The sequence below is a fragment of the Ascaphus truei genome, unplaced genomic scaffold (assembly GCF_040206685.1).
Source record: "Ascaphus truei isolate aAscTru1 unplaced genomic scaffold, aAscTru1.hap1 HAP1_SCAFFOLD_163, whole genome shotgun sequence".
NCBI lineage: Eukaryota > Metazoa > Chordata > Amphibia > Anura > Ascaphidae > Ascaphus > Ascaphus truei.
The window spans coordinates 676,646-748,734 of NW_027454521.1; the positions used below are offsets into that span (position 1 = coordinate 676,646).

Genomic DNA, 72,089 nt, shown 5'->3' on the forward strand with positions numbered 1-72,089 from the left:
TTCCATTTTCCTCTTCCTTTCCTCTCTCCCTTGAAAACTTTCTGCACCTGAGACAGTGGGAGGGAGGGAGATAGAGCATGAAACAGCACCCCAAATCCTGTCCCATTACAAGCAGCACAGGCTTCTGTCCCTCTACTCCTCTGCCTCCAGTCATTTGCATGGGAGGGAGGAGCTGCTTGCTCTCTCTCTCCCTCTTTCTCCCTCTCTCTCCTCTACCTCTCTCCCTCCCTCTCTCTTTTAGAAGCTTTACACCTGCCATCCTGCCTACAGTATGTGATGATATCACAATGTCTCTCTTACATCACAGACAGGCTGACATCATCACACAGGCTGGCGGCCAGCAAGAGACAGAAATGCAGATAGAGACACACTGACAAATACATACACTGTAGGCACAGGCACCATGCGGCTTCTGCACCATAAAAGTTCATTTGAATCAAAAATAATGTCATCTTTTAAGTGAGGCGCTATTGAAATCTTGGGGGTCTAAGTGTCAAGACAATCTTGACATAAAACGGAGGCATCATTTTCAATCATTCAATAATGATGTGGTTTTGGATGACAGTATTCTATGAGATATCATGGGAAAATAATAGGAGACATAATGGAAATACAGTATCGTCCAATTTGTGACCATAATGGGAATATACATAGCGCTTCCTTCACAGGAAATAATACATGTGACATAACGGGAATGTAGTAAGTATGTGGGTTTGGCTGGGATTATCCTACATCCTGCAGGGATATAATAACTGGGAAAACGCTATATTTGATACCGCCACGTTGTGGGATGAGCGAGTAAACATTGCATGTCATTTCCCAGAATCCCTTGCTGCAGTGGGAGCACTGTATGCTACTGTACTGTAGGTGATAATGGTTGAAATATATATATATATATATATATATATATATATATATATAGATATATATCTATATATATATATATATATATATATATATATATATATATACATACACATCAACCAGTACAATAATTTAAAAGGGGGGAATTAAAATGGTTGAAGTGGATAATGACAAGTATATACCGATCCAAAAAAACAACTCCTGAGCATGTATGTACTGCTTACATGGATGTACTATTAGCATGTACAGTGTTGTTTGTTACTGCAGTTACCAATTTATTTCCATTTTAAATATTTAATTTCTCTGAAATGGTGCAAGCAAATTGTATGAAAAGTTGCAAACGAATACATGAATGTTTTGTATCCAGAGTCAGGGGGATGAGATGAGATGGGGTCATGTTCATACAGTATTTGAACTGTACATTACTAAAAGAAGGCTTTTTTTCTATGCAGATACAGTATAGTGTTTCAAACACATGCTATACACACGTACACACACATACACATACACACACACACACACACACACACACGAGGTAATGTAAAGATGTGGGTGAACAGAGCGAAAAAGATTGTACTAGAAACGCTTATTAACATCAAAGGAATGGGCCTAAAGCAAAAGTTTGAACAGCAGCAGCAGCTGCAGTACCCCTGATATCTATGGATGGGACAGATACCCCCTGCAGACGCACGCACGCACGCACGCACACACACACACACAGGGAGGGGTCTGTAGTGTGACAGAGCACACCAGCTTCACCACCAGGCACTCCTTCTTGAATTAAAATAAAACTATCTCCTTACCTCTTTCTGGATGCCCCCTCTTTACCAACAAGAGGGACAGGACCAGCTCTCCTCAGCTTCCATTTTCCTCTTCCTTTCCTCTCTCCCTTGAAAACTTTCTGCACCTGAGACAGTGGGAGGGAGGGAGATAGAGCATGAAACAGCACCCCAAATCCTGTCCCATTACAAGCAGCACAGGCTTCTGTCCCTCTACTCCTCTGCCTCCAGTCATTTGCATGGGAGGGAGGAGCTGCTTGCTCTCTCTCTCCCTCTTTCTCCCTCTCTCTCCTCTACCTCTCTCCCTCCCTCTCTCTTTTAGAAGCTTTACACCTGCCATCCTGCCTACAGTATGTGATGATATCACAATGTCTCTCTTACATCACAGACAGGCTGACATCATCACACAGGCTGGCGGCCAGCAAGAGACAGAAATGCAGATAGAGACACACTGACAAATACATACACTGTAGGCACAGGCACCATGCGGCTTCTGCACCATAAAAGTTCATTTGAATCAAAAATAATGTCATCTTTTAAGTGAGGCGCTATTGAAATCTTGGGGGTCTAAGTGTCAAGACAATCTTGACATAAAACGGAGGCATCATTTTCAATCATTCAATAATGATGTGGTTTTGGATGACAGTATTCTATGAGATATCATGGGAAAATAATAGGAGACATAATGGAAATACAGTATCGTCCAATTTGTGACCATAATGGGAATATACATAGCGCTTCCTTCACAGGAAATAATACATGTGACATAACGGGAATGTAGTAAGTATGTGGGTTTGGCTGGGATTATCCTACATCCTGCAGGGATATAATAACTGGGAAAACGCTATATTTGATACCGCCACGTTGTGGGATGAGCGAGTAAACATTGCATGTCATTTCCCAGAATCCCTTGCTGCAGTGGGAGCACTGTATGCTACTGTACTGTAGGTGATAATGGTTGAAATATATATATATATATATATATATATAGATATATAGATATATATCTATATATATATATATATATATATATATATATATACATACACATCAACCAGTACAATAATTTAAAAGGGGGGAATTAAAATGGTTGAAGTGGATAATGACAAGTATATACCGATCCAAAAAAACAACTCCTGAGCATGTATGTACTGCTTACATGGATGTACTATTAGCATGTACAGTGTTGTTTGTTACTGCAGTTACCAATTTATTTCCATTTTAAATATTTAATTTCTCTGAAATGGTGCAAGCAAATTGTATGAAAAGTTGCAAACGAATACATGAATGTTTTGTATCCAGAGTCAGGGGGATGAGATGAGATGGGGTCATGTTCATACAGTATTTGAACTGTACATTACTAAAAGAAGGCTTTTTTTCTATGCAGATACAGTATAGTGTTTCAAACACATGCTATACACACGTACACACACATACACATACACACACACACACACACACACACACACACAAGGTAATGTAAAGATGTGGGTGAACAGAGCGAAAAAGATTGTACTAGAAACGCTTATTAACATCAAAGGAATGGGCCTAAAGCAAAAGTTTGAACAGCAGCAGCAGCAGCTGCAGTACCCCTGATATCTATGGATGGGACAGATACCCCCTGCAGACGCACGCACGCACACACACACACACAGGGAGGGGTCTGTAGTGTGACAGAGCACACCAGCTTCGCCACCAGGCACTCCTTCTTGAATTAAAATAAAACTATCTCCTTACCTCTTTCTGGATGCCCCCTCTTTACCAACAAGAGGGACAGGACCAGCTCTCCTCAGCTTCCATTTTCCTCTTCCTTTCCTCTCTCCCTTGAAAACTTTCTGCACCTGAGACAGTGGGAGGGAGGGAGATAGAGCATGAAACAGCACCCCAAATCCTGTCCCATTACAAGCAGCACAGGCTTCTGTCCCTCTACTCCTCTGCCTCCAGTCATTTGCATGGGAGGGAGGAGCTGCTTGCTCTCTCTCTCCCTCTTTCTCCCTCTCTCTCCTCTACCTCTCTCCCTCCCTCTCTCTTTTAGAAGCTTTACACCTGCCATCCTGCCTACAGTATGTGATGATATCACAATGTCTCTCTTACATCACAGACAGGCTGACATCATCACACAGGCTGGCGGCCAGCAAGAGACAGAAATGCAGATAGAGACACACTGACAAATACATACACTGTAGGCACAGGCACCATGCGGCTTCTGCACCATAAAAGTTCATTTGAATCAAAAATAATGTCATCTTTTAAGTGAGGCGCTATTGAAATCTTGGGGGTCTAAGTGTCAAGACAATCTTGACATAAAACGGAGGCATCATTTTCAATCATTCAATAATGATGTGGTTTTGGATGACAGTATTCTATGAGATATCATGGGAAAATAATAGGAGACATAATGGAAATACAGTATCGTCCAATTTGTGACCATAATGGGAATATACATAGCGCTTCCTTCACAGGAAATAATACATGTGACATAACGGGAATGTAGTAAGTATGTGGGTTTGGCTGGGATTATCCTACATCCTGCAGGGATACAGTATAATAACTGGGAAAACGCTATATTTGATACCGCCACGTTGTGGGATGAGCGAGTAAACATTGCATGTCATTTCCCAGAATCCCTTGCTGCAGTGGGAGCACTGTATGCTACTGTACTGTAGGTGATAATGGTTGAAATATATATATATATATATATATATATATAGATTCAGAGGCAGTCACGTGGCGACAGCCTCTGAAAAATCAAATTTGACCAGCACCAAATTTCGCGCCGCCACGTCGCATTGCGCTTACTATAAGCGCACACAATGGCGGCAATACATGTTTTGCCGCAACGTCGCCGGCATTATAAGCGCAGCCTAAGGCTGCGTTTATAGTACTGGCGACTGCGATTTTGCGCAGTGCCTTAGCAAGTACATGCAGTCCATCGCGGGTGCCCATAATGGGGTCGACGCGATCGCTGGAAGACTTCTTCGGCCCAAAAAAACCTTGCGCACCCCTGCTTTACGGTAATGTCATGATTTGCGTGGTGGGAAATTTAAGTGGTGGTCTTGCAGCCTCCATACTATTTAAGAGAGTGGGGAGCACTATACTTGCTCACTGCACCTGACATAGGGAATCATTCTCTGAACTGTTGTGATCTTTCTGCAAATAAATGCATGCCTTTTTTTTTTCCCAACGTAAAATAGTGCGCGCGACAAAGTAACGGAGTGATGTCGCCGTCGCAAAAACTGGAAGCCGGCAAATTTTGATTTTTCAAGGGCTGTTGCGTCACGTGACGGCCCTTGAACAAATCAAATTGCCGGAATCCCGCAACGCTGCTGCCCGGCGAAACATAACTTCCGCCGGTGGCGACGTCACACGTCGAGTCGCGGTCGACGGCATTATAGGCACGGCCTTAGATATTGTGGAGAAGGCTCGGTTCAGTGTCCAACTTATTCCAGACTGACTTTCATCAGACTATATTGAAGTCTATGAAACCCCTCATGCTAAAAATCAGTGACGAACTCAGAATCAGTGATATGGAGAAAATCAATGGGCATTGACATGTCTGATATAGTTATCAGCATCGGCAGCCCTCACTTTGTTGTCAGCCCGAAATCTGTCCTCATGAAGCTGCTTCCCTGCGTTCCGCTTCAGTTGAAGGCTATGTCCTATTAGATCTTACGATCAAGGAGCATTATGATGTTAAGAGTTAAGAGTTAAGGAGCATTATGATTGGTAACAAACTATGGACAGTGGTGGTAGTGCATTTGATAAAAGCTGTGGTTTGGTGCTTGGTTGCTGAAGAATAGAATTTCTTTTAAAGCATTTAGAACTGTGAAGTGGCTAAACAGGATTTGAAGCAGTACAAGCTCCTTGTAACTGTGGGATAGTCACTTTGTCTGCTTTGTCCTTAAGCTCCAAGGCCCTAATGTAACATGCTGTGGAGCCGCTTCTTTGTGCAAGAAACTATTTTAGTCCCTATTGTTTAAATGGAGCTGCTCTCTTCCCCAGTGCAGGAAAGTAGTTTCACAGCATATTGTATAGTGGTGCAATAATTAAACGGTGAGCTTTAGGCCCGCGCTTATAGTGCCGGTGGTGGCGACGCGACGTCGCCCGAAAACATGCATTGTCGCCGTCGCGTGCGCTTATAGTAAGCGTGACGGGGCGACGCGATTTTTTGCAGCCGGAAGATTTGATTTTTCAGGGGCTGTCGCCTCGTGTGACAGCTCCTGAACCAATCAGTGGCCTGGTCGCCCGCGCCGCTGCCGCAAAGCGAAATACAACTTTCGCTAGCGGCGACGGGTGACGTCACGTGTCGCCGTCGCGGTCACTATACGCGCGGCCTTACACAGGCAGGGGACTAGTGCCTGGAAGCTGTATATAGAGTGCTATATAAATGAATACTGTAGTGCATTATCATACCATTACAGTTAGTCCCCGCTCTTCAACGTTTCACTATACAACGAATGGCATATCCAGGGGTGAGCAAACTTTTTATGCCGAGCCCCCCTTTTCATCCATGACCTTTCTCGGGGCCCCCCTGCCTGATGTAATAAAAATCGTATGGAAAAAAAAACCCTTTATTAAACGGTATACAATGTAAATACAAATATGTCTAAATACTTATATATTTCAACAGCTCACGCTTGCAAAATTAGGCTGCGTCCATGTTGCCGCTGAGAGCGGTGACATCTCAAAGCATGAGTCACATAATTTTGCAAGCACGAGTGGGGGGGGGGGAGTGGATCAGGGCTATTTTTGTGTGTAGCTGTGTGTGTGTGGCTGTGTGCATTGACTGCTGCTGAGCGTGCTACAAAGACAATTTTGTTTGTCTCCCCAAGCGCCAAGCTTGGGAGAGCGTACGTGCACAAAGGCAATCCTTTAGGGTGGGCATTCATCCACTTCTTTGCTACCTCCCTTTCCTCTCTCCATTTTTTTCCCTTCCCTCCCTTTTTTCCTTCTCCCATTTGCCTTTTTATTCTCCCTGCTCTTTAGCTTGCTTTCCCCAGTGTCATCCACACTCCTACCTACAGTATTATGTATTATTTATTTATTTCCGTTTTCAATGTTGTGTTATTTTTAATTATTTCTGTATATTCATAGTATGATTGATAGTGGCAGCCTACCCTTTCACTTGCAGAGGAAGTTGCAGAGGATCGCAGCGAAACAGTTTGCCAGCGGAGAGCAGGAACCCAGCGCTATTGCAGGGCAGACACCGGAAGGAGGGGCGTTTGACATCACAGCGCTGGGGCGTGCTCCTCCCTGTACCTCCGAAGCCCTCGCGCATGCGCACACACAATCACGTGGCCGCCACCGGCACTATCCTGTTCGCCCGCGCACATCTTCGGCTGCCCGTCCGTGCACATCTTCTTGGCCCTTCCATGCACAGCATCTGCCGGCCCACGCACACCAGGTTTCGCTGCACGCGCCCCCATAGATAATCTTGCGCCCCCCCCCCCCCGTTTACGCACTGCTGCATTCAATCACAACACAGACACAGCACACATGATCACAACACACACAGAACACATACTCATATCACAACCTACACAACACACACAGACACAACACACAGACACAACACACACACTCAATCACGTAGCAAGCGTGCCCTCTATAGAACAGCCCTTGCAACGGTTTCACTATCCAACGCTACTTCCAGAACGGATTCCATTGGATAACCGAGGACAGCCTGTAATTATACACAGTACTATGCTGTTAAATTATTCCCCTTTCCCTGGCTGGAGATGAGATCAGCTCCAATCTAATGTGACTACAATCTTGTCCAGTACTCAAAAGCACCTTCACAGCATATTGAATTGGGAAGGTTTGTAGAATACAATCAGATCTTCTTGATGAAAATGAAAAGGCCACTTTCGGTCCAGAACACCTACATGTCACTCATGTTCTGTCCTTGGAGACTGATATCCGTGTTTCCTTCAACATGATTTCTGCTTTAATAACAGAAAGAGTAACATTGTTAAAAGAACGCACAGAACACGCGCACCTCAGCGCACAGAACACGCGCACCTCAGCGCACAGAACACGCGCACCTCAGCGCACAGAACACGCGCACCTCAGCGCACAGAACACGCGCACCTCAGCTAGGGAGACTGCTGCCCCAGCCCCCTCCGTGCTGCATTACTGTGACTAGGGCTGGCGTGCTGGCTATCAGTGACGTCACTACGCCTGCCCTCACCACCAGGCGCTGGTTTGGTGGCATAGAACGGGGCGTCTGCAGCGGCGGCGGCGGCATCATCATGCAGGGCGCAAGGGCAGGAAGGAGCGGGCAGGCTGCTGATCCGCGGCCGTGCAACGAGGTAACCACGGGCAGAGCCGGCGGGGCACTGAGCAGGGTTACCCCACGCGCTGCCAGGGTGGCAAGCAACACACGGGCAGAGAATTGGGTAAAGAGCGCCTTGTGCATGAAGAGCCGTGCTCAGAAGTCCGTGAGTAGGGTGAAAGAGCCCGGACTCTGGGCCGGGTAGGCAGTAATATGCAAAGGGGAAGAGTGTCTGCTTCCTGGAGTGACAGCTCTCTGCAGGGCCCCGTGGTTGGATTACCCACTGGCCCTATCTCACCAGCCTTACACATCCGTTCATACAATTCATCTCTCATTCCCAGCATAGGACACTGCAGGTTTATGTGGTCACATCTGGGATGGGGCAGGAGTGCATCGCCATGTTAGCAATGGTTTGGCTAAATGTTACTGCATGTGTACTGCATGTGTACTGTCCAAGTATTATTTTTTTTATCATAGGAATTCAGATTTTACTGCTTTTACACCTAGTTGTTTTTTTTGTTAATAATAAAACGCGTTACACGATTGTTGTGTCCAGCAGTTCTGATTAAAGCATTTACTGTAGTAAAAGAAAAACACTGCACAGAACAGCAAAGCGTTAATATTAAGCTATTATTGGCTTTCTTGTTTTTTGTTTTACACAATTGCATCCACATTTTAATGTATTGAAAGTATGCAGAAAAATTCATTAAAACATTTTTTTTTACATAGTGAAACCATGCAACACTGCATGTGTAATTTTTGTAACTATGCCCAAGACATACAGTACTTGAAAAGGAGAGGTAACTCAATGTATTACTTCCTGGTAAAACATTTTTATAAATAACTCATTTAACCCCTAACCTGCTTGCAGAAACACTGAAGTTTATTGCTGGCCCTGTGACTGAAGGAATCCGAGTACTTTGACAGCAAAGCTTTGATTTGCTATTGAGGGTGATGTTTAACCCTTTGAAGAAAAAAAATGTTCCCAGCACTCATAAATGATGAGTAAGTGTCAAATGGATATGCCAAAAAAAACTTTACCCATATTACAAAATCATAACAAAAAACACGAATGAATGAACAGTTTAGACACTGTATGTATATATACATGCAAGAACACACGGATAGAGAGAGAACAGAGCACAGTGTGTGAACACAAGTCCAAAACACCGTGCGCAAAAGGGAAATACTACACACAAGAACAGATGACCAAAGGGGGGGGGGGGAAATGAGAAGGAAAAGAACACAATGAAAATCTGTTACCACCGAAAGGTCTGTGGTACTTCCCTTAAGACCCTTAGGCCTTGCCCCCGCTGCCTACTACAGCGTCCGCTGTGGCGGACGCTGCGCGCACGAGAGCCCTCCCCGCAATGGCGCCGGGCCCGCTGCGAGCGGGGGCCGCAGCGCTCGAGCGAGAGCTACTCCTGCTCTCAATAGAATTGAGAGCAGGACCTAGCGTCGAGCGATACGGCACGCCCCCCGGCGGTTCAGCCAATGAGGGCGAACCTGCCGGGTGACGTCATGGCCACGCCCCCGTCACTCCTCCGCCACGCCCCCCCGGTCTCTTACTGCAGCTCCCTGCAGACCAGGTAATCGGCTGCACGCGCCGCCAATCTCGCGGGCGCGCGTTGCAGCTGAGTTACAGGGGCCGTAGCCTTAGGCTGCGTACATTGTGCGGAGACGACGTGAGTGACGTCGCTTGCGCCGAAAACAAACACTAGGGCGCCATTATAAGTGTGTATAGTGTGAGCGCGTGCACAAGAGCGACCGGCGCTTCGCGCGACAACCTTTATTGAATTTGCTGTGCGATGCTGGTTCTCGTGAGCAGTTCGCCCAATGAGTGTGAACCAGCTCTGTGACATCACAGCCACGCCTCCCTGTCGCTTCTGCCTGCAGGACAGAACAGGCGAGCGTGACGTTGCACACGCATTCACTATGGACGAGTCCTTAGTTAGGTCCTCCCTTGTTGGCAAAGAAAAGATGTAAAATGTGTACTGTAGTCCCAATGATGGGAAAGCAGTTGCACAATGGCTGGCCTATGTAATAGCCCAAGAAACAGGTATGTCCTCTAGCAGTGATAAACAAAACAAGAAAAGCTTCCCTGTTGAATGCACTCGTACAGTGAGTGCGTTCAACAGGGAAACTTTTCTTGTTCTGTTTATCATTATTATATTGTTCCTATTGCACCTCCAGTGTTAACATATCAATCAATATATTAAGGCTGCGCTTATAGTGCCCGCGGCGGTGACGCGACGTCGATCCGAAACAAATACATTGACGACCTCGCAAGTGCTTATAGTAAGCGCAACGGAGCGACATTGCAACCAAACATTTTGTCGCCGGGTCTATTTGATTTTTTAGAGACAGTCGCCACATGTGACTGTCTCTAAACCAATCAGGGACGTCGCTTCAAATCAAATTATAACTTTCGCTGGTGACGTCTTCTGCCGTCGTCGCCAGCACTATAAGCGCGGCCTTATACTGTAAGTACCAGGTCGCACTATATTCGGGCAAATATGGTACTTAGGCTGATGCGGGAGTATCATCCCTTCCCCCTTTCCCACAGAGCTCCGAAACTTGTGCAAAAAAAAAAAAAGCTAAGTACAAGCAAAAGTTCAAAACGCTGGAAAGCTCCAAGTATAAGCGTCCTCAATACTAAATATTCCCCAGCAGGGCTAATGGTATGTGATGCAGGAACCAAAGAACCGTATAGCTGCAAATTCAGATTTCCTCCCTCCCCCCTTTTTTGGTCATCTGTTCTTTTGTGTAGTATTTCCCTTGTGTGCACTGTACTTTGTTTTGGAATCATTTGTGTTCATATTTTGTTCACACACTACTCGGTTTGATCTGTGTGTGTGTGTGTGTGTGTGTGTGTGTGTGTGTGTGTGTGTGTGTGTGTGTGTGTGTATATATATACACACACACACACACTACATTGTTCATTCATTAGTGTTTTTTGTTATGATTTTGTAATTAAGTAAAGTTTTTTTGGCATATCCATTTGACACTCATCATTTACCTTTCAGTGCTGGGAACTTGAGTGTGTTTTCGTGTGGATATTTTCAAGGGTTTTAGGGTCCCTCGCATGTTCCACTTGTACCACCATTGCGCTTTTGCATAGATGTGTTTATTTTTAGAGTGCTGCCTATACTCTATACTTTAATGTTTAACCCTTTGGTTGCGATCTTTCAGTGACCACGGGAATAGAGGAAATATGGTAGGGCACTCGACCTGCATTGCGACCTTTTTAAGTGCTAGATAAGACCAGGAGGGCTTTAGCGTTTTCCAGGTAAATCCAAGCGTAGAGTATGTTACAGCAAAAAGAAAAAAAGTGAGAAGCGCAGTCAAAATTGGGTAGTGGTAAAACTAGACACTTTTATTAAAAATCCTGTCCCAGGGATCACCCTCTAGGACAACAAAAACATGATGATCAATATATAGACAATAAAGTTTAAAAACTGTGCAGATGAAGCTGTTGTGCAATTGCACTCAATGGGTCTCCAAGGGGTTAAAAACGGGAGAATCCCGGTGTACAGTCAGAGTCCTGTAAACTGTGCGCTGCCCGGGCAGATTATGATATAGAGGGGTACCCCAGGGTTGAAGCAATGCTCGATATGCTCACCCTTTAATCGCTGCTGGTCCGTGGGGGTCCGATGACTTTCTTCAATCTCGAAATTTGCTCCAGTACACGCTGCACAGATGCACGTTGACACACGATACCACGCAGCCCTCCGGGTGTCCGGGTCTGATGTCACTTCCGGCCGTGACGCACAGACCCTTCCCGGTAGTCTCTGGACTGCGTCCGTCAGCTCTCCTCCTGGTGGTTGCCGATGAAAGGCAAACAAACTTGAAACAGGTGCTACTGGCTGGAGCCCACTGTATGATGTTGCTTGCTCCACTGCACTGAATGAGAGCAAAAACCCTATGCTCCTCCTCCTACGCGTTTCACCATGAAGATGGCTTCGTCAATTTGGGGCCCCTTATTTGCCTGACAATGTCTTGGTTAAATCTCATCTGGAATTCTAAGGACATCTTTTTATTTATAGATTATGTATGCCATGATCTTATTGCTTTTTCCAGTTGTTTCTTTGCCATTAATACTGCGTCATTGCTCTGGAACACATTGCTTCACGAGAGGCCCACGCCAAGTATAGGGCGTAGGATAACCCTCTATTATATGCTGGAACATTACTGCTGTAGTGTTGGTAATGAGCTTCCCATATGATTTGGGTTTTATTGTAGAACAGTTGCCTTTAATCTAACCCAAGCAGACAAGATTTTAGGAACCATTAATGAAGCATTGGGCAATAATGCAGTTACTTTTGGACATTTAAAGTAACCCGTATCAGTTGGCATTATTTTAATGATTTTTTTTTTTATTATCGAAACTGAAACTCAGAGGAAGGCCAGCGCTAAAACGAGGCACGGGCCGTGGCACCCAAATATTGAGGGGGAGTGAAACGCAATCGCCAGGAGCAGTAGTGGTAATGTCACAACCTTTTGAAGTGGGTGATCACCGTTAAAAACCCAGTGTCTGCTGCCTACGTCCTGGGTAAAGTCACTTTACGTCCCCTTGTGCCTCAACTACCGTTATTATAATGTTACATTATAATGTTAATAGTGCAGGGATTTATGCCTGAAAACAATCCAAGCACAGGAATGCATAAGCAACAATATTATATTATCATATCACAATGTCCCTATATTATTACCTCAACTTCAAAAAGAGTTTCCCGTGGTTTTAAGCTTAAAGCTACAGCGCCAGTGAGCGTGCGCGAGCAACGGAGTGCCTGGTGGCGCTCGTGGCCTTCAGCCGAGCAATCTGAGGCGGCGGGGGCGCAGCCATGATCTCATGTGTCTGCTTCGCCCTCATTGGCTGAACCGCCACCGTGACGTGGCCATCGCTCGGCCGCACCATAAGTCAAATTTCTTGACTTCTCAAAATGTAGTCGCCACTCGCGCTTGATCATATGCGCGCATGCACTGACTGGGGCCGGCCCCATAGAGCCGTATTTTGTACGTGCTAGCAGTGGGGACGAGGCCTTATGCCTTGTCCATGAGGACGGAGCGCCATGGCGCTCGCTTGCAGCACGGGCGATTCCTGGCCTGCAGTGTAGCGCGATGGGCGGCTTGCTCGGGGTGTGCCCGTGATGTCACGTGCGCAGTTCGCTCTCATTGGCTGAACCAAGCACGTGACCGGCCCATCGCGCAACAGACAATTTTTGTCTCTGCATGAATCGCGCCTACAGACGCGCGAGCGCGCACACAGAGTATGGACACTCCAATGGATTTACATTGATCAACATGGAGAGGCCTAAGGCTGCGCTTATAGTGCTGGCGACGTCGCGGCAAAACAAATATATTGCCGCCATCGTGTGCGCTTATAGTAAGCGCGACGGATTGGTCGCGATCGCTGGAAGTCATCTCTATTTGCTTTTCCAGCGACCGTCACCTGACAGTCGGATCGCCGGCACTATAAACGTAGCCTAAGGCTTGCTACCGCCGGGTCACTTATGACTTTTAATATGTCTCACTATCGCTTTAGTGGGTCGGTGTGTGTGTTGCACACTTTTTTGATTTGCGTTTAGGTGTGTATTGTGTGTTGATCTTAATGTCGATCCGTTAATACAGTACAGCAGTGTTTTCTTTATAAAGCTTTCTATGGTTGCCTGCATTTCCCCCTTGGTTTGGACTCCAGGGCCCTGACACAGCGCTTTGTATATTGCATACTTTGGTTAGTCACAAAAACCTGGTCTCTCTGGTGTCCCTAAGGGTAGACGTGAGAAAGTATGGCTTCGACGTTATTAGAGATGGACGAGCGTGTTCAGTCTGCAAATTCTCACGCACATTACTATTTCTTTGCAAATCCGTGGAGGTTTGTGCAAAGAGTTTGTTATAAAAAGTTTGTGCAAAAACATGCAGTTTCACCTTGCGCCACTAGAGTTCGCACCGACAAACTTCATAAATTTCGCTGAGACTCGTTATCACTAGAGTCCCAAGTGCTATACAGGCATACCCCGCTTTAAGTACACTCACTTTAAGTACACTCGCGAGTAAGTACATATCGCCCAATAGGCAAACGGCAGCTCACGCATGCGCCTGTCAGCACGTCCTGAACAGCAATACCGGCTCCCTACCTGTACCGAAGCTGTGCGCAAGCGGGGAGACTATAGAGCCTGTTACAAATGCGTTATTTACATCAGTTATGCACGTATATGATGATTACAGTACAGTACATGCATCAATAAGTGGGGAAAAGGTAGTGCTTCACTTTAAGTACATTTTCGCTTTACATACATGCTCCGGTCCCATTGCGTACGTTAATGCGGGGTATGCCTGTATATACCTCCCAAAACACACCATTTTATACAACGTGGAGAGAGACGTGCACCTAATGGAACACCCCTGAGATTCCTGGGAAACATGCTATTTTATTTATGCAATATATATATATATATTATATATATTATGTCTTTAACAAAACTACAAAAGTTACAAACGTGACAACCGGTCATGTTTTACTCCCCACAAAAAGCGAAATGCTGACCCTGAGACCATTTTGGTGGACACTCATGAATGTGATTGCATTGTGCAGTAGTTTAAGTGGGGCAACGTAAAGTCATCAATGCACTCACAAGATGCCAGTATCAGCGGGTTCATCAGAAAAGTGGGTAGTTCTCCTCGAAGGCATTGCAGCTGTATATACTGGATGCTTCTAGTAGTGGTCTGACTGCAGAGTGTGCTGGAAATGTCACCCGAGCCTATTCCCACACTCCTTTCCGGTATCTTCACTGCCGCGCGTGTCCGGAGCCGGTTCATACTGTTTTTTAGTGAAGTGCAGAGACAACCTTGTGTAATATTTTGGTTCAGTGATTCATAAACCGCCCCATTATAAGGAGAGAACTCACCAGTGTAACATCATTTAAAGCTTGAATAAAACAGTGTTATCAGGGTAATTGTGCTCAAAACCAAATATAAGTGCAATTCTTAAATAAGAAAGTGCTTAGTGAATTATTCAATACTGTATAACAATATAAAATATAAACTGAAAATTCTGTGATGAAAGACCAGAAAGCGACAATTTTCACTTTTTGATTATTTAAAGCTTACCTGAAACCCAGCAAGAATACCTAAGATTATAGGAACTACTGCCAGGTTTACATAAAATGGCTATTATTTGTAGGGTTTTTTTTTGTGTGTGTCAAAACAAGCACACAAAAAAACAACAAATATCTCAGGAATTAAATGGTCCATTGAAGGTTGGAGGACCATGGATCAGCTCAAGGGGAACCCAATTCCAAGTAAGTTATAAACCAAATAAGAACCAAAAATGTATAGCATCGTGAGCTGCTGATTTTTAACCTGTCTTGAGTATCAAACAGTAATGTTGAAATTAAGTTCCAGCACTAGTCTTCCATCCTATTATGCTTGGTTCTGGTTAAACATCAGGTAACCGACCTCCTAGATAGTTAGTGAACGTATTGGCTTGTTTGTTGCCCCTTCTTCTGTACTACAACAATGACATTAGTGAGACATTTTAAGAAGTTAAAGCCCTACCCTGAGTGCCTTTGTCGGTGAATTCGGAAGACTTGATTTTTCGTGTTTAATTTTACCCTACCCAGGTCTTCGCTGACCTGTCCTCCGGGAAATTGCCTCTGGACCCAAGCGGCGTTTTGAACAGTGAACTGGACAGAAATGAGAAGGTCTTCCAAGCTAAAATGACAATGATTTTAATGAAGGTAGGAGCCATATCGCTCTACCATGAATATATGGATTGATGTTTCTTACATGATATTTTCATTTAACCGTTTAAAGCCTATGCCTGTGCTATATATTATTTATGATGTGATCTGCATCAGGGGGGTTCGCAGACATTTCTCAGGTCTGTCAGAGGAATGGAGTACATGGGTTTGAAAGCCTGTACAAGAGTAGAGAGAACACACCTGGTACACCTGTGCATGTGTTTTCACAGGCTACTTTAAGTTGGTATTCCATATAAAGTGACAATCTCCTGTGCCCGCCATAAAAATAAATGTTTATTTCATTTCTAAATTCTGTAAGGGCATTCTGGATAAATGATTTTTATTTTTCTTCCCCTCCGAGGGAAATAAAAATGGTTGCTGCCACCCACAAACATTTTAAAGCAGCTATTTGCATGGGGATGTCTTAACAGTGCAATAATAAACCGGTGAAAACTGTGTAAACCAGTTTTTTGGAAAAAAATTAAATAGAACAAGAAAAATCTGCACAATACAATCTAACTGTTTTGGGTTCTGATTTTTATTTTTTTTATATATTTATATATTATTTTGGTGGGGGATGCTGCTTCAACCCTAATTTTAGTGGAGCACCTGAAAAAGCAGATTGTGTGCTGCAGTACAACCAGCAGTGAATGTTATATCTGTATCCAACACACACCACCACGACATTCCATATCAGATAAGTGTGAGGTGTAGCTGAATAATGTGAAGGTATTTGTTGTTATGGTTCTGTCTGCTACAAAGTAAATAGTAACTGCTGCAACGCCTTTTCATGTCTGTTTTTTTTTTTTTACATAGTACGACAAGCCTTTTGAAGATGATCTACTAATAGATATTGCAAGTTTAACTTATGATACCCCAAATGGTAAGGAAGTATTTGCAACCGATAAAAGTCCATGGGAAATCTCATGTGAGTGGGTAAATTGTTCTTTTAATCGGTTAATTGTTGGAGCCAAGAAATGTAGTCTGGTCCAATAGCACGGACATGTAAAGTGTTTATATTTCCAAATGAACATGAAAACTACTTACTACTTTAAAAAAACAAACCCCAGGAAATGTCAAGTGACCTGTTAATACTGTGTATGATTGTATGCATAATAATTGTACGGTTTCATTTTCTGGCTTGTTATATCTTGTAACATTATTTTAATGCGTGTCTCACATTCAAATGAATGTTGCAAGTGTTAAAGATCCCATCGGGACCAGAGATTGATCTATTTAATTAAACACTTGGAACATTCATTTGCGAGTGGCGTTTGTTGGAGATTCTGCAGTACCAAGGCAATTACACCAGTGCTGCTGTTTTGGTGTCCCGATTACACTGTAGTAGCCAAGCGTGTCAGCTTTTTTTTATGGTGGCACTCCTCTCTATAATTGCAATATGGCATCGCTGAAATTGGAGAAAGGTGGGAATAGATCTAACTGCTTCATATTTTTTTACATTAACCATCATGTCAAAGAATGAATTGCTTACAGGCATACCCCAGTTTAAGGACACTCACTTTAAGTACACTCGCGAGTAAGGACATATTTACAATAGCACCATACCTCTGTGTCCATACGCTTGCTTCGCGAGTGCGGACACTTATTCTGCCCTACAGACCGCCGTAGTAGCGATGCGCTGATTCCCCTCGCCCAATAGGCAAACGGCAGCTCGCGCATGCGCCTGTCTGCACGTCCTGAACAGCAATACCGGCTCCCTACCTGTACCGAAGCATCGATAAGTGGGGGGAAAAGGTAGTGCTTCACTTTAAGTACATTTTCGCTTAACATACATGCTTTGGTCCCATTGTGTACGTTAATGCCTGTATATATATCTAAAAAATTTTTTAGACATGTGTCCAGTGTTGCAAAGATCAATGGCTTCGTTTTGGACAGAACATGTAATTAATTTCCGGTTGCACGTGATTTGATCATCATTTCTTTGTAGCTATTAGTAAGTGTAGGAAGATGTTTGTGTCATCCCTACCAATGATATCAAAATGAACGTCTTCGGCCAGTTCATATTGGGACCTCCTTTCATTAATTGAAAGTTGAACACGATCCACTTCTCTCTCCTCAAGTCTGCAATACTTTCCATCTTTATTCAGCCATCCACTTATCTCTCCGTTATGCTCCTTGAGTGGTTCATTTAACACTCCTACCTATCTCAGTAGATGTCTTCTCAGATGTTTTGGCTCTTTTAACCTACTTCTGCCCACTGGTTCAGAGCAAGTCTCTGTAGCTGCCAGCATTTCTCTCCTCTCGGGCTACAGCCTAATTCTGACCTGATATTGATACCAACAGCTGCTACTGCAAGCATTCCCTGGTTGGATATCCAGACTACAGCAATATTTGTGCTACCATTGTAGTTCACCTAGCACTGTGATGACACTTTTTAACCCATTAAATATGACAAGAAAAAGCAAACCTATAACGTCTAGCAATCCAATAAATTATTATCTCAACGGATGACTCCCCTTCTCTGCTTTATTTAATGTGTTCATTTTTACTCAATCTTTTCTTTCTTTTTTTTTTTTTTTAAATCTAGGACCCAAAATATGGAATGGCTGCTATAAAAATATTAAAAAGAAACCGAAATATAAAAATCGTTCAAAGAAAAAGGTATTTATCAACTTTGTAGTCTTATTTTGCTTAAGATAGATAGAAAAGACAAGCCCAAACCCTCATAAAGCATTACTAAACAAATATTTTAGTGGGTAAAAGGTACTGAATACACATATGGTACAGTGGAAAAATAAAAACAATTGGGTATAATAACCATCAGGAGTCGTCGGAATACCAGACCCTCATAGGCACACCGAAGTGACAGGGACCCCACAAGGAAGCCCAGCCAGCCTATTGGTAACAATGCAGGTAGGTGTATTCACACAATCACTGCAGCATTGGAAATACCCGTTCCGATAGGGAAAGCACCCTCTCCCGGTCCAAAGCATACACTCCATCACTGCAACTAAAATTTTCTTAAGACACGCTTGCGGAAGCCCCTTCTAAAGCCGCTCTCATTGCGGCTGCAGGGGCTCGCTGCCGAGCAGCAGCGCGCTTCAGCGCCTAAGCACTGACCATGCCCGAGGCCTAAGGCGTCCACACCCCACGCTCCACTCAGATGAGCAGGTTAAGCTGGAATCATAAGCAAAGAAAAGAAAGAAAGCTCCCTAATAGCCGCACAAGAGAACACCTATACCTATGTTAAAAATTACTATTTATTAATAAATGATTAAAATATATTTATTGCAGCAAAAAGCTAACGTGAACCAAAGTGATTAAAATAAATTAAAAAACGGAGCAGGTAACTGTATGCCTAATTCAAACTAACAGTGTATGCTAGGAATAACTATTTTAGAATGTCCCACTGCTATATAATTATACTAACAGTGGTAGTTATACCAATACAGTTCTATATAGTTTGAGGACTACACCTAAATGGAGAGTATAGCTTAATGTAGTGTGTGTGCTCAGAATAATATATTTGTTGAGCCAGCTAATGCTAGTATACGGATATATACACACACATATGTACCAGACCAACGGGTTCAAAGGTAAATGAACCTAGAGGTCTGTTATGTTTAGCAGAACAGCTATTTCAAGATCACAAAGTATGTGTCTTGTACTCAGAACCATGACAAATAGGAAAGTAGTCAGAGTGTTGTGCTTCCTTTAGAAGGCTCCGAAACACTCTAACTGAGAGAAGGCAACAGTCCTCTCCGATATAGCCAGCGCACTAGGTGGTGACGCTTAGCCTGCCCAACATATGTTTCACCGTTGTGGCTTCATCGGGGGCTGGAATCACCTCCTTTCAGGGAGCAGCTGCGACACAGACACTCAAGGGTGACGTCACCGCTCAGGAGTGGTACAGAGATCAAATGATTACCGGTAGCATGTGTCACGGGAGACCAGGACTAACACGCATGGTACATCATTGGTGGTTTCTTCTCGCTCTTCCTCATCTGGATTATGCCCCGTGTTTTCCATGCTCCCATAACATTTCATGCATAAATCCTCAACTCCCTTTTAGATAAGTGCAAAGTCTTTTATGGAGATAATGTGTAATCCTTTCCCCTCCAACAGGACATACATGTACAGGTAAGGGAGGAGCTAGGTGTCCCTCTATAAAAGAGCTCTGTCCACCAAAGCTTGGGATTTCTTCCATTATGAGTTAATGTTCCTTTTTAGTAAATGCTGCAGCAATTACAAATTGAAGACTAACCCGGTTAGGGATTGACTAAAAAGAAAAATGAAACGGGAGCAATGAATTGCTGTGACAAGGACTGCCGTACCCTCCTGAGGGACTTACACATGCATACTCTCATATGCATACGTTGAAATGTGTCCATATATATATAACCAGTGTTCGACAAACCTATACATTTGCTCGCCCCGGGCGAGTGGATTTAACCCCCGGGCGAGTAAATATTGGCCCAAGCAGCACACGTTTAGTACTAGGTGGCGAGTAGATTTTTTTGTGTGGCGAGTAGATTTTTTGGTGATTTGTCAACCACTGTATATAACCATACACAAACAACTTTAATCACAAGCGTTTCCTGATATTAAGTATTCATATATAGCATATCACGCACAGTGAAAGCCCAAATAAATACTTATTCTAGTAGTACATTTATTATTATTATTATTATACCTATGTGGTCACACTTTTTTTTTTTACACTGCTTTACAAAGCAGATCTAGAATTTCCAACAACATGCATTGAAGTTGTGGTTCGGTCTTGGGTTTCTTTTGTCCCCCCTAGATTGGAAGCAGGAGCTGTACCGCGTTATTTTCAGCTTTGGGAATCATCTCTTGCAGATATACTTGCCTCTGACCCCCAGTGGTGGATTTTCCATTAGGCCTGTGCCTAGGCCGGCATATTTCTTTACACCCCCTCCCCCCACAATATAAAGAGGCCCCTCTCTCTTCCCCACTGGTTGCTGCAGGAGAGAATAGGGCCTCTAAAGTTCTTACCTTCTGCGTCATGCCGCGCTTCTTCTGCAGAGTCAAATGACGCAGCGACGTCCGGTACCATGGCAACGTGCTGCCGTGTCACATCGCGGTACCATGACAACATGACGTCACGTTACCATCGTAACGCGAAGCCATGGGACGTTGTAGCTTCATTTGATGCTGCAGAAGGAGGGGCGCGGCACCAGGTAAGTGACTATGGCCGGCAGTTTTTGTAAATCCACTACTGGTGACCCTCGGTACCATCCCCTGCTGGGGTAACAAAATTGCATCCTTTTGGCCCACGTGCCATGGGAGGTTTTAGATCCAGTAAGTACCAACAGCAACTACAGAAGTTAGTATCTTGGGAAGCATGGGGTCCGCAGAACCAAAACGAATGCGGTTCAGCTTCATACCGATTTACAATATGTGACCTTAGTATGGAATGCTCCTTTCAGAATTAAATATCTTAACAAATGTATAGATCCTTTTTATCTTAAGTTTGATATTTACATTATATGCATGCGTTGTCTGGTTTTCAAAACGTAAACATTTTCATTGACCAAGGAGGCGCGAGCTTCCCCCCCCCCCTCTCATAAAAACCCTCTACATAAAGACATACAAATAACAAGAGGACACATATATGGAGGTAAAAGGCCGCGGCTTATTTATTAACACAAATGGGGATAGCGTACCACCTGTCCGCGCCAGAATGCTCAGGGCTGGGCAACGCAAAGGGGGCACCCGGAAGTACGTCCCGGTGACCTGCCCAATTGCTTCAAACCCCCCGATAACCAGCCCCGAGCCACTTCTGGGGAACAAGCACCTACCCCCCCCCCCCAACTGCCGCCGCGACAAAGCAATTGGTCCACTGACCCCTCCATCGTTATCTTTTCTTCCTTGTCTCGAATATATACTCTTATTTATCTGCAAAATAAAGAAATGTTAACACCCCCCCCCCAACTGCCGCCACCAACGGGCCTGTTTAACCCCCTTAAATCAGACCCGTACCGCCATACCCCTTATGACCTCTTCCAAACCTTCCTGTAAATCATTATTAAACATATCCACACCCACATCCGACAACTGTACCCCATCTTCCCTAAACCATCCACTCAATTAAAAACTAAACTGCGGGTGACGAATGACCCCACCCCCACATTGAACCAAGAAATTCCCCACCTTCCTGTTTAACCTCTTCCTCATCTTGTTAACTCTCCCCGGGATACGCGCACCTTTCCAAACCAACCTGCATATTATCTTATTATCTCGGACCAAAATAATTGCACCTTTGGCCAAAACGCTAACATGCGCGCCAAATCTTGCTTAATCTGCTGGAATAAATCAATCGACCGCAATTTTGCCACATCATTACCCCCAACATGAATAATGATGATGTCCGGTGCCCTCCTACCCCTGGCCCTAGAAATTAGCAGCGGAAAAAGACGTCCCCACCGCATCCCTCTCATCCCCCACCACGTTACCTCTACCTGCTCCATACTCAAACCTAAATTCTTTCCATACGGGCGCGAATTCACCCTCTTCCCCGCCCAGTGTACCATTGAATCTCCCACGATCCAAATTACCACGAAATCTGAGGAGGCAAAAACATGGTGGGAAAAAAGAAAAACAACAGCAGAGTGATTACTCTATCGCAACATTCTCCCCTACCAAATCCGGCCTGATGTATGTCCGGTAACTGTCTGACTTCCAGCGCCCAATCCTCCGTATCTTTGCTACCGCGAGCCCAACGCGTGCTGCTTCCGTCGCTGCCCCAATGCGAAAAGAATGCGTTCCATACTGCCCCCTTCTAACCCTTGCTGCTTGAGACACATCCGAAAGACCCGCAAATATTGAAACCTTGACAATGCCCCCCCGTTCATGTGCACTAACAGTGGACCCCCTTGTTCTGGCCTAATGGCCAAATAATCTTCCAAAGCTTTTACTGGGCACACCACACTTCCAGGCAAACCCTTCAACAAGATCCACGCTCCCTTTCCTTTCGGATCCGTTTTAGACCTCCGTACCAGCAACCTCACCAAACCTTCTCCTAAACTTACGTCAGCCCGCTGCAAGCCAACCCCTCCTTTCTTGGATACACAAACCAATTCACCTGCTCACAGAGCTGCAAAAAATGCTATGATGAATGTGACCTTAAAAAGTACTGCCTCAAAACTGGAAGAGCATACCACGTCTGTGACCCACAACAAACCTTCCAAAATTACCGACGTCACTGGTCTTCTGCCATCCCTGCTAGTTATCCCTTTAACCATGCCTGCTAGCACCTTCCTTACCACAAAACACATCAACCCTACCATTCAGCCTAAGGAAGAACGATATACCCGCCATCTTTCTCCCTATGGATCCACCAGCTAAACACTTGTCCCTCAAACTCATCATGTGACCCAGCAAAATGTCTACCTCCGAGATCTTTCCTCCCGCCAACCTTTCCGCCTCCCGAAATTCTCGCCAAGCAGCCACCTAAGCACCCCACGTACCCGGGGCGAGTGAAGCCTTGATTATATCAATCACACCTCCGTTACCAGATCCCACAAGACTGCTGGGCACCGTTCGCCCTGGGTCTCCGCCCCCGGTGCCAACCTCCGAAACAGCTCCATCTGCAAACGTGATAATGCATCAGCAATGTTGTTCTCCACCCCAGGAACATGCCTAGCCTTGAAACCTATATTAAGCTGTAAACACCGTAACACAAAATGCCTCAACAGAACCAACACTGGTGGGGACCGTGAACCAAAATTATTCACAGCCTCCACCACACCCAAGTTGTTGGACCAAAACGTCACCTCCCTGTTAGCAAACTTGTCCCCCCAAAGATGTACAGCCACTAGTAAAGGGAAAAGTTCAAAAAATGTCAGATTCCTGATAAGCTGAGTCCCTCGCCAATCCTCTGGCCATTCCTCCGCACACCAAGCTCCATTAAAATATACACCAAACCCTACTGACCCAGCCGCATCCGTAAATAGCTGCAGCTCATCGTTCCGCGCTGGACGCCCCCTCCACAACGTCCTTCCGTTGTAACTCTGTAAGAATTCTTGCCACACCACCAAATCCTTCCGAATATCTGTTGTGACCCGAATGAAGTGGTTGGGACACCTTACCCCCGCTGTAGCTGCTGACAAGCGCCTGGAAAACACCCTTCCCACAGGCATAATGCGAGCTGCAAGCACCAAATGGCCCATCAAAACCGGAAACTGTCTTAATGAGGCCTTCCTAAGAAGCATGAAATCCTTTATCATACTCTCCAAAACAACTAACTTCTCAGGAGGTAACCTATATTCCCTGTTCACTGAATCAATTACTATGCCCAGAAAACTGAGAGTGGTCGTGGGTGCACTGTTTTTTCATTCGCCAAAGGAACCCCAAATTCGCGCGCCATGGCTGAAAATGAAAAAGCCACCTTGCGCACAAATCAGACCCCTGCGGACCAACGAAAAGGAAATCATCCAAATAATGTATGATCCCTGCTGCCTGCACCCTATTGCGGATCACCCACTCCAAAAATGTGCTGAATGTTTCAAAATAAAAACAAGACAATGCACAACCCATAGGTAAACAAAGGTCAACAAAATAAAGCCCTTCCAACATACAGCCCGATAAATGAAAACCATCTGGATGTACCGGCAAGAGTCTGAAAGCTGACTTAACGTCAGCCTTCGCCATCAATGCCCCCTGCCCCATCCTTCCCACCAAAGCCGCCGCTTGATCAAAAGTGGCGTAGCTTACTGAGCATAAGTCCCTATCTATCCCGTCATTAACTGACGACCCTTTCGGGTAAGACAGATGTTGAATTAACCTGAAAGCCCCCGCCTCCTTTTTTGGAACCACTCCCAACAGTGACACCCTAAGATTTTTCAGTGGCGGGGAAAGGAAAGGGCCCGCCATTCTGCCCAACTCAATCTCTTTATCAATTTTTTCTTTTGCCACATCCCCATTCAACCTGACCAACTTCAAATTCCTCTCGCCCCCCGATCCCTCCTGATACTTAAAGGGGATCCTGAATCCTTCCTTAAACCCCTCTCGTAATAAGCTAGCTGCCCGTCTATTGGGGTATTTTTCCAAAATGTGCTGAATGTTTCAAAATAAAAACAAGACAATGCACAACCCATAGGTAAACAAAGGTCAACAAAATAACGCCCTTCCAACATACAGCCCGATAAATGAAAACCATCTGGATGTACCGGCAAGAGTCTGAAAGCTGACTTAACGTCAGCCTTCGCCATCAATGCCCCCTGCCCCATCCTTCCCACCAAAGCCGCCGCTTGATCAAAAGTGGCGTAGCTTACGGAGCATAAGTCCCTATCTATCCCGTCATTAACTGACGACCCTTTCGGGTAAGACAGATGTTGAATTAACCTGAAAGCCCCCGCCTCCTTTTTCGGAACCACTCCCAACAGCGACACCCTAAGATTTTTCAGGGGCGGGGAAAGGAAAGGGCCCGCCATTCTGCCCAACTCAATCTCTTTATCAATTTTTTCTTTTGCCACATCCCCATTCAACCTGACCGACTTCAAATTCCTCTCGCCCCCTGATCCCTCCTGATACTCAAAGGGGATCCTGAATCCTTCCTTAAACCCCTCTCGTAATAAGCTAGCTGCCCGTCTATTGGGGTATTTTTCCAGCCAAGGCGCCATTGCCTCTGCTGAAACTGGCGTTCCCGCCTTCCTGAACAGCCTGCTGTCCTGCTCCCTTGAAACCCTTACTATCTTTCTTAAAGCACTTTGATTTGGGATGCTGACCCCCGCACCCAGCGCAAGTATGTTGGAATCTACATACAATTCTCAAAATTGCATCTTGACTCGTTGTAACGCCAATATACCCCCGACTGCTTCCCACCTGCACGCCCTCTCCCTGATGTGCGCACCTGAAAATGCTCCCGCCAGACCCCTTTGAGGCTATTTGACCCACGAAAGGACGACCCCCCGTGTTTCTGAAACGCTTTTCTAATCGTATCCTGATACTTAAAAAGCGCCGAGCATAAATGCGGATCCTTTTCCCCCGCAACGCCCGCCAAAATCCCAAATGCCTGCGACCAATTACTGAACTTGCGAGGAAAAAGACGCTTTTCCACATCCTCCTTTTTAGCCTCCCCCTTTTTTTTTCCGGATTTAGCTACCGCTTCATTGTAACCCGGAAGCAATGACAAAATCTCAACGTAATCACCCGCCCAAATCTTTTCCTTTACTTCCTTTGACAAATGCACGCCTAAGGAACGTGATATGGTCGTACATGAGTCCCCATAGGCCGCATCCGGCAGCCTTTTTGAACCTGCCAATGGCCTTCCGAGCCCTGTCCCCTGCCCAGCACCTGAATTCACCACCGGATGCTCACCTAACAAACTAACAACTGTCGTTAAATCAGCTCCTTGTCCCGCCACCTGCACCGGCAATGCTGTGGCCGATGCCAACGCATCTTGAATAACTTTCGGCACTGTGCTAAGGGTACAACCTGCTGTACTCTCCCCACCCAAAGACACCTGAGCCAACTCTCCACCCACTGTTCCACGGTTGCTCCCCCCATCAAGCACTGAATCTGACCCCCCCTGCCGCTCACTTGACTTGCATGCCTCCACTGCTTGCTTAGTGGATAATAACGTTGTCATCGGCAATAAAGCTAACTGAACGCCCTTAACCACCGCACTAATCATTCTTGCCTCGGCATCGCCCGCTAACCCCAACTCCAACACCTGTGGCCCAGGGGAGCTAACAATGCCCGTCAAGGTAACGCCCTTATTTCCCAAACAAGCAACTGTTTTTCGCTTACCCTTCGATGCCCCAGTCCCCGGCGGTGTTTTGAACCGCCTGTCGGGACCTGCCCCAAGACCCTTGTCCTCTAAGCCTCTGACAGCAAGCTCAACCCGAGGCCCGGACCGCTTGCGAGCCGTGGACGACGTACCAGCGCCACGAAGCGAGGTCGACCGCGTCCCGGCCGTTCCAGATTTACCTGTAAATGAGGAAGCAAATATTAAACCCCCAATTAAGCTAACCTTTATTCCTGAATAAACGCTTATTTTTTTTTTTTTTTTAAAAGGACCAATCCTTTACCTACGTTCTCTTCTAGGCTGGGACCAAACCCCCCAACCTCTATTTTTTTTTTTTTTTTTTATTACCAACTATCCTTTTCCAGCTTTCCTTTCACCAGTAACCGGCTATGGCGAGCATGTCGGCCCTCTCCCAAAATCCCCCCCTTTTTTTTTTTTTTAGGGGAGAAATGGAATACTTAGCCACCTACTGCTCGCCTCCATCCATGCTTTTTTTTTTTTTTTTTTATATAAGGTTGGGACCCATGTCCCACCCCTGTTTTTCCAGGGACCCATGTCCCACCCTTGTTTTGTTTTTTTATTTATTTTTTTTTTCTCAGGGACCCATGTCCCACCCTTGTTTTTTCCAGGGACCCATGTCCCACCCTTGCTTTTTCCAGGGACCCATGTCCCACACCGGTTTTTGTGGGGACCCATGTCCAACACTTGTTTTTGTGGGGACCCATGTCCCACACCTGTTTTTGTGGAGACCCATGTCCCACCCCTGTTTTTTCCAGGGGCCCATGTCCCACACCTGTTTTTGTGGGGACCCATGTCCAACACTTGTTTTTTGTGGGGACCCATGTCGCACACCTGTTTTTGTGGAGACCCATGTCCCACCCCTGTTTTTCCAGGGACCCAATGTCCCACACCTGTTCATGTGGGAACCCATCTCCCAGGCTCCTCCCAAAAGTCACCCAGCCTTCAACCAAATAGGCTGTGATTTCCAAAAACTCCGCCATGACATACCCTTCTGCACCACCAACGCTTCCCGTGCTCCGTAACTAGGACCCCCTTCATCACTTGATGATGGCCACGCCTCAGCGCAGGTAGCATGGGAACCACCCTGTCCTCTCGCGTTTCCACGACTGCCCAAACTTCCTTGATCACTTCCAGCTTTCAGCACTAGTGCACACATCTGCTTCTGAAACCATCCTTCCTCATGGTTGTGCGCCTCCGCCAAAAGCTGCATGGTGCTGACCTGAAAGGACATCGCTACTAGCGCTGAATTTATCCAATGGCTCGTCAAACACTGGTTTAATTCCACCACCTAAATCCTGCCAGCAAACTACTCTTGAACTCTTGCCTGGCCGATCTTTCCACGAAAACCAGTTCACTTGAATAGACTTAGAACCGCTCTAAAGCTTTTTTTTTTTTTTAAGTATGGTGTCACCCACGACACGAAAAACCTTAGAATTGGCTTCCATTAACCACAACCAAGACCAACCTCAAAAGGCGTTTTTTTTTTTTTTAAACCTTTTTTTTTTTTTAATATATATTTTTAATTATTTATTTAATTATTATTATTTTTTTAAATGGACAGCCCCTGTTTAAAAGAGTGGAAGAAAAAAGGGGGGGAAGGAAAAGGGCCAATATCTCCCCAAGGAGGAGGGAGGAGGGGGGGCAAAAGCCCACCATTCCAGCCAAACCACGAACAGCCCCCTCCCCCAGACGTAATAACAGCCTTGCCCCCAGCCCCCCCCCAAAAAAACCACCCCCTGATCATCGTCAGGAGGCGGAACCACATGACACTCGTGTATGCAAAGACCTCCCTTGCCATTAGCCCAACCGCACGGCTAAGCGTGGGCTGGGCGAGCCTCTCTTCCCCCCCCCAGCCACACAAGCGGCCACAATAGGAGGACAGGAACAGGGCTCGCAAACGGCGCCAAGCAAAAACCTCCTCCACGCCGATGCGCCTTCCTACACGCATCAGCCCCAGGTAGGAGTCACTCTCCTCATCCTTCTCCCTCCTCCCCCCGCCGCTGCTACCAATAAAACAGCGCGATAACGAAAGGCAGGACAAAAACCTATCCCTACTCGCAATCCCCAACCTCCCCCCGAGCACCGGCAAAACCGGCAAAAACACATGGGGGGTGGGGGCGGAGGGTCCCTCACCACGAGGAAGGAAGGGAGGTCCCACGCAGGACAAAAAACAACAGCCTTAATTGCAATTCCCCCCCCCCCCCCCCCCCGGGCACTGGCAAAACCGGCAAAAACACACGGGGGGAGGCGGAGGGTCCCTCACCACGAGGAGGGAAGGGAAAATCCCTCACCCCGGGAGGGGGGCCCAAATCAAACCAATTTTAACCTACTAAACGCAGGAGAAGAGAGGAGAGTGTGTGAAACTGTTGAACGCCAAGGAACAAGTGACAGTTGCTTGTTCCTTGGCTCTATTTAAAAACTAACCGCCCCAACTGCCTTCCCTGATCGTGCACGCGACCAACAGCCTAGCTGGGGGGGGGGGCCGCACCCCCCGGTCAATAGCTGTAGCCACCCATGCGGGCTAGGCCAGCTCTATAACGGGTAATGAGGATATTACATTTAGATTTTTTTTTTTTAATACGTGGGGTTTATTGATTGTTATTCACATGTTCCAATGATAAAGTGGGTGACCCCCTTGCCAGGTGTGATTTGCCTTTTGTGTTGGCAAAACAGAGTGTAGAGTAGATTATTGATTTTATCTATGAAGCATGTTTATACAGTAGCTGAATATAGATTCCCAGTTCACCAGCGTGGCCTCAAATTCTCTCGCCTCACAATTCCATCATTTTAACTTGAGTATGGTTTAACCAGCATTTATCAGCTGGCTGTTCATAGGAGTTATCAAAAAGTCGAACGAAGATGCAATGCTGATACCTGAAATTTGTTTTAATGGGTGACATTATTTACCAGACATCCATATTCTGTAATTATTTCACTGTTTTTAGAATAAAGGTGTGATACTTTCGTTTTACTCCTTGTCAGGTGCATGCGATTGAAGATAATATTAATGTGTGCTGTGACAGCTACGTTATCTCCGGTAAGAAGGATAAAATATTACTCTGTCCCTAAAAAAAAAAAATACTAAATGAATTGGTTTGCAAGAATATATTTTCTTTCTGTTAAAGGTGAAGATGACAGTGGAAGCCATCCAGATACTACCAGCAATTCCGAACTGAAATCTTCTAATGTAAGTACTGTCACAGGAGACCAGAACTTTTACACCGGGATCACTAGCACCAAATAGGACAAGGTTGTTGAGTAAAATGAGGTTTATTCTGGCACGCCAGCAGACAAAACAAAGATGCACAAAGCAAGATACAATACCACCTGGGGAGTAGACTAGCCTCGCTAGGTGCAGGGGCCTGCTTCAAAAAGGCTTGCCCTGTCCGCTTCTCGTCCAGGATATCAGAGTGCTGATCACACAGCAGCCCCTCTAACGTATCTCCAGCTGGTCACAGTCAAGATCCAAACTCCTTCACAGAATGTCTCCCAGATAGATTCTCTGATCAGCAGTGCCTCTTACAGTATATAGCCCTCTGTTGCTATCCTTTACATGGGACGGGTTGCTGGCCAATCAGAGCAGACCTGATTGACCACTCTTTCCCACTCGCCAAATGTCTTTAACACCTCCACGTTCCCAGCCTTTGTCACAATACACATTTCTCTGAAGGAACCTCAGCTGATTAAATCACAGAGTCCCCTCTATAGAAATGTACACATGCAAATCACATTACAAGTCTGTCATCTTAGAAATGAGCACATACAGTCACCTAATCCAATTTACACTTTACAGGGCTGACTCCCAAATCACATCACAGAACAATGTTGATTCACTAAACTGGGGGCTTGCATTTACAGGGAATAAAGTGCTTTGATTTACATACATAGTGCATTATACTTTCCCTGTTCTCCCCCAGATATTAAAGTACATTTGGCCAAAATAAGCCTTACATAGGTGGCCAAGTTACATGGATTATGGGGTAGCTAGCTGGGCTTCATCCCAGTTTTGTGATGACAGCTACCCCATCCATCACAAGTACAGGTAGTCCTCGCTGTCCAACGTTTCACATTACAATGAATGGCATATCCAATGCTTTACAATGCAACCCTATGGGCCATTTTTCTACGCCGGAATGCGTTATCCAACGCTCACCACCACTGATTAACATGGGACTCACTTTACAACGTTTTCATTATCCAACGCTACTTCCAGAACGGATTCTGTTGGATAACCAAGGACTGCCTGTTATTTATTTGCTCCTGATAATGAATGCAACACGAAGGCCTCGGTCAGGGTGGCGCTGAGCGGGCGCTCACGCTGGCCGCGATGAAACACATTGCGACAATGTGTGGCCAGTGTGAGCAAGTGCATGAGCGGCGCCTACCTGCTTGCCAAAGCAAGCAAAATTGAATTTGTTCCTCGCACATCACGTGAGCTGTTTGCCCAATGAGGGCGAACCAGCTCTGTGACGTCATGGCCGCGCCCCCAGTGTGCGCATCTAGCCAGCCACAAATCTCCCAACCGAGCAGGGAGAGTGACGTCACCGCGCATGAGCGCCCGCTCCCTGCCTGGCCTCTGCCTAAGGCTTAATAAATTGTTTGCATGAGAATGTTTTGCTTTATTGTTCAGCCATTAACTACATTATTTAGGGTGCTTTTGTGTGTACCTCTGATGGGGAGGGAGCGTCCTTCTAATCATTCAATCTGACTACATCTGTCTGTCTTCAATGACAAAAACACTCTAACATGGAGTGAAATGAGTGTGGAGGTAATTGCAGCAGTTCAATGAACCAATCCCTATTAGTATTTATATTGACAGGAAACAAAAACAAAAAGAACTTACCCTGTTACTCTTCCGTCACTATGTATTAATGTTCCTTCATAGTTTTAAATGATTCAATGACTGTCATACATTTTTTAATAAACCAACAACTAGAATTTTTCAGAGATAATTGAGTGTACAGAGATTTACAAACCCCTGCATCTCTTTTTCATGTGCAGATGAAGATGCACAACTCTCTCAGCGATTACCCGCACGATCTAGCGTGCCTAAAAGGGTTCAGTTGTTGCTGCTCCCTCATTGGATACAGTGAAATTCATTATTAACTTATTACATTGTTTTGCTGGTGACTTAATTGCCTGATCTATTTTCTTATATATACGCTCCGCGCTGAGCCCCTGCATCCTCAATGAGGATGCCTTGAGAGGGGGCTCACGCGAGCGTCCGCAGGCATGCTGAGGCGCTGGATTTTTCAGCCGACAGCCAAGCTGTTTTTCAGAGCGCTGTCGGCTGAAAACAACCAATCAGCGCGGAGCAGCGTCAATGTCACGGCGCCGTGACGTTGACATTGGTGCGTCGCGGGCGATTGGCCCAGCGACGTCACTGCCCCGCCTCCCTCAGTCTCCCCCCGCCTCCGATCGCGCCCGCTGGCTCGCCTGCATGGGCATGAAATCGCGCAGATTTCAGCAGGCGAGCCTCAGCGTCAGCGCGGTCCAGCCCTGCTTCCCCTTCTATGGACCCAGCCTTAGGCTTGGATTTGAACCAGGGATGGTGGCTATTTTGTCCGATGTGGAATGTGTTGCTTACAAAAACAGGAAGTCCATCTTCAGTTTGGAGGCAAACTGACCACCAGAATTTCCCACGTTTGCGCAATGTAACCATTTATTTAAAATTCGTTTTTGAGAGACGGGCTTTTTTTCTGTTTCAATTTTGTTGTTGCAATTAGTTAATACAAAGAAGTGAGATTTTAGCTCAGGGGACGGGTTTAAAGCTGCAGTTCAAGCAATATCCTACGTGTATGTTTGTTTTAATAAATCAGTTCTGTACAATGAGAAAATACTTGTAGCCCTTTTTTTTTTTTAACAATTTTTTAAAGACATTTTTAATGTATTATAATGTAACAAGCATTTTTGTTTCTATAGCAACCATTTACAAAGTCACACACACTTCCTCTTCTGAAACGCTCTGGCATACCCCTTTTGCCCTCTCTAGCAGTACACCAATTGTATCTAGTGGCTGCCTGGTCACATGATCTTTCCCACAGAACTTTGCATCTTGGGGAATCTTCTGCTGCCCTAATGGTGATGTAAAGAACCCCCAAAACCAAATCTTCAGCGATTAATTACAGGAGAAACAATCGATCTGCAGCTTAGCTAATCACTTGTCAGTGTGCAGATTTTATTGATGCACATATTAAATGAAAAAATAAATACATTAAAAAAAAACGGCAGCCTGAACTGCAGATTTAAGTAAATCATTCCATTTATGTGACACCCCATACTTTTTGGATCAAGTTAAAGGTCTATTTTCCCGTGGGAGGTATCCACAAAATATCACTGCACAGTATGGTCTGTCCAAAATGAAATCGGAAGGTGGGTGCTGAATCCTCCCCTTCTTCCCTTTTTTTTTAAAAATTATATAAATATGCTTCATGATCTATTCTATACTATATATAGTGATATATATATATATATATATATATATATATATATATATATATATATATATATATATATATATATATATATATATATATATATATTTTTAACAGGATCATGCTCCTTTAGTGCATTTTTCAGATCTGAAGCTTGGGAAAAAATATGTTGCAGATGTAGATATTATTGTTCACTTCAATGAAAGAGCAATTCCTAAAACATTGGCCGTAAGTATATATTTTTGAATCTTACATTTTAGAACCACTGCTCTGTACACATTGCAAGTTCTCTCCAAACAACTCTTCCACACACACATTTTCCATGATATCTCACTTTTTAGTCTCCTATTCCTCAACTTGCATCCAAAACCTCTGCCGGGTCCAAACATTTTCTACCTACCCTGGAACATCAAATTTGCCTTACCCTTCACATAAGGTGTCTGAAAAACGCCTTCCTTCGAAGAATGGTTTTCAACATCCTCCTGTTATGTTACTCTGCTTATTCCTGCCTCTACTGCAACACACATTAGCTCAGGGGTGGGCAACTCCAATCCTCATGGGCCACCAACAGGTCCGGTATTAAGGATATCCCTGCTTCAGCGCAGGTGGCAGTTTTTGACTGAGCCACCTGTGCTGACGCAGGAATATCATTAATACCAGACCTGTTGGTGGCCCTTGAGGACTGGAGTTGCCCACCCCTGTGCTAGATTCATAGTAGTCTTTACAACCACACCCATCTTTTGAAGTGAAACTTTAATGGCACCTAGTAAATTCTCATAGGACAAAATCTCCTTCACGGAGGCGAAAATGTGTAACGGAAGTGACGTAATTTGCTGGTGCTGCACCGCGCATACACAGAAGTGGTCGCCGCATGCGCAGGTGACATCAGAACCGCTTGTGCAGGAGCAGTCAGAGTGCATGCGCAGAAGCGGCAAAAGTTGCATCCACATGCGTACAAACGCCTGATGGCATTCGCGCATGTGCTGAAGAACTTTTCCATTATCGTGCATGCGCAGAAACAACTAACAGAGGCCAGCACCGCATTCGCAGAAACGACCAGAGCCGCTTGTGCATGCGTGTAAACGGCCGTCCACCCTCACGCATGCATAGAAGAGGTTTCCCATTTTCACGCATGTGCAGAAACAGCCAGAGCTGCTTGCACATGTGCTGGATGTTGGGAAACGTTGCTATGGTGTTCCCACTATTTATGGCACACCTGGCACATTTTGTGAGGTAAATTCTCGCTTCATCAAAGGTGATTCAATAGCCCTCTAAATGAGCAGAACATGAGCTTATAAAGAAGTAACAATTGATATTACACACCCATCTGTTAAATTCATTGTATGTATGAAAGAAAGTACAACTCTGTCTTGTCCTCGTCTCTTGATCTACATGCCCCGCTTTCTCTCTGCCGCCCTCGCCCTTCTAACCCTAGACCCTGGCTAAATTCCCACACGCGCATGCTGCGTTCCTCCACTCGTTCCTCTGAACGCCTCTGGAGGAAGTCTCACACTCTCGCAGACTTCCTTCACTACAAATTTATGCTATCCTGTTTCAACTCTGCCCTCTCGCAAGCTAAACAAGCCTACTTTTCTGCACTAATCAACATGCACAAGTCTAACCCACGCCGACTGTTCTCTGTCTTTGATACTCTACTCAAACCACCCTCAGCTGCCTCTCCTTCTTCCATCTCCGCTCAGGACTTTGCTGACTATTTTAAGGAAAAGGTGGAATCCATACGGCAGAACATCCCCTCTGTTTCTACCCCCCATCCTACACCTCTTCCTAACTCTCCTCCTGCCTTCCTTGAGTCTTTTTCCACTGTCTCAGAGGAGGATGTGTCGCTGTTGATCTCCTCTTCTCCCTCTACCACTTGCCCTCTTGACCCCATTCCCTCCCATCTCCTAAAACCTCTAGCTCCTACTATAATCCCTACGCTTACACACATTTTTAACTCCTCCCTCTGCTCTGGAACCTTTCCATCCTCCTTCAAACATGCAACAGTCATACCATTACTCAAAAACAGCAAGCTTGACCCTACCTGTCTTTCTAACTATCGACCTGTCTCCCTCCTGCCTTTTGCCTCTAAACTACTTGAACGTCTTGTATTCTCTCGCTTGCTCCATTTTCTCAACACCTATTCTCTCCTAGACCCTCTACAATCTGGCTTCCGCACTGCTCACTCCACCGAAACAGCCCTCACCAAAATAACTGACGACCTCCATGCTGCCAAAGACAGAGGTCATTACACTCTGCTCATATTACTCGACCTCTCTGCAGCATTTGACACCGTGGACCACCCTCTTCTCCTCCACATTCTCCATACTCTAGGTATTCGGAACAAAGCTCTATCATGGATCTCATCCTACCTCTCCCATCGTACTTTTAGTGTCTCTTCTGCTAACACCTCCTCCTCCTCTTTTGATCTCTCTTTGGGGGTACCCCAGGGCTCTGTCCTGGGACCTCTTCTCTTTTCTCTGTACACACTCTCTATAGGTGACCTAATAACATCTTTTGGGTTTAATTATCACCTCTTTGCCGACGACACACAAATATACTTTTCAACACCTGACCTTACACCTGCTGTACAAACCAAAGTTTCTGAATGTCTCTCTGCTATATCATCCTGGATGGCCCTCCGACGCCTTAAACTCAACATGGCTAAAACAGAGCTCCTCATACTTCCTCCCAAACCTGGCCCTACTACCTCCTTCCACATTACTGTTGGAACTACAATCATTCACCCAGTAGCCCAAGCACGCTGCCTAGGGGTCACACTCGACTCCTCTCTCACATTCGCCCCTCACATTCAAAACATTTCTAAAACTTGTCGCTTTTTCCTCCGCAATATAACTAAGATACGCCCTTTCCTCTGTTGTTCGACTGCTAAAACTCTGACTCAGGCCCTCATTCTCTCCCGTCTTGATTACTGTAACCTCCTGCTGTCTGGCCTTCCTGCCTCTCACCTGTCTCCCCTACAATCTATCCTAAATGCTGCTGCCAGAATCACTCTACTCTTTCCTAGATCTGTCTCAGCATCTCCCCTCATGAAATCCCTCTCCTGGCTTCCGATCAAATCCCGCATCTCACACTCCATTCTTCTCCTCACTTTTAAAGCTTTACACTTTTCTGCTCCTCCTTACATCTCAGCCCTAATTTCTCGCTATGCACCATCCCGACTCTTGCGTTCTGCTCAAGGATGTCTACTTTCTACCCCCTTTGTATCTAAAGCCCTCTCCCGCCTTAAACCTTTTTCACTGACTGCCCCACACCTCTGGAATGCCCTTCCCCTCAGTACCCGACTAGCACCCTCTCTATCCACCTTTAAGACCCACCTTAAGACACACTTACTTAAAGAAGCATATGAATAGCACTGTGGATATTCTGAACACAGGATACATAAAGATTGGCCCCCTGCAGACGCACTTACCAGAACTCCCTCCTACTGTCTGTGTACGTTCTCCCTACCTACCAATTAGAATGTAAGCTCCTCAGGGCAGGGACTCCTCTTCCGAAATGTTACTTTTATGTCTAAAGCACTTATTCCCATGATCTGTTATTTATATTATCTGTTATTTATTTGATTACCACATGTATTACTACTGTGAAGCGCTATGTACACTAATGGCGCTATATAAATAAAGACATACAATACAATACAATACAATACAATGTATGCAACTGTCTAAATAAACAAACACTTCTGGTCTAAGGATAATTGAAAAAAAAAACTTAGTATGTGTGTTGAAAATTTATGAATGAAAAGAACCAGCAACACAAGCATGAGGATGAATAATAAATAAAATACAAATGTATCACATACTGTAACTAAGGACAACATGGGTAATCCTGAATGAAAGCAAAATATAGAAGTGAGTTTTAAAAAAAAAGTGTGTGCCGATCACGCGCATTCGAAGTGAAACTTCTTTGTTTTGTCACTGATTTGTATTTTGATTTTTATGATTTTGATTGAATGAAAGAATTTTGAAAGTATCGGCATTTAGATACTTTAAAATCCAAATTATGTATACAGGTAAACCCCGTTATAGCGCGGTCCTCGGGGACCACCCGATCCGACCGCGCTACAAACGGGGTCGTGCTAATTAAATTAATTAATTAATTAAACAAATTTAAAAATGGCCGCCGCGCCCGGGGTTCCGTGTCTACAGAGGGGGGAGAGCTGGGATCGCATCATCGCACTGTGCTGCACTGTGCTACTCCTCCCTCCTCCCCAGCAGTCAGAGAGCTGCAGGCAGTGCTTGGAGAGTGCGAGGCTCAGGGCTGCAGCCTTCTCTCCATGGCAATTTTACTCACATGTCCACTGATCACCCGCACAGCAGCTTCTCCTGCTCTCACTCGCAAACTTTTCAGGGACGCCAGGGGAGCCTGCCCTGTCTAGGAAGAGAGCTGTGTGTCTGTGTGTCTGTGTTCCTGATAGCTTCTCCTGCTCTACACCACAGACATTCTATCCTGTGTGTGTGGGGGGGGGGGGGAGAGGGAGAGAGTGTGTGTGTCCTGTGAGTGTGTGTGCTGTGCAGTGTCCTGTGAGTGTGTGTACTGTGCAGTGTCCTGTCAGTGTGTGTGCTGTGCAGTGTCCTGTGAGTGTGTGTGCTGTGCAGTGTCCTGTGAGTGTGTGTGCAGTGTCCTGTGAATGTGTGTGCAGTGTGCAGTATCCTGTGAGTGTGTGCAGTGTCCTGTGAGTGTGTGCAGTGTCCTGTGAGTGTGTGCAGTGTGCAGTGTCCTGTGAGTGTGTGCAGTGTCCTGTGAGTGTGTGCAGTGTGTGTGCAGTGTGCAGTCAGTGTGTGCAGTGTCCTGTGAGTATGTAGTGTCCTGTGAGTGTGTGCAGTGGTGCAGTGAGAGTGTGTGTGCAGTGAGTGTGTGTGTGCAGTGAGAGTGTGTGTGTGTGTGCAGTGAGAGTGTGTGTGCAGTGTGTGCAGTGTGAAGCGTGCAGTGTGCAAAAAAACATGTAAAAAAAAATTTAGATTTATATATTTATTTATTTTTAAACGGGAGCCACGTGAAAACCGCGTTATAACGGGTCGCGCTATAACGGGGTTTACCTGTATATCTTACTTTAGTTATCATAATGGAATGTGAGAAGGGATGGGGGAGCACAGCGTAAGGAATGGTGGAGTGTGATTGTATTATCTCCCTATGATGTTCAGTGGCGTTCTGACACCCTTTGAGTGTCCTCAGAGGGAGGTTTGTACTCCTTAGAGAAGGGTTAAGACTTAGGTGGGTGAAGCAAGTCTATGGATGCAAAATAAATGCAAAATGAATCAATAAAAGGAAAACTTACACGGCCTTGTGTAAGTTGTATCCCATCGAGGTTTCTTTTGCAGTCTTATCTTTCTTCTAGATGATCCTTCTTCTTTCTTTATGCTCTTCTCTTTCTGTCTCTTCTTCTTGCTGTGATCTTGATGTTTGTCGTTGGACGAATCTTCACATTGGTTCTCCTCTCATATGGGTGTAAACATAGGTGAGAAGGTAGTTAGACACATATACATACAAAGTCGATATCAATTTGAAGGGGGGCAATGAGACAGTGTCATCTGGTGTATAGGTATAAGATAGTTATTATTCACTCACACGGCCTAATGTGAGTGGTAACTTATAACGGTATCTTGCAAACACCTGTACAGATCGCAGGTCTTCAGGTCAAAGGTCCCTTGTGGGACAAAGACAGAGGGATAGTATGGGGAAGGTGTATCAATACATCAAAATACTCACACGGGCCAGTGTGAGTACACACTGATAATGGTATCTTGGAAACTCCAAAAAGTGATGAAAGACCCCTAGGGGCTAGGTCCAGATAGCAAAGGACTAATAGGACACTAAAAACAGGGGTGATTAAATTTTATTGAAACAGACTAGCATACACTAATGAACAGGTACATATATAATCAGATAAAAAATTAACTATCTTATACCTATACACCAGATGACACTGTCTCATTGCCCCCCTTCAAATTGATATCGACTTTGTATGTATATGTGTCTAACTACCTTCTCACCTATGTTTACACCCATATGAGAGGAGAACCAATGTGAAGATTCGTCCAACGACAAACATCAAGATCACAGCAAGAAGAAGAGACAGAAAGAGAAGAGCATAAAGAAAGAAGAAGGATCATCTAGAAGAAAGATAAGACTGCAAAAGAAACCTCGATGGGATACAACTTACACAAGGCCGTGTAAGTTTTCCTTTTATTGATTCATTTTGCATTTATTTTGCATCCATAGACTTGCTTCACCCACCTAAGTCTTAACCCTTCTCTAAGGAGTACAAACCTCCCTCTGAGGACACTCAAAGGGTGTCAGAACGCCACTGAACATCATAGGGAGATAATACAATCACACTCCACCATTCCTTACGCTGTGCTCCCCCATCCCTTCTCACATTCCATATATCAAGGGTTCTGGATAGACCCTAGTGGGGTAGTTCGAGTCACAGTAGGACATCACTATTAACACATACCATACTATTTAAGACATTCATATCATATACCAACCACGGTCAGAGTTAGCGCCCGGGGAATACACCACAACTGTTTAGTTATCATAAGTCAATTGTATCATCTTTTCCAACTGGTATTATGGAAATTTCTGCAGGAAAAAAAATTATACTCAAGTCTTTAATTCAATCAAAATCATAACAATCAAAATACAATGTCAGTGACAAAACACAAAGAAGTTTCACTTAGAACGCGCATGCTCGGCACACACCCTTCCTTTTTTTCTTCCCCACTGTAACTTGCACGCCCTCACGTTTTGGACTGTATCCTTTGAGCAAGGCCCTCCTTGCTTATTGTCTGTTAATGTCATTTTATTGTTATGGTCTTTCACAGCCCGTTGTACTGCGCTGCTAAATATTATCTCTTTATAAATAAATGACTTTTTACTAAGTAAATTCTATGATCTGTAGCCAATTGGCTTTTCTGCCATTTGATAGGAAATTGGCAAGTAAAATGTAGAGTATGACTTGTAGATGTCACTGCTAATTACACCTTTAGGCCTCGTCCATGGTAAGCACTTGCTTGCTGAAGCATGCTGACGCGCGCTCCCGTTCAGCACTGAGCCCCTACAGTCGCAATTAGAGCGGCTTCAGTAGGGGCTCGCTTACGCTTCCGCAAGCGCGCGGAACCGTAGGTCTTACCCAATTTTAAAAATCCAAAAAAATCAAGCGCTTGCCGGTCACGTGAGCGGTACGCCCAATGAGGGCGGACCAGCTCCGTGACGGAACTGGCCCGCCCCCTGACGGAGCGCAGGGCAAGCAACCGCAAGGCCAGGGAAAGACAACGCTTTCCCTGCGCCTCAGCACGCAAGCGAAGAGCCTGGACGAGGCCTTAGTTAGGACGTGATCTATTATCTTTTTCTTTTCTTTTTTTTGTAGGTTGAACGCACAGGAGAAAAATATTTTTCTGTAAAAGTTTCGCCAATGAAAAATAAACACGGTAATAAAAAATGCCCCCCTCCCCCGCCATTCTCTGCCTTTGTATTGGATACAGATGTAGCCAGTATTACTATCGCCAGAGCTGTGTGAAGAAAAGCAAAACGCTGCGGCTCGGGGAACGAACCGTAAAAACCATGGCTGCTTTCAGTGGGTTTATTCTACCTGATACGACCAAGGCTGCATCTGTATAGTAATGTTTGGTAGATTGCTCAAGGACCTTGTAGACAAAATTGGTTGATTTGGAAACCATTCACTGAAAAATCTGATATCTGTCTTGTCCAGTTGGTTGTTTAGGAACTGCGGTCTCTTTTATGGTGAGAAGCAATGTGCTGTACTGTACAATCAATGGTGCATTAACTTTCATTTATGTGAATGGAAGTGACGTCACTGTTATAATGGTGCATTACTTCACTTCACAGAGGGTGTGTCATTGCAGATGGAAAGCTTGTGTGATCTGAGTTAGCATTATGTCAATGTTTTGTCACATTGTTACATCATGACAGAATATATTCACTAGCCCCTATTCTACAGCATACGTAACAGAACATTGTACATCTATCAAAGATCTCGCGGCAAACCCGGCTGGTTTTTATTAGTTTTGGGGAGTTCCCCGGAGCTGAATCTTACTATATGCTGGTGCAAATTACTGGTATAAAGCCTCCAGGGAAATTAAATGTCCGTTCAAATCGCAGGCCAATAGGAAGCTGGAATCATGGCCATTTAAATCTCCTGCTTCCACAGCGGTAACTTCACCGAAGGTATGTCTGGAACTAGGAGGTCACAGAGCTGAAAATAATGCAGGTCATGGGACTTGTCCAATCCAGTTACAAAAACAACTGCAGAATAAATACACAGTGTTAAAGCTGAACAATTATTGACTTTTTTTAGATCTTTAAAATGTAATTGATAACGTTATAAATTTTCATTTTCCAGGTAACAGAGAAGATATTTCTCTTGGATATCTTGAACATAAAAGTACCAATGCTTCCCGTTCTTTTGCTTCTCCTCTAAAAGTCTCCATTGCCACACAACTGAAAAGATTTATTGGTAGACACAATAGACAGTTGGCGTCGGATAGTACAGCAGGAGCATGTAAGCAGACACTTTGTTTTACGGAAGGGGAGGACAGTGAAACAGATAAGCCAGAATCTGTGGACTGTAACGACTCTAATTTCTCTGAATTCGGGGATGTCACTCTTGCTGACTTTTATCCGAATATGATACAATTTTTCAGCAGACTGATGGAAATCCAAAGCAAAAAATATGCAGCCGTTAATGTACTTCAATACTACAGATGCAATGTTTGGTACGCTAACAAGCACAAGACAGATCTTACCAGAGTAAAAAGAGAGATTCCCACATCCAGGCTTTCAAAGTCGCTGCTGGGCCCAATTTCTAAGAAAGAGAAAGCGTGTTGCACTGTTAATTATGAGGCAAATTCCCACATGCCTTGGAGACCTGAAGATACAAGCGATTTGAACAATTCCGGTATTGCTGAACGTGGGCAGAGGAGCTTGTGCTCCAGAGATCCTTACACAGAACAAAGTCTTCAAGTTGCAAAGCCGAATCTACTGCAAGCTTCTTTTTTGTCACATACCCTTCCCACAGACCAGACTTTTACTAACGAAATCTGTAATGAGAGCGGCATCGCATCAAGGCCAGAATGTTTGCGTAAAAGTGACGCATGGTTTACCAGATGTGTACTTCCATGTTCTTCATTATTGGGTCCAAGAGAAAGCTATCAAGTTGGTGAATCGCCATCAAAACTGTTGTCTGCGGCGTTGCTGAATCAAAGGAAGCTGGAGAATTGTGAGATAAAGTCACCAGCACAGACTTCTAACCATGTAGGGCTGATTATGTGGCCCAAAGAGATTCAAGGCACCATAAGAAGAAGGCATTCTTTTTCCACATTTCCTATAGTGAAAAGTCCTGCTAAAACCAGTTCAGAACTTAAAACCGTGTACAGGAAACTAGTTTTAGGGGATCCACATCCGATGTTTTTGCCCAGGCGAAGAATCCTAAACGCAATTAGCCAAGAAACGCAAGTATCAGAAACTGTAAATGCTCTGATCAATTCACCAGTGTCAAGCAGACGTAAAAGGGCAGCAAGTGATGATCTGTCTTTTTCAAAGCTTAAAAGGCACAGAAGTATACCAGAAAGCCATATGTCGGGTGCATTGCAGCCACAATCTTATTATATAGCAAACCGGTGTCCCCAGTGGGAAAGGACTGGCATGACTGAGAGTGTTTTCGAAGCCTCGTACAATGGCAACTCTAGTCATTATCCAGTAAGTCAATCTGCCTTTTTGGTCTTGCAAATGTATTTTACTGTTATGGTTCTAGAACAGAGTGCATACTGACTAAGCCAAAGTCTGTTTTCTAATCTTCCTCCTGGATATAGTGCAGTGTATGGGTTCTCTCCCTCCCCACCCACCTTATTGAATCAAATCAAAACTGTAACTCTGATCCTTTGTTCCAAAAATACGCTTTAGTTGAATTTTAGCCATTTGAGCTTTTTGGAGTAGAACGGTCCGTGAATGCCAGTGCCTGTTACTAGTCTCTTTGCCTCAGCTTGCAGAGCTGGGATCTTTTTTCACTTTGTAGGCTATCGTTCTGTGCAAATTAGTGCATTAGAAAGTTCTGCTGGATCCCACTTCAGAGCTGACTGCAAATTGCTCTGAAGTAGTTTTATAGCAACTTGTAATTGTGTGTGTCTGCGACACTTTCTCTCAATCTTCTCACTTGGGCACCTTAGCTAGGCTATTGGCTGGTTATATCCATCACACATTCATATTTAATATAATTGCACACATGCTTGGTAATTAATTTGTTATTCCTAACATTTGAGTTGTCCTGAGAAGATTGTTGAGAAAAACTGATTATAGTGAGTGCAAACTTTTTTTGAAGTGAAACTTCCTTAGTGGCACCTCATTCGTGATGGGGCAAAAAAGAATTGTGGAGACAGAAATGAAACGGATGTGACGTCAGTGCTGGCAGTTGAGGCCGGGCTGTGTTCTGGCTCAGCCCGACCCCAACACTGACATCACACCCGCTCCACAAATCAGATCGCCGCCGGCGCCGCTCCTAATCGCTCCCCCCCTAAGCCCCCTCCCCCCCCCAGCCCCACCCCCCCCCACACATCGTGACAAATGCGGCGCTCCTAACGGCCGCTGCCATGCCGCGCATGCGCAGTTGTGACGGCGCCGCTGATTCCCCGCCCGTTCCCCGCCCATTGATATGCTGCGCATGCCCGGTAGTCATGGCGACGCTCGAGACGCCATGACTCTCCTCACAGGGACACTGAAGCCCACACTGCTCCCCGGGGCTCTATGCAGGCACTGATCTCCTGCGGCCTCTCCTCCCGGTGCATGCCCCGGCCGAGGCATAGAACTGCTCCGGAAACGGGGGGGGAGGAGGGGGGTGATGAGTGCGCTGCGTCCCCCACGTCCCCCCACAGCACCATCAGAAGCCTCCGAGTTGGCTCCAGCTGACGATGACGCGCTTCTCCCTCTCCCCCCGCCGACACTGCCTCCATCTCCTCTGTGCCGCGATCTGGTAGGAATGGGGGGGGGGGGGAATGCTGAAAGGGTCTGGGTGCAGGGAAAGGATAAGGGTGCTGGGGGGAGGACAAGTGTGCTGGGGGGAGGACAAGTGTGCTGGGGAGAGTCAGGAGAAAGGGGGGCAGGACACACACCACACACACACACATACATACACACTGACACATACACACTGACACATACACACATACTGACTCACATACACACACACTGACTCACATACACACACACACATACACACTGACTGACACACACACTGACACACACCCCCACACACTCACTGACCCCCTCCCCCACACACTGACTGACCCCACCCACTGACTGACCCCCCCCACACACACTGACTGACCTCCCCCACCCCCCCCCCACACACTGACTGACCCCCCCACCCCCCCACACACTGACTGACCCACCCACCCCCCCCGTCACTGACTGACCCCCCCCACCCCCCCCCACACACTGACTGACCCACCCACCCCCCACACACTGACTGACCCCCCCCCACACACTGACTGACCCACCCACCCCCCCCACACACTGACTGACCCACCCACCCCCCCCACACACTGACTGACCCACCCCGCCCCCCCCCACACACACTGACTGACCCCCCCACACACACACTGACTGACCCCCCCCCCCCCCCACACACACTGACTGAACCCACCCCCCCCCGACACACACTGACTGACCCACCCCCCCCCACACACTGACTGACCCACCCACACCCCCCCCCACAGTGACTGACCCACACACTGACTGACCCACCACCCCCCCCACACACACTGACTGACCCACCCCCCCCCACACACTGACTGACCCACCCACCCCCCCACACACTGACTGACCCACCCACCCCCCACACACTGACTGACCCACCCACCCCCCCCACACACTGACTGACCCCCCCCCCCCACACACACTGACTGACGCACCCACCCCCCCCCCACACACTGACTGACCCACCCACCCCCCACCCCCCACACACTGACTGACCCACCCACCCCCCCCACACACTGACTGACCCACCCACCCCCCCCACACACTGACTGACCACCAACCCCCCCCCCCACACTGACTGACCCACCCACCCCCCCACACACTGACTGACCCACCCACCCCCCCACACACTGACTGACCCACCCACCCCCCCTACACACTGACTCACCCACCCCCCCACACACTGACTGACCCACCCACCCCCCACACACTGACTGACCCACCCACCCCCCCCACACACTGACTGAACCCCCACACACTGACTGACCCACCCACCCCCCCCCACACACTGACTGAGCCACCCACCCCCCCCACACACTGACTGACCCACCCACCCCCCCACACACTGACTGACCCACCCACCCCCCCACACACTGACTGACCCACCCACACCTCCCCGCACACTGACTGACTGACTGACCCACCCACACCTCCCCGCACACTCACTGACTGACCCACCCACACCTCCCCGCACACTGTCTGTCTGACTGACCCACCCACACACACCTCCACGCACAATGACTGACTGACCCACCCACCCACACTTCCCCGCACACTGACTGACCCACCCACCCACACTTCCCCGCACACTGACTGACTGACCCACCCACACCTCCCCGCACACTGACTGACTGACCCACCCACACCTCCCCGCACACTGACTGACTGACCCACCCACACCTCCCCGCACACTGACTGACTGACCCACCCACACCTCCCCGCACACTGACTGACTGACCCACCCACACCTCCCCGCACACTGACTGACTGACCCACCCACACCTCCCCACACACTGACTGACTGACCCACCCACACCTCCCCGCACACTGACTGACTGACCCACCCACCCCCCCCCCCCCACACACTGACTGACCCACCCACCCCCCACACACTGACTGACCCACCTACCCCCCCACACACTGACTGACCCACCCACCCCCCCCCACACACTGACTGACCCACCCACCCCCCCCCCCCACACTGACTGACCCACCCACCCCCCCACACACTGACTGAACACACACTGACTGACCCACCCACCCCCCTACACACTGACTCACCCACCCCCCCACACACTGACTGACCCACCCACCCCCCCCACACACTGACTGACCCACCCACCCCCCCACACACTGACTGACCCACCCACCCCCGCCCCCCACACACTGACTGAACCCCCCACACACTGACTGACCCACCCACCCCCCCACACACACTGACTGACCCACCCACCCCCCCCCACACACTGACTGACACACTGACTGACCCACCCACCCCCCCACACACTGACTGACCCACCCACACCTCCCCGCACACTGACTGACTGACTGACCCACACCTCCCCGCACACTGACTGACTGACTGACCCACCCACACCTCCCCGCACACTCACTGACTGACCCACCCACACCTCCCCGCACACTGTCTGTCTGACTGACCCACCCACACACACCTCCACGCACAATGACTGACTGACCCACCCACCCACACTTCCCCGCACACTGACTGACTGACCCACCCACCCACACTTCCCCGCACACTGACTGACTGACCCACCCACACCTCCCCGCACACTGACTGACTGACCCACCCACACCTCCCCGCACACTGACTGACTGACCCACCCACACCTCCCCGCACACTGACTGACTGACCCACCCACACCTCCCCGCACACTGACTGACTGACCCACCCACACCTCCCCGCACACTGACTGACTGACCCACCCACACCTCCCCGCACACTGACTGACTGACCCACCCACACCTCCCCGCACACTGACTGACTGACCCACCCACACCTCCCCGCACACTGACTGACTGACCCACCCACACCTCCCCGCACACTGACTGACTGACCCACCCCTCCCCGCACACTGACTGACTCACCCACACCTCCCCGCACACTGACTGACTCACCCACCCCTCCCCGCACACTGACTGACTCACCCACACCCCCCCGCACACTCTGACCCACCCAAACACTGACTGACACACACACTGACTTACACATACACACTGACTGACACACATACACACACACTGACTGACACACACACACACACTGACTGACACACACACTGACTGACTGACTGACATACACACACACACACTGACTGACTGACTGACTGACTTACACACACACTGACACACATACACACAAGGAATTCACACTTAGTGCAAATAGCTAATACATGGGATGTGTGCCGAGCACGCGCATTCTAAGTCAAATTTATTTGCGTTTTGTAACTGAAATTGTATTTTGATTTTTAATTAAAACATCACCAACACAAATACAATTTCTGTGACAAAAGTCAAAGAAGTTTCACTTACTATGCGCGTGCTCAGCACACACAGCTTTTTTTTTTTTTTTTAATGTTGCAGTGGTCTCAATTTTGTACTTTAAACTGTGAAGGGCTAACAAAGTTGAAGAGACAATGTTATATTGCTTAATCCTTATTGCATCGCCAGTTTACATTCTTAAGTCGGACGGCACGTGCTCCTAGAAAGTATGCCAAATTTCCTGTTCTTTTGGTGACCGGTTTAAATTCAAATAATGTTTATTAGCAATGTTTAGTAGTTAAGGTAAGAAATAATAAGTCTGTGCTTTGCATAATATAGAACTATTTGATTTGCAGAATGAATATCCTGCTCTTTCAAATCGTACATTATCTCTGAGTCCAAGTGCCTCTGGTAAGTTGTTTAGAACACTTAGCAATGTATTTCATTATCAATTTGCAGTGCAAGTTCATTTTACAATAATTTGGTGTACTCTGGGTGACAGAGATTTGGGAACAAGTACAGAGAAAAACAATCTTACCTAATTGATTGTCAAATCTGTAGTTAACCTGTTGAGAAGCAGACTTCACACACGTTTTGAATTATTTTTGAGTATGGAACGAGTAGATATACTGACATATTTATGGTATGATGACCAAGAGAGAACATCGATATAGGAAGGTGCAGTGCAGCAGGTTTTCTGTTATAGGTATTATTTTGTTACTCATCACAGCACAGTTTTCTCTTGCCAACTTACCTATGATATTATCTCACTTCAAATGTGTATTGACTGTCTAATTCCAATGAAAACAACATGTTTACAACAGAAGTAAATTACGACAGCCTGTCATTCCTATGACCAAATCTCGGTATATGAATTTTCATTCTGCTTCAAGGTTCTTTGGCTCAGAGGGGATACAGCTGGAGCCCAAGAGGTCCCAATACTTGGAGCTCACCTAGAAGAGTACAAAGGACCAGTAACTTCTAAAAAATGGAACAAAGGATTTAGTAACATAAGCTTTCTTCAGTACTCCTTAGTTTAATTTGAAACCTGATTTAGCTGTTGAGCAGCCAGTAAAAATCCATGTGTTTTTTCATTTCTTAACTATTTGTTTGAAAGCATAAATGTGCATTGTTTCTGTTTTTTGTTTTTAAAGGCACAATGTTTAGTATCAAATCCTGGTTTGGCTGTTGTTATTACCATCACAGTTTGGTTAATATATGGAGTCGTGATAAATGTTCCTGTAAAACATGTCACGAGAGCTGAATGTCAGATGTAAAAGAAGTACAGTACAAGCATAAATGCAACTGTACACATTATATTATCTCTCACCACATTTAACATGCATTCCAATTAGGGAGTGTTTACCGCATTCTCGTCCCTGAGCACTTCACTAATCTGCGGGTAGAGAATTTCTCCTATGGAAAAAGAGTACAATAGAAAGAAAGCCATGTTGATAAATGTCACGTAGATGCTTGAGTGTATGAAAGGGATCAACCACAAAACGGGTCTCTAAATACCTTTACAAGTCTGTAGGGGAGTGTCTTGATTGTTTATCACTTTCCCTTGACCGGGGACACATTTATGACCTGAAATCGAGGACTTTCATTTATTTCGACTTTAATCAGAGTATAAAAGACTCCATAAGTCTCTCCAAGTACTTAACCAGCACCATCATATTCCAGATAACCCCTCAGATATATACATATTAAATGTAATTTGTGGGTGAAATTAATGTATCTGCAACTGGTTACATGTAAAAATGTGTAGAATATCATTATAACAACCACGTACATTGGTTTGTACACCAACACATACTGTACAAAACATTTAATTCTTGCTAGCCTGTAGTTGTAAAGACATACCAACCCCATGGTAACTCCATTTAAATCTGGTTTTAATGGATCCTTTGGAGAGAACGTCCTTAGAATTGCAAATCTGAGTACACGCGATCCGTCTTGGTCGCCCCAGCTGTCATTTTCATATAAAGAATTAGAGAGCCGGCATTCCCTTATATATTTTAGTACATGGGCCTGCACTTGGAACCTAAGCTTTTGACACAGACGCAAGGCAGAACTTAACCAGGGTATTAACCTTACTAAATGTGTTCATCATACCGCACACAAAAGCAATATTTACTATATTGTGACTATATAAATTCAATTGAATAATAATTAAATGTTGAATCATAATTATTACTCCAGTAACTATATGGGGCAGACTTTGTAGCAGGCTTTCCAGAAATAACGAGACCACACACCAGGCAACCTGAATTCCAAGATGTATTGCAGGTAAGTGGTACAAACACCCAACGTTTCGGTCCTACAAACTGGACCGAAACGTCGGGTGTTTGTGCCACTTACCTGCAATACATCTTGGAATTCAGGTTGCCTGATGTGCGGTCTCGTTCTTTCTGGAAAGCCTGCTACAAAGTCTGCCCGGTGAGGATACTTTTGTCTATCTGCTTATTATGGGACAAGCACCTACAATCACTTTTATACACGAGAATGCCATCTGTTCATATATATATATATATATATATATATATATATATATATATATATATATATATATATATATAGTCAATCGGTGCTAGAGGTATCATATGGTTCTCTTGGTGGCTCTAACAGGTTGTGGTGGTCCCTACTGACATGTCCTAGCACTGTGCTTGAGCTCAGAGGGATCGCGAGACTGAGATCCGTGTTCTGCATTCAGTTTCCATCCCCCCTACGCTCCTCACATTGAAGTGGCAGTTGTGAAGTGGGGGAAAAATAGCCAGGGCGTGGCAGGTTCTCTTGCACTCTCCTAGGGGCTGAGGCCTATTGTTCATCAGGATTTTTACTGTTTCCCTTATGGAAATATGCAGCCCAGAAGACTCCCATTCATACACAAATACTACAGTATTACTACCAACTCTGACTCCAGTTAGGCATGTGGTGTATTTCTGTCTCTGTGCCGCACAGATTGTATTTACAGTAACTAATTTCACGTACATTTTGCTGAAGATGGCATCTCACCAGAGCTTGTAGTAAATAATACATTTGTAAAGCGTGGCGAATATTTGGAAATGTCACTAATTATTTGTTTGTGGCGGAAGTCCCAAATTGACCAGTTTTGCTCATTTGTGTAACATTTTTATCTCCAGTCGCGACATTAAAATAGAATACGTAGAACCTGCCAATGTATAAACTGTTGAAACTTCTCTTAAGGGTTAACGTGAAAGTTGTGTACATTCTAGTTATGATAAATTAAGTTAACCACATGCTCCATAGATCCTGGTAGATTAGTGAATGCCAGATATGGGGGGGGGGGGGGGGTGAAGAAGTAACAGCATTAGAGACCCCCTGTATTTGTCTTTTTCATCTCTTTGTATTTGTGAAGAGTTATGGGATATTAAAGATTTCTAATATACTGCTCTTCTTTTTAGCATCTACAGGAAATTGAGCTACAAGTAAGATATTGACTCGGCTGCTGAGAACTGCAAGATCATTTTTGAAATATGTATATTTTTGTACTGATTCATGCTTAAGCAATCCCTTTGCTGGTTGCATTTTATCCTAAGAGTAAATCATTAAAGTCCTTTTAGGTTGCCTACAAATGTAGGCAAATCTAGCATTCCTGGAGCCACGGCAGAAAAAAAACAAACATCCCTAGGCTCCAGGGAAGGTAAAAGCCACGGCTTCCTGTGGGAGAGGGTTCATTCCTTGTATCTGTCCCTAGGCACTATCGATGCCTGCTGCCGGGGAACGCTGTGGTCACAAGCCTGTGGCTTTCCTAGCTTATAGGTAAATTTAGTTTAGCTACACCTGTATTAAGCATCTGCACATTTTACAACGGGAGTCCACAGCTGTACGTCTCCAGTTTCTGCATTGTCCCTTATGTAGGTGAAGGTGGATATTGCTCTCCATCGCCTATCTCCCAGGAGCTATAATACGCACGTGAAAATGTTGTCATAGAACTCAGTTGGTCATGTCATGAGATGCGCCGTAACATCACGGAATCCAACATTTCCATTCTTGACGCGTATTTCGTGTGCCGACTGAGAATAAACCTGTAAACCTTTTGTGTGGATAGGAAGTCCCAGCTATATTACTAACGTGTTAAGTGGATTTGAAATGCAGATTTGGGGAAATCTGAATTCGCCGCATTTTATCCTTTTTTTACTTCCAATTAGCAAGTAAATTCAGTTGAGTTGAAAAGCATGGTTTTAATGTTAGGATACATTTTTAATCGAGGCAATTGTGTAACTGATAACGGGATATTCCTGTAATGTACATGTTTTTTTTTTATTTTAACTGCCACTTAGTGTGTCTAGTTCAACTGTTTCTTAATTGTAAAAACATTTCTATTTAGATCCGTTTTATCCAAATGTAATACTTATTTTAAATATTGTGGCGATTCTTTTCTTTTTTTTAAATTTTTTTATTATTATTTTAAAACACCGATTGCCCAGTTATACAAATACTATGGAAACCTCAACATTTATGCTGAAAGATGTAAATATTTTCAACAGTATGGTTGTGTTCACTAAACCTGTATATGGTTACTTTTATACAGTATTTGTTCAATGTAATGTTTTTGTGAGTTAATATTGTGGAACTGTCATTAAACTTTGTGGTTTACTATATAAAATACTTCGTCTTGTATAGTTATTGTTTTTGTATGTCCAGATTTTGTGAAAATATTCATGTTCTCAAAAAAAAGCAAGAAAGTTATATTTCCTGAAATTGAAGTTTACTGCACGATCCTAACACACTACACCTGTATAGCAAGTCCTCTACTATACGTTCTCACCATATATAAGGCCAGCATTTAGCAACAAGTCACGTTCATTCAACACTGAATGATGCATAAAATATACCTGGCTGTTAGAGGGCATACTTTTTACAATAACTTGTTCTCCTTGAATTATTCTAAGGATTTTGTATTGGGTGCAAGAATGTAAACTGGTTTGGCATTCCCTTCCGTAGGTGTAAAATGTATTACTTTGCCTCATAATGTATTGTTTTTTTAATCTGTAGCCTGCCTTTACATGCACAATCCTAGTTTACCAAAACATATATACAGCTCAACCCCATTATAAGGCGATCCGTTACAACGCGAATCTGCTTATACCGCGATGCAAGCGTGGCTCCCACTTTTCTTATTTATGAATACTTAACACGATTATTGATATCTTAAATACTTTATTGTACAATGCATACAATTATACATTATTTCTAACGCGATCTGCTTATAGCGCGATGTGATTCTTTGGACCCCAAGAAAAGCGTTATAAGGGGGTTGAGCGGTATAATGAAAATGTAGCAATGAAATGGTCTTTGTTTAAACAAATGTAATCAGACTTTAAAACATGTCTGCTTTAACTTCTTTTAAGTAAAATTTTATTTTCATCAAGGACCTCTTAATGAGGGGGTGGGAGTCTTCTCAATTACGCATTCAATCTTTAATTGCCAAGACCTTGATTTTTCTTGGACCTCTAACCATAACATTGAAGAAGGTGTAATGAAGGGAGCTTTGCTTGTGCTTATTCATTAAGGCTTGATAAAGATTACTTTGGTACAGTAACTGAAATGTCAAATATTAATGTTTTGAGTGCCTGTTTCTGGTTTTCATATTCTTTTCATAGGCAGAGATACTAGGGTTTAGTTAATCTTGAAATTCCTTTCAGATTTAGCAGGTCAATCAATGTCAGACTGTTCTTGGAACAACCAGTGCTGTGTCGTCATGGTTTTAGTACAGCAGTGTTATTTTGTTGATATGTGAACCTTCAGTTGCTTAGGTACTTGCAAAGAATATTACTATATAAGTGGTAACACAACCATTATTGTACATAGCATCCCCTGGGGTTACAGATGGGACAATGGGGGTTATTAATTCATCTGTAATGGCACCATCGAGTGGAAATTGCCATTGACATCCATGGGAGTTTGTGTGCCATAGTGCCTCTATCGGCTCCATCTCAATTGAATGAATAACACCCAATATGTATTTTGTACACTCCCTAAGCAAAATAAGTGGTTTGACGTAAACTTAATTAGAGAATAAACAAATATATACAGTATAGATATAGGCAGCAACGTTAAAAATTCTAGGGAAATTACCTCTGCGCTGGGCTGTGATCGTGCTTGGCCGCACTTGAGCCGCGGTCCACCACGTGATGCACGGGGAACTTGTATCGCGCCTCATCTGTATATAGATCTAGGTCATACACTTTTCATTGATCACATCATGGGTGAAGGGGATCAGGATAAATATCTAGCTCTGGGTCTTTTCAATATTTGACATTCTTCTGAAGTTTTCCAACTCTTGACAAATATACACAATGTTGGTCAGAGATACGAAGTTTAACTTGGGTGGATATTCTCTTTGTTTTTTATTATAACGGATGCAGTTCTTTAATGCGTGCTAATATCTGTTCCAAATCTACCCGTAATCTTTCAGGAACCCTATACAAAGCAACGTACAGATTCCTTTTTATCTACTTCTAAAACTTGTCACAATTTTTGTATAATCTTGTAACTTTGACCCAGTTAATCGAAAAATCATAAACTCCCTCGACAAAATAATTAAATCAATGCTTCTCATTGATTGTAGGTGGACTGCAAATATTATAAATTTTACTTCAAGTAGCTGTATACCACAGTGCATTTATTTTCTATCACCACTGAAGATCTAATGATTAGATTAGTTTATGCTATATTTACGGGTATTATATATACACCGATTTTTATTGCTAGTGTTTATTTTTATATTTATCACTAATGTATCCACCTTTAATATTTATACTGGTTTGTTTTTGTTAGTTTTTTATAGCACACAGTGCATTTTATGCGATTTTAGTATTGATTATATCATTTTTCTAACAATAATATCATACTATTAGCCGTTTTCGATTGTGTGTTGAATCAGCAGAGCTGATTCCAGTCTTCTTTGAGCTTTTTTCGCCGTGTTTACGTGGACTTTGCCCTATAAAACTGGCTATGACACATCAACCAATCAACTCCTGAGGAAGTCACGCAACGTGACGAAACGCGTAGAGACGCGGTGACGTCATCTCAGGCGGGCGTGTGGGAGGAGGTACTGTGTTCTCGTTACCTTTCAGCTGCTCTGCCTGTATTTCCAACGGTGCATTACAGAAGGAAGCTCTTTTGAGCACTTGAAACGCTGCAGGGCTCGTGGCAGGAGTCAGATGCAGCTACACCAGATGCACAGTATCACTATGCCCCCCACCCCCCCCCTGCTCCTGTAGATGACGCCCCATACAGTTTCTCTCCAATGTACATGTTATTTTAACCTTTTGTAAGTGTATCTCCTAAGGACACTCTCCTTAATAAATTTACCCATTTTTGTACACAGTTACGCGCTATGAAGCGTGTGCTTTTTTTTGTGTTATGTATTAAAATATATTGAGAATTAAAAAAATATATATATATATATTATATACATATAACCCCTCTTTATTTTACCTCAGATTATATGGCCTATCACTGAGGTGGGAGCCTGAGTCCTATGGGTTATTGTTTAATTCTTATAGTGTGAGCTACATGTTGTGTGAGACTGTAGTGACAAGATACAACACAGTGGTAATGAATTATAACAATTTTTATATTCTCATAGCTATAATTTGTGGTGTTGCATATCTCATATGAATTAGTACGGTGACTTAATCTCAGAATCACTCCATACACATATTTAAGCAAACTATACCAACAGTGCGAACGCTGTGCAAACAAATAATAACTTTTATCTCTGTCTGGCCTCCCAATCATGGGGTACTGGCCTGTAGATCCTGGTGCGCTAGCACAATCGTTGCAGCTCATAAACTGTGTGTGTGTTGCAGGCCTGGTGCTTCATAAAGATCAAACTGATGGCAATATAACTGCAGTTTAAATCCTTTGTGGGTTAGCTCACCCACTCCAACCTGGTGTAATTCATGCACAGCCGGGCTCCCTAATCTCTCTCTGTAGTAGCCTCACTCCCTCGGCTCCCTTTCCAACTGTCACTCCACTGGCTAAGCACAGTCACATGGTCCAGTGGAATGTAATTCTTAAAGGGGCCATGTCCTGTGCTGATAGCAGATACAGGGGGTTACAGTAGTATCAATCACAAAATCTGAGTGGGAATCAGGTAGTCCATGTGTAATCCCAAATAGTAAAGTGAATCCAAGTTTCCTCCGTGGATTAGTCTGAGTTACTGGTATCCTCTGAGAACATATTGAATGGGTGAAATGACATCACAATACCGTGCAGGTCATAGTACAATGAGTAATGGAATGGAGTGTTGTTCTAAGGTTCTAAGGTTTCTATGTTTCTTTATGAAGTTCAGATGCATCAGACCTTGACTCAACAGTGATTATCCCTGAAGCCTTTCATATTCTCTCCACACAACTTTCTGCTGAGGTCTGTCACTTTTATCTTACTTATTTATGGTACCAACGTCTCCGTCTGCTGATGAAGGCCCCATAGCTGACCAAAACATTGGTATCATTTCTTGACCACAATACAAACTTTTTTGATTCACTCAGTGTGCTGTGTCCTTTATCCAAGTTCCTGCCTGGGTATTGTACGGTATATATGGTTAATCGTAGATACATGCTGGGCTGCCAAGAGTGAGTTCGGGCCCCGGTGAAATGTTTTTTTCCGGGACACTTAGCAGCTCTTTTCTCTCCCGCACTTAGATGTGTGGCCGCCTCTTTGCTTACGGCCTCCTTCTCCATCTGAACCACAGCGTAAAATGACGCCGCTGACGTCACCGTGACGGTGTCGCGTTGCCATGATAACACGACGTTCTGATGTCATTTAATACTGCGGTTCAGAAGGAGAAGGAGGGCGGCAGCAAGGAGTGACAAATAATGATACTACCGAGAAAGCGAAAACATGCAATATAGTCGGGTCCCGGGCCCCCTTTCAGACCCTGTTAATTTGTACCAGCTTCTCCCCCCTTTTCCTTTGTAGTGGTGTGTGTGCACATTTTAAGTTTTGGTGGGTGAAAAAGGCAACAAAAAACCTCCATCGTTAGCATATAGCCAATAAAGAATATCACTTGTGAGCACAATCACATGTCTTAGACAGGTCTACAAACCTGCCTTTCACCATTATCATCTAGCATACAGTGCTTCCACTGCAGCAAGGGATTCTGGGATATGAATGTGCTCACAAGTGATATTCTTTATTGGCTATATGCTAACGCTGGAGATTTTTTGTTGCCTTTTTCACCCACCATGACTTAAAATGTGTTAGGTAAATCCACCCAGCCTTGAAAATTGCAAAGCCAGTACAACAAACCTCACATTGATGAGACCCATTAAGGTTGAAGCATGTCTGTGCGTGGTTTGACTGGCTTTGCATCTAATCCCATGCTGTGCGTAAAAGCTGTGTGAACAGCAGAGCATTTGCTTATATGGGGTCCATGTAAATGGATTTCAGGCAAAAGGTGACACATTGTGTGCTCATTTGCATGTAATTTCCCAGAATCCCTTGCTGCAGTGGAAGCACTGTATGTTAGGTGATAATGGTTGAAAGGCGGGGTTGCAGACCTGTCTAAGACATGTGAATGTGCTCACAATTTATATTTTCATTTGCTATATACTGTGTGTGTGTGTGTGTGTGTGTGTGTGTGTGTGTGTGTGTGTGTGTGTGTGTGTGTGTGTGTGTGTGTGTGTGTGTGTGTGTGTGTGTGTGTGTGTGTGTGTATCTTCCAAATGTTTACTAACAATGCAGTTGCCCACAAGATGGGGACATTTGAGAATCTCTGCGCTTTACTGCATATGGACCCCATTATTATCTGTTGCAGCAATGAAAACTTGAAATAGATTAATAAACTATACATAAGAATTTTTGTTGTAAGTGAAAAATTATAAACTAATCACCGTAAAAAAAAAAAAAAAGAAGAATTGTACTGACTGTTAAGCACCCCTTCCTATAACTTTCATCACTAAGCTATGAGATAAAGAAAAAAGACACAATGGGAACCACAAAAAAAAGTGCACAGACAGGCACCTAATTCAGATGTGTCCCTTAATTTTTTTTTTTAATATATACAAAGGAGAGCACTGGAAAAACAAAATAAATAAACACAGATTTTACCAACAAATTAACATGGAGAACTGGATTCTTCAGGTCCTTAAATATAAAAAAACATATATAGGTTATTTGTAAATTCACACAGTGGTTCTTCCAGCATCTTAATATATTCATATAATCCAGCACATGTATATGTACTTGTTTATATATGAAATCATTTTATACAAAGTTATCTACAACCATTTTTCCGTATACTGCACTGTTCATTTTTAGTAAGTATTACAGTCCTTCCAAACGAAGACCGATACAAAACAGTCTTATTGCAATATATTTACTTCGCTTTGGATGTGTAATCAAGGCTGGCATTATTGAACGCTCTTTTGTGCAGTTGTATTCATGTTTCACACTACTGCAAACATCTTTACCAGTGAGATGAAAGAGCTTTCAGCACACTCATTTTCTACTACTACTGTAAGACCTAAGGAAGGTCCCACAGTCAGTAAATAAGGCTACTAACAATTGGTCATGAGGGATCTGTGCTTGTACCTTTTCTCATCTCAGTACTAAAAGAATCTAGAGGCCGTTGACCTGTTAAAGTGAGCTCCCTATCATGTTTTCTTTCAACATGCTTCCTTTATATTCTTCTTGTTTATTGCTCAGTATATTATTTTCGCAATTACACTTTTTCCGTTCGTGGTATATGCCAAGTACAGATGATGCAAGTACCCCAGATCATATTAAGCACAAAAAAATCCCAGTCAGCAGATCACAAATTCTGCTTCGGGTGGGTCAATCAGTTTGATTTTGGTCCTCTGTAGATATGTTTCTTGTTTTATGTATAGCCTGGCCTTCGGCAGCTATTGCTAATTCTGGGCCTTTCCTCTGTCAGTCCTGTTAGAACGGGCAGTGGAAAGGTTCATTCCTTCAGTTAGCCTGTTTGTGAGTTTCAGCTCTGAAGTATTGTAGCAATATTCAGAGGCGGGCCTAAGCAACCTTTGAGCATGTTAATCCAAAGGGTGGATATGGGTTGGAACACCCCCGGATGTGTGTGTGAGACAATCGTTATCCAGCTTTGAGTTGTAATGATTCAAAGTTAGAGACACTCCCTGAGGATATTCAAATTGAGACATGTCTCCAAAAATATAGTATGTTAGTTAGTGATCAGGAGTTAGTCTTCAGAGAGAGCTGAGAGAGATAGCAAGCCAAGAAGAGTTCTCTCCCTCCTTCCCCACCTGGGTGAGGAGGGAGGGGAATTCAAGCTGCCATGAGCAGAGGGGCAGAGATTACTCCAAGCCTGTGATATCATGCTGTATGCTGTCTGCACATCTATGCTGCTCTGAATAAAGATCCACAGAAAAGAAGCTGCTGTGTGTGTCCCTGTGTATGGAGAATGGAGTGTCAGTGGGGGTCTCTCCTCTGTAGACCCAGGGGATCCCTGCTGGCTGGAGGCACTGTGCACCCTGAGAGAACAAGGTAACCTGTCCCACACCACACCTCCTGTCCCTGTCCTGGGTTCTCCCCACAACACCGCGGAGCACTCAGCCCTCCTGTTTACCAGCAGGTCACAGCACCCAGACCACTCAGTGACCAGAAGGAGTGTACCCCCAATCTCATGTCAGGTGGGGTACCATAGAAGGGTTACATATGTATTAGGTGGTAGAGCCTGATTGGGTCGTCATGGATCATATCCTCTGCGGCATTGCTTTCAGCTTTTAACTGCTCACTGTTGAGGTATATGCTGGATCTAGATACGATATTGCCAGGCTTCAGGGGTTTTCTGTCCTCCACACAATCTTGAGCATCTATATGGCAGGCTTTCTTTTTTTTATTTTTCCTGGGCTTTTTAGGGCTGAGGTCCAGTGCTGCATAACACACTTGTTCCTCAAATTCCACCTGAAGAATATAGTAAACAAATAAAATAAAAGGAAAATGTGATCAACAGTCTTTCTTTCAAAGTTTGTAATAAAATAATAATAAAATATGCCAATTTATGTCTGTAGAACAAAAAAAAATCAAAGTAACATCTCTTCCAAGGTAGAAAAAATGGGGAATCTTTTTCCTTGAAAAAGCACCATAGGTGGCGTGAAATGCGTGGGTGGAGTTTTTTCACTGTCTTTATGTTTTTTATGTAGCCTAATAAATTGTTTTTAATTTTCTATGGCTGGTGGGTTTCCCCATTTTTTTCTACCTTGGAGCAGCTGTTACTTTGATCCTTTTTTGTTCTGTCTACTTTTTTGATCGAGGAAACGCCACCGGGGGCAAACCGGAGGACGCACACAGTTTAGCAGCAGCCATGCTAGCAGCTTCAATCCAAAGGAGTCACAGGGCGGTGCTTAATAGTGAGTAGAGGCTACTCACACCGGCTTAACCGAGGACTCAGGGATTTTTGCTTATAGCTCTATAAAACATCTCCCTTATACATTATGTCTCCTCCTGTTCTCCAGTACAATTCGATTTGATATAGCTGCAGCAGACCTTCCGTTATAACCCGATTTTTCTCCTCACGTGCCACCTGACTTCCTCTTTCTTTCTTCGTCTGCTTTCTGGGTAAACTTTATAGCTATCTGACTCTCCTTATCTGCTACCAACCAGGCTATGTGCATTATGATGGCACGTGCCAGATACAAAGCCTACCAGTTACAGCACATGGAACATAACGTTCCTAGCAGCACCCTCTTTGGAATGTTCGAGAGGATCCAAACCATGACTATGGTTTTTATACATAAAGTAAACCTTCCAAGTTTGGTTGCCCTAGGTCTTATAGTTTGGCGTGCATAATGAGAGAGAGAGAGAGAGAGAGAGAGAGAGAGAGAGAGAGAGAGAGAGAGAGAGAGAGAGAGAAGAGAGAGAAGAGAGAGAATAGATATTGCTTTTAAAACGCTTTTATTCCTTAATCTGACCAGTCAAGACTTTCTACCACATCAGCCTCACCAATGTATACATCTTCCTTTACCTCATCCAGGCTGTGTCAAGCGTATAGTAATGATTACACATTGAAAATGTGAAGCTGTTCAGAGTTCTCTACTGTGATCAGAGCATTCGTGTATGTTTGTGTCTTGCTTGGAAATATAAAATAGAAGACAGCACCTGGAATTCTTCTGTTTCTCTCTTGGGGTGTTGCCATCTGTTCATAACAACATTCATCTATGCGCCCATAAAAAGAAAAAAAAATGATTAAATGCTTTTTTTTTTTTTTTTTTAAAGGCTAAAGACCTAATAACTTTAATAAAGAAGAAAGCAGATTTAAGCTGATACCACCATAAATCTCTTTAAATCACAGAATAGTAATCTACTGCAGTTTTAACTTGTGTTAATAAGAACGGCATAGAATTGGCATTATCTGGTGATGTAACCTCAATGTTGATGACATCAGTCAACATTTGTATTAGGTTCTTTTGTACGTGCACACACAGGGTCCCTGTGATCTGCTGCAGCTGACATAATTAGAAATGGCTATATGTCAAAGTTATTGGTTTATATATAAAAAAATAAATAAGGGGTGGGTACATTTACAAATGTTATCTCTAAGTACTGTCTGTGTAAAAATGGTACCAAGAAAATGGACTGAATCTGAAAATTGCCGATCCTTGGAAGCCTGATGGGAGCTTTGTTACAAGATTAATTACTGATCATTACCCTCTTAGCAATAATGTCCCCCCTGCAGAGGAAATCCTAGCCGTTTGTTTTGTTGTTTTCTTTAATTTTTTTAAATACAGAATTCAAGCAGGGGGTCTCCGGAGTGGAACCCCATTAATTTCACATCTGGGGACCCCCTGCTTCCAGAGGTACTTACCTCCGTGGTGGGTGCCGGAAGCCACTCCAGGGTTCACATTACGACTGCTTTTCAAAGCTCGCGAGCCAATAGGAAGCCGTAATGTCATCAGGTGCAACTTCCTATTGGCCCATGTGATCGGGGGCTTTAAACTGCAGAAAACTGCAGGAGATACAGGCACCCCCTTCGGAGGACAGTATCTTCGGAAGCAGGGGGACCCCAGAGCTGAAATTAACGGGGTTCTGCTCCCGAGACCGTCTGCTTCATTCTTGTATTAAAGAAATGAAGGGGGGGGGGGGCGGTTTGGATCTGTCCTCTAAAACCTCATCTGAAAATGATTTAGATCAATGCAGAGAGAAGCTTTACTATTAGCAATTAAAAGGGATATTGAAATACTGTATATATATACATACATACACTGGTTGTGGGGCAATAACCTGTCTGTGATTGAGAATGTGTGCTTGTCCGTTACATCCTCAGTAGATTATTATTCTCTTTGTCTACACTCTGATTTTTCCCTGTAAATAATCTTCTATTCATTTACCTCCTATTTTGAATATACGTCTTAATGTAGTACTGTACTTTTATTGCTGCAATCCTATTATATGTAGCCCTGGTAAGAAATGGTGCTATAGTTCTATCCTTCTCCTGGTATAATCCCTGGTAAGGGCAGGTTGCCTGGAGTTATAATGGGTTCCCCCCACTTCAAGCACTTGCCCTGAGTGGTGGAGGTAGGTCACCTGACCCTGTGTCAAAGCAAGAGACACAGGGGCGGTGCCTGCTGAGATCATAAAAGAGCAGTGCATTTCCTATTTAGTGTGTTCTGTTCTGTCAGTCTGAGAGTAGTGAGTGAGTGAGTTAGTGAGGAGAGGAGTGATCAGCTCATGAGTAGAGCTGAAATAGCTGTAGTTAGTGAGGTGGACCAAATACCTCTCACCCTGCTTAGGGGGTGAGGGAAGAGCTAGCCCCACTCTGGATGCCCTTTGGGTCCAGAGTGACGGCAGGGAACATCATAAGGGAGAACAGTTAGTGGACTGTGCATCAACTGTACCTGTCGGCTGCTGCTGCTGCTGCTGCCCAAGAGAATAAAGAGACTGCTGCTTTTAAAGATAATCCGTGTGTGAGACTGGAATCTCTCATCCCTGTGGGGAATCTCTGTGGTAAGGATTCCTCCCCGCATTCCTGGGGCTTACTATAGATGGAGGCGCTTGTTACGCCGGTGCTGCCCGCAGACCAGACCCGTCCCCTGAGCTGAAGGGGGAAGTGGTAATACACGCACCCGCAGCAAAGGGAGCGTGTCCGTAGTGTGGTATGAAGCGTTGCCAGGCCAGGTGTAGTAAGGTAGACAATACTTGCCGGTACCGGTTGTAGAGATAGAGTGAATGATGCCTTTCCGAAGTCAGGGAGTGGAGAGTGGAGATAGGTCGTAGTCCAAGCCGAGTTCAAGGGGTTACCAGAGTGAGCGTTGTCCAAGGAGTGCCGAGATCGAGAGCCAGAGGCGTAGTCGTACGAGCTGCGTCAGAACCTGTGAAAACACTGAGAGAATCCAGAAGTACTTCCATACAGAGACTATGTCGAGCAAAGACTGAGCAGAGAGGAGCTAGATAAAGCAGGAAGGTCTAATTAGGAACGGAGGCGGGACAGGAAGAGCTACAGGGAGACACTGCAGATTGGTGCAGGCATAACAGGCCAGGTGAGTCTTGTTAGTAACCTGAGTATGCCCGTGCAGTGTGCGGGGGCGGAGCCTGAGGTCCGGGGGACGGGAATAAGAGTGTGCAGACTGAGCTTGCTCCGTAACTCGTGTACGCGTGTGAACAGAGCCAGTGGATGGTGCAGGTGTGCGTGCAGGAGGGCGTGGGCGCGCCCGGCGCTGTGCAGAGGAATCGCCGAGGGGAGTGATTCCGCGACGCGTGTTGAAGGCCATCTTCCATTCATCCCCCTTCCTGATGCGCACCAGGTTATAGGCACCATGTAGATCTAACTTGGAAAAAATCTTGGCCCCCTGTAATTTATCGAACAGTTCGGTAATAAGGGGAAGGGGTAACGATTTTTAATAGTGATGTGGTTTAAACCCCTGTAGTCGATGCAAGGCCTCAACGATCCGTCCTTTTTCTTGACGAAGAAAAACCCAGCCCCTGCTGGGGAATTGGAGTGACGAATAAAGCCTTTCTTGAGATTCTCCTGGATATATTCATCCATAGCGTGAGATTCTGGTAACGACAAGGGGTAGGTCTTGGACTTGGGTAGGGAGTAGAGTTTTGGGAAGCAAGGAGCACAGCTGAAGTAGAAGTCTGCAGGGAGAATCCTGTAGAAAAAATGAATAAAGGGCACAACTCCGTGCTAAAACTGAGGGTGATTTATTGGATAAATGCACAGGGACAGAAACACAGCCCACAACCGACATGTTTCGTCCCACGGGACTTTATCAAGGTGTACCACATCACTATACCTCCTTACCTTTAATACACCCGTTTTGCGCCAAAATCGCCCAACCGAGTACACTGCGCATGCGCGCCGGCGACGCGTCGCATCTCTGTGACATCGCCTCCCCTCTGGCACTAGTCCTAGAGTCAGAGACCACGTCACTGGGATGCGTCCGTTTCCACCCTGGAACGCATGCCAGCTGTGCTCCTATTGGGCGAAGGCGGAAGAGGGATGAAAGCTACATTTTTTTACACTCAACAACTTTATTAATGTTAAAAAAAGAGACAAACATATGTTGCCCATAGCTAAACTTTGCAAACAGACACAGTGCTACTTTAGTTTAGGATTACATTAAAAACAAACACTAATCACATTGAATAACCTTTGATAAATAAAGAGAAAGAAGATGTTTTAAGCAGTCACAAAGCTACATTTAGACTTCAATCATTTTAGAAGACTATATTCTAATCTAAGTAGATAAGTGTATTTAGGGAAGTGTATATGTTAAGGGGGGTAAGCAGGGTAAACCATATCTGCGGTAGTCGCGCTGACTGACCGCTAGGTCCCATGTTCATGTCCCCCCTTGACCTAGTATTATATACATGCTGGAATTATTTATAGAAGTTCCTATCTACCTATATGCTGTAATACAGCTTGTGAGTCCATACACTTGTATGAGCGTCAATCTCTACGTTTATACATATTGGGTAGGGAGTAACCGGGAACTAGATCGATCGGACAATCGTAAGTCCTGTGTGGCGGCAAGAGGTCTGACTGTACCTTATTGAAAACGTCCCGGAATTGATGGTAAATGGAAGGTAGAATAACTTCGGGAACAGAGGTATTGGCCAGCAGTTGATGAGTCTCGTCTGACCTCGGCCTCCAGGAAATGGGAGCAGAGGAAGTCCAGTCAATGAGAGGATTGTTAAGCTGTAGCCAAGGAAGACCAAGGGTGATGGGTATCCCAGGAGCGTGAGTGGCATCGAGAACTAAGATCTCCTTGTGCAGATGTGAGGACAGAAGCAAGGGAGCCGTCTCTAAGGAGATGTGGGCCGGGGTAAGAGGACGTCCATCGATACAGACGAGTGCGATGGGAACCTTCTTTCTCACGAGTGGTATGCGGTTTAACCTGGCGAATTCAAGATCCACGAAGTTTCCTCCAGCTCCTGAGTCAATGAAAGCGGCGGTAGAAGTCTTGAACTTATCGCCTGAAAGGGAGACTCTAAGTCTGTGGTTCCGAGAGGGGGTAACCAGGCTCACTAATAAAGGTCAAGCCACTTGGCTGCCAGAATGCCCTGCTTCAGCACAGACCAGAAAGGCATTGTGATAAGCGTATCCCCGGTATAGTCAGGGGTTAATGGGAGTCGTCCCCGTCCCCCCAGTATACGGCCAGAACCATGGACCGGTACTTGTGGTTCGGATTCTCTCCAACCAGCCATAATGTTGTGAGAGTGAAATTATGTCTAAGTCCAGCTTTGGTACATTAGAAGCAACTCTGAAACTTAACCTAAGCGTTTTTCGAAGCTACTTTTTGGCTAACTTCTTATAGGAAGGTCTAGGAGCTCTGAAAATGAACGTGCGCGTCTTTCACTCTTCCCGAGGGACTTAGAAGAATTTTGTGATATTTTTTATTAAAATGGTGTATAAGGGTATATATATAAATATATTTTATGCACTGTATATGAGCTGGCGATTTCTAAGTCTGTGGTTCCGAGAGGGGGTAACCAGGCTCACTAATAAAGGTCAAGCCACTTGGCTGCCAGAATGCCCTGCTTCAGCACAGACCAGAAAGGCATTGTGATAAGCGTATCCCCGGTATAGTCAGGGGTTAATGGGAGTCGTCCCCGTCCCCCCAGTATACGGCCAGAACCATGGACCCGGTACTTGTGGTTCGGATTCTCTCCAACCAGCCATAATGTTGTGAGAGTGAAATTATGTCTAAGTCCAGCTTTGGTACATTAGAAGCAACTCTGAAACTTAACCTAAGCGTTTTTCGAAGCTACTTTTTGGCTAACTTCTTATAGGAAGGTCTAGGAGCTCTGAAAATGAACGTGCGCGTCTTTCACTCTTCCCGAGGGACTTAGAAGAATTTTGTGATATTTTTTATTAAAATGGTGTATAAGGGTATATATATAAATATATTTTATGCACTGTATATGAGCTGGCGATTTCTAAGTCTGTGGTTCCGAGAGGGGGTAACCAGGCTCACTAATAAAGGTCAAGCCACTTGGCTGCCAGAATGCCCTGCTTCAGCACAGACCAGAAAGGCATTGTGATAAGCGTATCCCCGGTATAGTCAGGGGTTAATGGGAGTCGTCCCCGTCCCCCCAGTATACGGCCAGAACCATGGACCCGGTACTTGTGGTTCGGACTCTCTCCAACCAGCCATAATGTTGTGAGAGTGAAATTATGTCTAAGTCCAGCTTTGGTACATTAGAAGCAACTCTGAAACTTAACCTAAGCGTTTTTCGAAACTACTTTTTGGCTAACTTCTTATAGGAAGGTCTAGGAGCTCTGAAAATGAACGTGCGCGTCTTTCACTCTTCCCGAGGGACTTAGAAGAAATTTGTGATATTTTTTATTAAAATGGTGTATAAGGGTATATATATAAATATATTTTATGCACTGTATATGAGCTGGCGATTTCTAAGTCTGTGGTTCCGAGAGGGGGTAACCAGGCTCACTAATAAAGGTCAAGCCACTTGGCTGCCAGAATGCCCTGCTTCAGCACAGACCAGAAAGGCATTGTGATAAGCGTATCCCCGGTATAGTCAGGGGTTAATGGGAGTCGTCCCCGTCCCCCCAGTATACGGCCAGAACCATGGACCCGGTACTTGTGGTTCGGACTGTCTCCAACCAGCCATAATGTTGTGAGAGTGAAATTATGTCTAAGTCCAGCTTTGGTACATTAGAAGCAACTCTGAAACTTAACCTAAGCGTTTTTCAAAAAACTACTTTTTGGCTAACTTCTTATAGGAAGGTCTAGGAGCTCTGAAAATGAACGTGCGCGTCTTTCACTCTTCCCGAGTGACTTAGAAGAATTTTGTGATATTTTTTATTAAATGGTGTATAAGGGTATATATATAAATATATTTTATGCACTGTATATGAGCTGGCGATTTCTAAGTCTGTGGTTCCGAGAGGGGGTAACCAGGCTCACTAATAAAGGTCAAGCCACTTGGCTGCCAGAATGCCGTGCTTCAGCACAGACCAGAAAGGCATTGTGATTAGCGTATCCCCGGTATAGTCAGGGGTTAATGGGAGTCGTCCCCGTCCCCCCCAGTATACGGCCAGAACCATGGACCCGGTACTTGTGGTTCGGACTGTCTCCAACAAGCCATAATGTTGTGAGAGTGAAATTATGTCTAAGTCCAGCTTTGGTACATTAGAAGCAACTCTGAAACTTAACCTAAGCGTTTTTCGAAGCTACTTTTTGGCTAACTTCTTATAGGAAGGTCTAGGAGCTCTGAAAATGAACGTGCGCGTCTTTCACTCTTCCCGAGGGACTTAGAAGAATTTTGTGATATTTTTTATTAAATGGTGTATAAGGGTATATATATAAATATATTTTATGCACTGTATATGAGCTGGCGATTTCTAAGTCTGTGGTTCCGAGAGGGGGTAACCAGGCTCACTAATAAAGGTCAAGCCACTTGGCTGCCAGAATGCCCTGCTTCAGCACAGACCAGAAAGGCATTGTGATAAGCGTATCCCCGGTATAGTCAGGGGTTAATGGGAGTCGTCCCCGTCCCCCCAGTATACGGCCAGAACCATGGACCCGGTACTTGTGGTTCGGACTGTCTCCAACCAGCCATAATGTTGTGAGAGTGAAATTATGTCTAAGTCCAGCTTTGGTACATTAGAAGCAACTCTGAAACTTAACCTAAGCGTTTTTCGAAGCTACTTTTTGGCTAACTTCTTATAGGAAGGTCTAGGAGCTCTGAAAATGAACGTGCGCGTCTTTCACTCTTCCCGAGGGACTTAGAAGAATTTTGTGATATTTTTTATTAAATGGTGTATAAGGGTATATATATAAATATATTTTATGCACTGTATATGAGCTGGCGATTTCTAAGTCTGTGGTTCCGAGAGGGGGTAACCAGGCTCACTAATAAAGGTCAAGCCACTTGGCTGCCAGAATGCCGTGCTTCAGCACAGACCAGAAAGGCATTGTGATAAGCGTATCCCCGGTATAGTCAGGGGTTAATGGGAGTCGTCCCCGTCCCCCCAGTATACGGCCAGAACCATGGACCCGGTACTTGTGGTTCGGACTGTCTCCAACCAGCCATAATGTTGTGAGAGTGAAATTATGTCTAAGTCCAGCTTTGGTACATTAGAAGCAACTCTGAAACTTAACCTAAGCGTTTTTCGAAGCTACTTTTTGGCTAACTTCTTATAGGAAGGTCTAGGAGCTCTGAAAATGAACGTGCGCGTCTTTCACTCTTCCCGAGGGACTTAGAAGAATTTTGTGATATTTTTTATTAAATGGTGTATAAGGGTATATATATAAATATATTTTATGCACTGTATATGAGCTGGCGATTTCTAAGTCTGTGGTTCCGAGAGGGGGTAACCAGGCTCACTAATAAAGGTCAAGCCACTTGGCTGCCAGAATGCCCTGCTTCAGCACAGACCAGAAAGGCATTGTGATAAGCGTATCCCCGGTATAGTCAGGGGTTAATGGGAGTCGTCCCCGTCCCCCCAGTATACGGCCAGAACCATGGACCCTGTACTTGTGGTTCGGACTCTCTCCAACCAGCCATAATGTTGTGAGAGTGAAATTATGTCTAAGTCCAGCTTTGGTACATTAGAAGCAACTCTGAAACTTAACCTAAGCGTTTTTCGAAGCTACTTTTTGGCTAACTTCTTATAGGAAGGTCTAGGAGCTCTGAAAATGAACGTGCGCGTCTTTCACTCTTCCCGATGGACTTAGAAGAATTTTGTGATATTTTTTATTAAAATGGTGTATAAGGGTATATATATAAATATATTTTATGCACTGTATATGAGCTGGCGATTTCTAAGTCTGTGGTTCCGAGAGGGGGTAACCAGGCTCACTAATAAAGGTCAAGCCACTTGGCTGCCAGAATGCCCTGCTTCAGCACAGACCAGAAAGGCATTGTGATAAGCGTATCCCCGGTATAGTCAGGGGTTAATGGGAGTCGTCCCCGTCCCCCCAGTATACGGCCAGAACCATGGACCCGGTACTTGTGGTTCGGACTGTCTCCAACCAGCCATAATGTTGTGAGAGTGAAATTATGTCTAAGTCCAGCTTTGGTACATTAGAAGCAACTCTGAAACTTAACCTAAGCGTTTTTCGAAGCTACTTTTTGGCTAACTTCTTATAGGAAGGTCTAGGAGCTCTGAAAATGAACGTGCGCGTCTTTCACTCTTCCCGAGGGACTTAGAAGAATTTTGTGATATTTTTTATTAAATGGTGTATAAGGGTATATATATAAATATATTTTATGCACTGTATATGAGCTGGCGATTTCTAAGTCTGTGGTTCCGAGAGGGGGTAACCAGGCTCACTAATAAAGGTCAAGCCACTTGGCTGCCAGAATGCCGTGCTTCAGCACAGACCAGAAAGGCATTGTGATAAGCGTATCCCCGGTATAGTCAGGGGTTAATGGGAGTCGTCCCCGTCCCCCCAGTATACGGCCAGAACCATGGACCCGGTACTTGTGGTTCGGACTGTCTCCAACCAGCCATAATGTTGTGAGAGTGAAATTATGTCTAAGTCCAGCTTTGGTACATTAGAAGCAACTCTGAAACTTAACCTAAGCGTTTTTCGAAGCTACTTTTTGGCTAACTTCTTATAGGAAGGTCTAGGAGCTCTGAAAATGAACGTGCGCGTCTTTCACTCTTCCCGAGGGACTTAGAAGAATTTTGTGATATTTTTTATTAAATGGTGTATAAGGGTATATATATAAATATATTTTATGCACTGTATATGAGCTGGCGATTTCTAAGTCTGTGGTTCCGAGAGGGGGTAACCAGGCTCACTAATAAAGGTCAAGCCACTTGGCTGCCAGAATGCCCTGCTTCAGCACAGACCAGAAAGGCATTGTGATAAGCGTATCCCCGGTATAGTCAGGGGTTAATGGGAGTCGTCCCCGTCCCCCCAGTATACGGCCAGAACCATGGACCCTGTACTTGTGGTTCGGACTCTCTCCAACCAGCCATAATGTTGTGAGAGTGAAATTATGTCTAAGTCCAGCTTTGGTACATTAGAAGCAACTCTGAAACTTAACCTAAGCGTTTTTCGAAGCTACTTTTTGGCTAACTTCTTATAGGAAGGTCTAGGAGCTCTGAAAATGAACGTGCGCGTCTTTCACTCTTCCCGAGGGACTTAGAAGAATTTTGTGATATTTTTTATTAAAATGGTGTATAAGGGTATATATATAAATATATTTTATGCACTGTATATGAGCTGGCGATTTCTAAGTCTGTGGTTCCGAGAGGGGGTAACCAGGCTCACTAATAAAGGTCAAGCCACTTGGCTGCCAGAATGCCCTGCTTCAGCACAGACCAGAAAGGCATTGTGATAAGCGTATCCCCGGTATAGTCAGGGGTTAATGGGAGTCGTCCCCGTCCCCCCAGTATACGGCCAGAACCATGGACCCGGTACTTGTGGTTCGGACTGTCTCCAACCAGCCATAATGTTGTGAGAGTGAAATTATGTCTAAGTCCAGCTTTGGTACATTAGAAGCAACTCTGAAACTTAACCTAAGCGTTTTTCAAAGCTACTTTTTGGCTAACTTCTTATAGGAAGGTCTAGGAGCTCTGAAAATGAACGTGCGCGTCTTTCACTCTTCCCGAGGGACTTAGAAGAATTTTGTGATATTTTTTATTATAATGGTGTATAAGGGTATATATATAAATATATTTTATGCACTGTATATGAGCTGGCGATTTCTAAGTCTGTGGTTCCGAGAGGGGGTAACCAGGCTCACTAATAAAGGTCAAGCCACTTGGCTGCCAGAATGCCCTGCTTCAGCACAGACCAGAAAGGCATTGTGATAAGCGTATCCCCGGTATAGTCAGGGGTTAATGGGAGTCGTCCCCGTCCCCCCAGTATACGGCCAGAACCATGGACCCGGTACTTGTGGTTCGGACTCTCTCCAACCAGCTATAATGTTGTGAGAGTGAAATTATGTCTAAGTCCAGCTTTGGTACATTAGAAGCAACTCTGAAACTTAACCTAAGCGTTTTTCGAAGCTACTTTTTGGCTAACTTCTTATAGGAAGGTCTAGGAGCTCTGAAAATGAACGTGCGCGTCTTTCACTCTTCCCGAGGGACTTAGAAGAATTTTGTGATATTTTTTATTAAAATGGTGTATAAGGGTATATATATAAATATATTTTATGCACTGTATATGAGCTGGCGATTTCTAAGTCTGTGGTTCCGAGAGGGGGTAACCAGGCTCACTAATAAAGGTCAAGCCACTTGGCTGCCAGAATGCCCTGCTTCAGCACAGACCAGAAAGGCATTGTGATAAGCGTATCCCCGGTATAGTCAGGGGTTAATGGGAGTCGTCCCCGTCCCCCCAGTATACGGCCAGAACCATGGACCCGGTACTTGTGGTTCAGACTCTCTCCAACCAGCCATAATGTTGTGAGAGTGAAATTATGTCTAAGTCCAGCTTTGGTACATTAGAAGCAACTCTGAAACTTAACCTAAGCGTTTTTCGAAGCTACTTTTTGGCTAACTTCTTATAGGAAGGTCTAGGAGCTCTGAAAATGAACGTGCGCGTCTTTCACTCTTCCCGAGGGACTTAGAAGAATTTTGTGATATTTTTTATTAAATGGTGTATAAGGGTATATATATAAATATATTTTATGCACTGTATATGAGCTGGCGATTTCTAAGTCTGTGGTTCCGAGAGGGGGTAACCAGGCTCACTAATAAAGGTCAAGCCACTTGGCTGCCAGAATGCCCTGCTTCAGCACAGACCAGAAAGGCATTGTGATAAGCGTATCCCCGGTATAGTCAGGGGTTAATGGGAGTCGTCCCCGTCCCCCCAGTATACGGCCAGAACCATGGACCCGGTACTTGTGGTTTGGACTGTCTCCAACCAGCCATAATGTTGTGAGAGTGAAATTATTTAAGTCCAGCTTTGGTACATTAGAAGCAACTCTGAAACTTAACCTAAGCGTTTTTCGAAGCTACTTTTTGGCTAACTTCTTATAGGAAGGTCTAGGAGCTCTGAAAATGAACGTGCGCGTCTTTCACTCTTCCCGAGGGACTTAGAAGAATTTTGTGATATTTTTTATTAAATGGTGTATAAGGGTATATATATAAATATATTTTATGCACTGTATATGAGCTGGCGATTTCTAAGTCTGTGGTTCCGAGAGGGGGTAACCAGGCTCACTAATAAAGGTCAAGCCACTTGGCTGCCAGAATGCCGTGCTTCAGCACAGACCAGAAAGGCATTGTGATAAGCGTATCCCCGGTATAGTCAGGGGTTAATGGGAGTCGTCCCCGCCCCCCCAGTATACGGCCAGAACCATGGACCCGGTACTTGTGGTTCGGACTGTCTCCAACCAGCCATAATGTTGTGAGAGTGAAATTATGTCTAAGTCCAGCTTTGGTACATTAGAAGCAACTCTGAAACTTAACCTACGCGTTTTTCGAAGCTACTTTTTGGCTAACTTCTTATAGGAAGGTCTAGGAGCTCTGAAAATGAACGTGCGCGTCTTTCACTCTTCCCGAGGGACTTAGAA

The 72,089-nt window shown here is 44.9% G+C and overlaps 1 protein-coding gene and 1 long non-coding RNA gene across 2 annotated transcripts; both read left to right on the forward strand.

The window, feature by feature from the left end:
* The first annotated feature begins 7,727 nt into the window (after positions 1-7,727).
* Positions 7,728-42,436, forward strand: LOC142476634 (uncharacterized). Its single transcript, XM_075581847.1, has 9 exons — positions 7,728-8,041; positions 15,540-15,656; positions 16,476-16,542; positions 18,208-18,281; positions 29,395-29,449; positions 29,538-29,599; positions 40,240-40,300; positions 41,233-42,393; positions 42,432-42,436. Exons 1-9 carry the CDS (start codon positions 7,895-7,897, stop codon positions 42,434-42,436), a joined length of 1,749 nt encoding a protein of 582 aa, XP_075437962.1. The 5' UTR covers positions 7,728-7,894.
* Positions 42,437-42,477: 41 nt separating this feature from the next.
* LOC142476632 (uncharacterized) lies at positions 42,478-48,116 on the forward strand. Its single transcript, XR_012791856.1, has 3 exons — positions 42,478-42,587; positions 47,498-47,552; positions 48,035-48,116. It is a non-coding gene; the product is annotated as an uncharacterized LOC142476632 (long non-coding RNA).
* The last annotated feature ends 23,973 nt before the right edge of the window (positions 48,117-72,089 follow it).

Bases quoted from the DNA above. Each gene is read 5' to 3' on its own strand.
- LOC142476634 (XM_075581847.1), top strand. From the start codon at position 7,895: ATGCAGGGCGCAAGGGCAGGAAGGAGCGGGCAGGCTGCTGATCCGCGG. The intron at 15,657-16,475 runs GTAGGAGCCATA...TTTTTTACATAG, and splicing joins TGACAATGATTTTAATGAAG to TACGACAAGCCTTTTGAAGA. The intron at 16,543-18,207 runs GTAAGGAAGTAT...TTTTAAATCTAG, and splicing joins AACTTATGATACCCCAAATG to GACCCAAAATATGGAATGGC.